Below are 72,089 nucleotides of genomic sequence, written 5' to 3' on the forward strand. Positions count from 1 at the left end.
GTGAGAGATCGAGAGAGATTGAGTGTTCCATTCTCTTCTGTTGAGAGAAAATTCCGTCCATCGGAAGAAAATTTCTGTCATTTGTTCTTGAGAGATTTCTATCATTTGAGAGAGTTTATTTGAGTGTTTCTTGAGTTGAGAGAGAGAGAGACTTCCGTTCATTGAGAGCCTAGACTTCTTTTGAGAAAGAGTGAGCATTGAGATTGAGAGAACTAGTTCTGTGAGGATAGGTTCAGCACTGTCGACCACCTTCTATTCCAAAGCTCGTTTAGTTTGTTTAGAGCCTCCAAAGCTCGAGATCTAGTCCAAAGCTCCTACGCATTAACAGGCGACTTTCAACCGGCGTGCATGCTCACGACTCCTAGCCTCTGCAACGCCTTCATCATCCAGCTATTGAATTCTGGCAGTGTAGCACGATAGCATGAAGCATGTGAGAGCAAAGGCGAATAGCCTCACAGGGACTGGATCTCCGATCACCAGCATCATGTCTGATTGCGCACCGAGGAAGAGCTGCTTCAAAAATGGCTACTCTCCCAGTTCGAGCTCCCAGGTCTCACTTTAGAATTGGAGAGGCCTCGCCCCGTTCTTTCCCATGTGCAATCCGTATGTCGATCCTACTCAGGGAAACCTTCATTGACGCAATCGACAGCCTAGGAGCAGGTGCATCGTAGTATCGAATCATTCAGTGGTCTCCTTCCTGGCCGTTTGTCACTTAGTCTCCAGCTCATGGGAGAAGCTCTCTCTCGGGGGGGTCACTCATCATATGTAACCCTATCACGTGAGTTCAATAGAAGGATATTTTTTATTTCTAAAATTTACAGAAATAAATATACATAAGGGAATATTTAAAATAGTTTTGAGAAAAATTTACAGATTTGTATAGAAAAGGGGTACATTTTATTAATGAAAAATTTACAGATAAGGGATTTTAGAAATAGGCCTTGAACGCACGTGGTATAGAGGGTTTATACATAGTGACCCCCCGAGAGCTCTCTACAGCCTTCGCCATCGCACGGCTGCTCCAACGGTCTGCCATCTCCAAAGCAAATGACTCCAACGACTAGCTCGGTAGCGCCTCTATGCACAGGCCATCCAACGAGTTCTCCTAGGCTCCAAACATCATCCAAGCTCCATCAGCCTGCTGCAGAATGCCCAAGCGCAACGGAATAGCCAGCAAATGGCCAAGCCTCTAAGGCCTCACAGTCTTCGCGGACGGCGGCCTTCCCCAGCCTCCACATTGTAATCTTCGCCGGTGGCCTCTTCATTCCTTCAACACAGCTCCTATGCTCCAACTGCTCCAGCGCTCCATCGAAACGTCGACCACGCAGCAGAAGTGCCTCCACTGAAGGTCGACCCGTCAACGACCTCCGTCGCCATCTGTAGCTTCCATCTCCATCGACTTCTCGAAGAACGCCAACGCGAACGTAGAGCTCAAGGCTCTCACGACCGACTCGACGAAATCTCCCTAGATTTCGTTAGAATCTTCAAAAAGATTCTGTGAAGCGACCTAGCGACACGTGGCAGATAGCCTTAGCCACATCTGCCACGTCATCTTATCTGCCACGTGGTAGATAAATCTGACACGTGGCAACCGATCGCCACGTCAGCAGACACGTCAGCACTGACTGCCACATCACCAGGCCACGTCAGCACTGCCACATCAGCTGCCATGTCAGCTACCACGTCATCAGTGCCACGTCACCCTGTTGACATCATCTGTGCCACCTCAGCAGTCCAGTCAGCACTGACCCTCTGCAGGCACAGTCCCTTGCCAGGCACACTCTACACACACTGCATGTGCACACTCCTGCCACCTCCACTGGCACACCTCTTGCTAAGCACAGTGCCACATCATCACTGCATGTGACTCACAGTGACACATCATCATTGAGCACCATTTGCACTCCTTTTGCCCCTCCACCTAGATCAAGTCATATCTCTTGATCCAGGAAGAATTTGAGGGTGCTCCAAAAAGGAAAGTCGCTCGATTTTTCATGCTCTACGCGCTCGTTACATCATGCGCACATTTCGGCGCAAGTTACACTCACATTTGAGCCTCGCCGACAAAACCACTTCCTTCACGCACATTTGCCTCTACATCGACGCATCTGACCTAGCACTTAAAAAGAACAAAGGAAAAGGAATTATTTGCTGCTCTTTCATCGATCGACGGTTGGTTTAGATCTAGATCAGAGTAGACTAGATCGCCATAGAGGGGACGCTTTGAATTCCCCAAGTTGCCAATCTAAGCCATGCCCGAAATTCCCGACTAGTACCTACTCGGAGTCAGTCCATACGCTCACATCTGATTTCACATCATTACATTACCTGAAACCTTACGTTCATCAGTTCAGTGAGCAGACTTCAGAGTTCAGAGGCATTGCAGATTGATTCAGTGGGCAGATAGCACTTCATTTCACACACACATGCCACCATTGTAAAGCCTATTTGGCTATCTCACGGCATCGTGCACATCATTTTTCAGCCTTGTAAAGCCTCTTGGCTATTCCCGGAATCATTGCCACAAGCCTTGTAACACAGATCAGATCTTATTTACTGCAGTTCTATCTTCACCGATGGTACAGAGATTTCACTTGGCATCTTCAGTGTATTTGCAGTTGATTCATACAGAGTTTTCCAGGACACTTTTTGAGTACATTGTTTGCACCATGTCGACTAGCAACCTCAATCTGGAGGCATCTGCTAAGTTAGACAACTCCAATTACGGTACATGGAAATACCGAATGGAGACCATTCTTGTGCTTCAGGACAAATGGGAGTATGTCGATGGATCCATACCTAGACCATTGGCCGATCCAGCCACCAGTAGCTCTACTCCATCTGTTGTCACATCACCAGCAACGGGATCTACATCGGGATCTACATCTACACAAACAGTTTCCGCACCAGTAGCAGATCCTGCCATTGCCCGAGCTCAAGAAGAATGGGATAAGAAAGACAAGTATGCCTATCACCTGATCAAGCAAAATGTGCAAGATGTCATGCTAGGACAGCTCAACACAGTCAAGACATCAAAAGAAGCATGGGATATGTTCGCAGCTCTCTACGAGTCTAAGAACACATCCAGGATTCTCACCCTGAGAAACCAGATCAACCAGAGTTTCCGCAACAGCAGTGAAACCGGTCATGCTTATGTACTCCGCATCAAAGACTACAACAATCAACTTGCAGCAGCAGGAGAGACTATGAATCCTGCAGAAATGGTTCAAGTAATCCTGAATGGACTAGGAGAAGGATATGAGAATCTGGTCCAGAGTATTGCCATCCAACGGCAAATTCCAACACTTGAAGAACTTCAGTCAGTTCTACTTGGTGAAGAACTCAGGACTCAGGCCATTCAAGCACGTAAAGGTCATTCTAATGATCAGGCATTCACAGCTTCAGACAGAAGCAGAGGCAAAGGCAGAAATAGAGGTAGATCATATCAGAAAAGTGGTCATCATCATCAACAAAATCAAAGTCAGAATCAGCATCAGCATCAGCAGCATCCTCAGCAACATCAAAATCAGCAAAGAGGAAATCATTCCAACCGAGGAAGATTCCAAGGACGAGGGAATGCATCCACCAATGTGTCAAACATTCAATGCAACTATTGTCACAAGTTTGGACACTATGAAAGAGATTGCCGCAAGAAGCAGTATGACCAAGGCGGTCAATCCAGCCGAGGGAATTCCCGAGGAAGAGGAAATCATCGTGGTGGACATTCTAGTCACAGTCATTTTGCAAATGAACATGGAAATATGTTTCTTGCAAGTGAGGAATTGCATCAGACTGATACAATGCACCTAGACACTGATTTCAATCCCAAAGAGGATTTCAGCTATCAAGTCGACCAAGTGGAACAGGATCCTTGGTACATCGACAGCGGTGCATCATCTCATATGACAAATCATCAGGAATGGTTCACAGAAATGAAGCCATTAGAAGGTCAAAAGAATGTCATCTATACAGCAGACAATACACCGAATCCGGTTCAAGGGACAGGTGTTATCCCTATGAACAATTTCACTGGTACAAAAGGATTAGTCAAAGATGTGCTCTATGTTCCGAAGCTCAGCAAGAACCTTTTATCAGTAGGTCAAATGACGGAACACAACTACAAAGTCATCTTCGACGGTGATGAATGCACTATCAGAGACAAATCCAAAAGAGGTCAGCTAGTAGCAAAAGGTGTCAAGGAAGGACGCTTATACAGGATGCTAGCTACAGTACCAGATAAGCATGCCATGTCAGCTCAAATGCAACAAATGCCACTATCCGCAAAATGGCACAAGAGATATGGTCATGTCAACTTCAAGTACTTGTTAGATCTAAGGAATCAAAATATGGCAATTGGGATTCCAAAGCTACAGTTTCTTGGAAAGGTTTGTGAAGCATGCTGCTTCGGCAAACAAAAGCGAACCAACTTTGTCAGAAGTACCTCTCGTGCACGAGGTATTCTTGATTTAATTCATACAGATGTATGGGGTTATGCCCAGACCCGCAGCATCAATGGTTCACTTTATTACTTGACCTTCATCGACGACTACAGCAGATATTGTTGGGTCTACTTTCTGAAAGAGAAATTTGAAGTGTTTGCCAGATTTCAAGAATTCAAAGCCATGGTAGAAAACCAGACAGGCAGAAAGATCAAGGTCATGAGATCAGACAGAGGAGGTGAATACATGTCTTCAGCCTTCATGAACTTTTGCAAAACTCACGGCATTCGAAGACAATTCACATGTGCAGATACTCCTCAGCAAAATACAATAGCTGAAAGGAAGAATGGGACTTTAGCAGACAGTGCTAGAGCAATGCTTAGTGAAAAGCATCTTCCGAATCAGTATTGGGCAGAAGCAATAGCTACAGCTAACTACTTGCTTAATCGGCTTCCTACCGAACCGATACAAGGTATGACTCCTTATGAAGCATTCACTGGACACAAGCCACGCATTGGGCATCTCCGCATATTTGGTTGCATAGCATATGCCCACATACATGATGATCATCGCAGGAAATTGGATGCGAAGTCATGCAAATGCATCATGGTTGGCTACAGTGAAGAAAGTAAAGCATACAAATTGTATGATCCCATCAACCGCAAAGTCATTATCTCCAGAGATGTAATCTTCGATGAGGAATCAGAATGGAAAACCTCACCTACACAGGAGATAGAAGCATCGACTTCACAGTCATCTACAGAACAGGTTGATGAAGAAGAGCAAGAATTGCCAGCAACACCCCAAGCAGTGCCACAGCAGCCCAGACGGTCTACTAGGGAAAGCAGACCACTAGCCAAATTGACATATGCTCAGAAAGGCAAAGCAATTCAGGTGGAAACCACCAACTATGCTCTTATGACTACCATCATGGCTACAGAAGAGCCAGTGTACTTCGAAGACGCAGTAGATAAGCCAGAATGGCAAACTGCTATGAATGAAGAAATGGATGCTTTGTATAAAAATAACACTTGGGAATTATGCGACCTTCCACCAGGAAAGAAGGCCATAGCCAACAAATGGGTATACAAAGTGAAGTACAATCTAGATGGCAGTATTCAGAGATACAAAGCCAGATTAGTTGCAAAAGGATTTGCATAGCAATATGGCCAAGATTATGATGAGACTTATGCTCCAGTAGCAAAGATGGATTCCATACGGTTCTTGATATCACTAGCGACACTCAGTAAATGGAATGTGTATCAGCTCGATGTCAAGAATGCATTTCTCAATGGTTATCTAGACGAGGATGTCTACATGCAACAACCAGCCGGTTATGTTGAACCAGGACAAGAGAACAAGGTTTGCCATCTCAAGAAAAGTCTCTATGGCTTAAAGCAAGCACCCAGAAGTTGGTACAGCAGAATTGACAAGTATTTTGCTGATCTGGGATACATGAAGTCTAATGCAGATCATACTCTCTACTACAACGTTCAAGGGGAAGATATTACTATTGCACTTTTGTACGTAGATGATCTGATTGTGACAGGAAGCAAGGATAGCTTCATCAGAAAACTAAAACAAGACTTATCTGCAGAGTTCGACATGAAAGATCTTAGACTTATGCACTATTGTCTTGGAATTGAGTTCTGGAGAGATTCCGATAGCACATTCATGAGTCAGCTCAAGTATGTTAACAGTCTCCTGAAGAAGTTTCATATGGCCGATTGCAAGATTGCAGCCACTCCCATGGAACAGAGTTTGAAACTTACTAAAGATTCAGAAAAGCCTACAGTCAATGACAGATACTACAGGCAACTCATTGGATCTTTTATATATCTGACAATCACACGGCCAGATATTTGTTATGCAGTAAGCTCACTAGCACAGTTTATGGCAAATCCAAAACAGTCTCACTGGAATGCAGCCAAAAGAGTCTTGAGATACATCAGAGGTACAAGACAATTTGGGATAGAATACAGAGGAAGTCATCCACGGTTGCATGGATACTGTGACAGTGACTATGCTGGAGATCATGAGACCAGGAGATCGACACAGGGATATGCATTTTTCCTTGGTCAAGGTGCTATATCATGGTTGTCAAACAAACAGCCAACTGTTTCTTTGTCTTCGACTGAAGCAGAATATAGAGCACTCACTAGAGGTGCATGTGAGGCTATATGGCTCAGAAGACTATTGTCAGAAACAGATTACTTTGATGAGTCAAAGCCAACAACAATATACTGTGATAATCAATCGGCTCAAGCATTGGCCAAAAATCCAGTATATCACTCCAGAACAAAGCACATTGATGTCAGAGAGCACTTCATCAGAGAAAGAGTGTTACTTGGTGACATCACACTGCAGCATTGTGATAGCAAAGAAAATGTTGTAGACATCTTTACCAAACCACTCGGTAAAGAGCTATTCGAGAAACACCGACTAGCTCTTGGTTTGATGCAGAGGAAGGACATTCCCATTAAAGGGGTGTGATGGAATGTAATACTCAGTCCTTCTTCGATTCCCCAGAATCATCATCTTGAGGGAAGGCCTACTTCATGATGTTGATCTTGAGGGAAGGTGTTGAGAGTTCACGCTCAACACATGTGATCATGTGTGCATAGCACCATCACGTGATCATATGTGCATAGCACTAACCTTATAGAGTGCTATAAAGGAAAGGGTTAGATCCCCTAACCCTAACCCTAAAAGGGTTTGTATATATTCTATTTTTTCAACTAATTCTAGTGTATAGTTAGTCATTTGTGGTGTGCTCTCTAGCTTTCCCCTCTCTCCTCATCTCCACTCTTCTCCTCTCCCCTCTTCATATTTTGTCAAGATCATCTATCAGAAATACTACTAGCCTCTAATCAGCATCAGTGTATCCATGCAACTGTATCTGAACCCTAGCCTCATAAAATAGTCCATACTGCAATGTGGACTTCACATACTTGAGTATGCGTCTAGCTACATCCAAATGCGGTTTCCTTGGAGCCTGCATAAACTGACTTACCAATCCTACAGCATAGCTTAAATCTGGCGTGGTAATAGTCATATAAATCAAACTTCCTACTATGCGTCTGTACATAGTAGGGTCTTCCAGAAGCTCACCTGCATCTGTGCTCAGCTTCACATTCTGCTCCAAAGGAACTGAAATAGGCTTACAGCTTGTCATCCCATATTTGGATAGAATGTCCAATCCATACTGCCTCTGCAAGAGCTGTATCCCACTTGGTGATCTAATCACCTCAATGCCCAAGAAATAACGCAGCTCTCCCAAATCCTTCATCTCAAACTTCTGCTTCAATAGCATTTTCACATGAAGGATATCTTCATCACTATCACCTGTGATGATCAAATCATCAACATAAATGACAAGCAACATAATCCCTTTCTCTGTTTTTCTCACATAGAGTGAGAAATATGCCTTGGAAATCTGAAAGCCAATAGTAACAAGATACTGTCCTATCTTGTCAGACCATGCTCTAGGTGCTTGCTCCAAGCCATACAAGGCTTTCTTCAACCTGAAAACAAACTCAGGATGAATAGCATGAACATAACCTGGTGGTTGCTCCATAAAGACCTCTTCTTGCAAATCACCATGCAAGGAGGCATTCTTTACATCCATCTGGTGTAAAGACCATCCCTTTGATGCAGCCATAGCAATGACTACTCTTACAGTTGCCATCCTTGCAACCAGACTGAATGTTTCTTCATAATCAATGCCGTATGTTTGTGCATACCCCTTGACAACTAATCTTGCCTTGTATCTATTCATAGAACCATCTACATTGTGCTTGATCTTATAAACCCACTTACAACCAATTGCATTCTTGTCTTTAGGCAAAGGCACCAATTCCCATGTAGCATTTGCTTCCAAGGCATCCATTTCTTCTTCTTCATCCATGGCTTTCTCCCATTTTTCATTTCCCATGGCTTGTTCAAAAGAAGTGGGTTCTGGTTCTTGTATCACTTTGACCATATAGGCATAGTGAATGGCTGTGAATCCATCATATTTCAGCCTATCCATAGGATACCTAGCTCTGGTAGACCTGCGCAAAATAGGCTCACTTGCAAGTGCTCTCAAAACATCCCTGGTCTTCCTTACTCCAGGTGTAACAATAGAAGGAATACCCAACTCATCATCAATGCTCTGTTCTGAGCCACTGGATTCACCATCCACATAAGAGTGACCTGCATTCACATCAAGCATGGGCTGATCTACCTTCTCTTTTCCTTTTCGTGATACCTGCGTACCACTATCTGCATTGCTTTGAGGAGATTCTCCTGATCTCAATCTACCTGTCCATGGCGAAGTATGTGAACCACTGCTAGAGGACACTATAGGTCCATTGATATTTTGTGACTGTTGCATTGAATTCTGTGTAGCATTACCATTTTGTGCATCTACATCAATCATCACATTTACTGGTTTATACCAGCTACTCATCTCTGCTCACTGTAAACTTACGAGTAGAAGGGTTATACCATCTATACCCTTTTCGCTGCAGAGAATAACCAATAAAGACGCACTTCTCAGCTTTTGGATCCAACTTGGACCTCAACTCATCTGGCACATGAACATAGGCAATGCAACCAAAAATTTTCAAATGAGAAATGTCTGGTTTCCTACCAATATACATCTCCTCTGGCGTCATGCCATGTATTGCTGCAGTGGGAATCTTGTTCATTATGTAAACTATTGTAGCAACTGCTTCAGCCCAATAATAATCTGGTAGATCTTTCTCATTTAGCATGGCCCAAGATACCTCTGCAATATGCCTGTTTTTCCTTTCTGCAAGTCCATTTTCCTATGGGGCATGACTGCATGAATATTGTTGCTTTATGCCATGCTCTTGCAGGAACCTTGCAAACTCATTTGAGAGGTACTCTCCCCCTCCATCTGACCTTAGGCATTTTATTTGCAGGCCTGTTTCTTTTTCAACCATAGCTTTAAAAGCTTTGAAGTGCCCAAACACTTCACTTTTCTTTTTCATAAAATACACCCAAACTTTTCTGCTGAAGTCATCAATAAAAGTAACAAAATAGTGACAGCCTCCAATAGATGCAGCTTTAGTAGTCCACACATCAGAGTGGATTAATTCCAATGGCTTTTTACTCTCTTGAACATCCCTAGGAAATGGTTTCCTTGCCTGTTTTCCAAATTGATAGGCTTCACAAACCTTATGCATTTCTGCAACCTTGAATTTAGGCTTGCATTGATTTAAGTCGCTGTATATTAACATGACCAATGCGTTTATGCCAGATATCAATATCTGACTGGTCCCATGTGCAAACATTGGTGCACTCAATTCAGGCATGTCTGCATCCAACGTAAACATCCTGCCCTTCTTCTTTCCTTTTGCTATCAAGCGACCGTTATTTTTCATATCCTCAACAAAGCATCCATGAGGATTAAATCTGACCTGCAAGCCATGCTCAACCATTTGACCAATAGAAACCAGGTTCTTGGTGATGTTCGGGACATGAAATACATCAAACAGGTATTTCTTTTTCCCATCCTGTATAGACAAAGGAATTTTACCAATCTGCACAATAGGATGTGCAGTATCATCACCAGTCTCCACAAATCCTAGTTTTTTCATTTTCCTTACATCCTACATCCATTCTGCATGACCTGTCATGTGGTTTGATGCACTTGAGTCAACATACCACACATCATTTCGTTCTTCTACACTTGTCACAAAATTGGTCATATGCTGCACCATAAATAGATGCTCATTTCTGTCATCACCCTGTCTACTGGAAGATGCATAATTGCCTTGCTGCAATTTTCCATTCATAATGTCATTTTGCTTTTTGTAGCAGTCCTTAGCCATATGACCCATTTTACCACAATAGTAGCATTCAACATTGCTGTTTGCATTTTGGCCTCTCTGCCATCCACCACGGCCTCTTTGGCTCCCCTTGCCTCTAGAGTTACCACGTCCTCCTCCATAGGACTGGTTTTCTTGAGTTTGCTGCATATTCTGATTCCTACCACGGCCTCCAGATCGGCCTGCTCTACCTTTGCCTCTACCTCTTCTAGCATTTGAGTAGAAGACAGTTTCTTTTGAAGTTCCTCCTGAAGAAGATGCACCCCCATTTCTCTGCTCTTCAGAAATTAGAAGAGCAAACAACTCTTCAAAATCCGAAAATTTTTCACGGATGGCAATGGATGTCCGGAACTGTGCATAATCCTTTCCTAGACCATTCAAGGTCACAGAAACTAGATCATCATCTTCCACTGGCGACCCAATGGAAGCAAGTGTATCTGCAATTTTCTTCACCTTCATGTGGTAGTCATTTATGCTCAAATTTTCTCTCTGCACATTGTGCAACTCCTGTTTGAGCTACATTTTCCTGGCTTGTGTATTTGTGCTGTACATTTTTGCCAAAGTATCCCATGCCTCCTTTGGCGTACTTGCATCCTGAATATGCACAATCATAGAATCAGAAATACTGATAGACAGCTAGTACATAACTTTCCTAGCTCTCTCATGCCATCCTTTAAATGCCTGCATTTCTTGTTGATTGGGAACATTAGGAAGAACTGGTTCTTCTTCATTTCCTGTAATGAACTCCCAATGGCCTTTTCCCATAAGGAAATTTGTCATTCTAAACTTCCATGCCTGGAAGTTGTTCTTGTCAAGCTTTTCTGTGACAATTTGTGAAAGAGAATCAGACGCCATTATAGAACACTGCAAAATATTCTGTCACTGCGAAAAAACACAGCTTTTGCCTCACATGGGCAGATCTGCAAAACTGACGAAAGTGGTATTTGACCACACAGTCACTTCCTAGTGACGATTTTGCATCAACAGGCAACAAGCATGATTCTGCAACTCCCAATACCTCTGCACATAGGCATACGATGCAATTTCTGTGGTAACTTTTTATCGACCAGTCGAGCAGTTGTCGTACAACAAAAATAGGGCCTTTTTCTTAGTGCCTGCGAAGAACTTCCACCTTCAAAACGGGCCCCGAAATGGCCTCGAATCCAAAAAATAAACTCACCGAGGGCTACCCCCTCTCGCACCATATACTGCCCTCTTGCCACACTGCGAAGGGCGTCTCAATCTGAGACAGTGCACTCTTGCACTTCTGGCTATGCTGCCTGCAGAGATTTGCTCCCAAACTCAAAATAGGAAAGCAACACTGGTCCTCTTACCAGGACACCACGAACTTGGTTTTCTTTCTTGAGCTCCTTACCATGAATAAGGCTCTGATACCATGTGAAGATAGTGGGAGAGAGGGAAGGAGTCTCACTTGCAGCTTTCTCACATGCACAGTGGGGGAATACACACAAAGGTGGAGGCTGAAAACAGTTTTTCCTCTTCTTAGTTGTGAAAGCCAAAAGAACTCTAGTACAAAGAAATAGAAGAACCCTATATGTGGGTCTCAAACCAAACTCAACTAACTAAGGTGGCATACTAACTGAGCCACAAACTATAGTAGATAAGGATAGCTGTCATCTAGCTATTATTCATGGGCAGTGTACCAACCGCGTCTGCAGCTAACAAGTCGGTGACATAAATGCACAACGGTCACCCTGGCATATCGTGAGTGGAGCTCGATATCTCAACATTGATTAGGTACAAAGGGATTCCTTGGTTGAAACATTACCAACCATAGCCGAGGCCTAGAAACCTTTGTAGTGAGATTGAGAATAAACCATTCAAGACGAGCTTATCCACAAGAATTAATAGGCAGATGCGCCAAATCTCCCCCAATCTTGGGGAGCATCCCACCTTTCGAAGGACACCCTTTTAATTACCTCCGAAGCAGCAAGTAGCTCGATCACCGCACAATTATTAAAATCAAAGTTCTCCTAGCGTATCACTAGTTCTTCACCTTGAATCATCCACGGTGTATCATCCCACCCGTCGTCTCCTTGAGCAATGCACTGTACGATCAGTTGTTGCAGATCGACATGAAGATAAAGAAAGAGATCTTGCCCATTGGTAGCCGTAAGGTGCGGAGGACCAGGCACCAAATCCTTAAACTCGTCGAGAAGTGACACAAATATCCACCCTCCTCGTGGTGTGCATCCGTGAAGTGAACTTGGAAAAGTTCCGAATCGGCGATCTAGTAGGAGATGTGAATAGAGCACATGAAATGAAATACTTTTTCTTTTTACAACAAGAGTAAACTCCCCACGGTTAGAGAGTTACAGTTCCTGAGATTTCAATATATAAGCAAAAATCATTACATGTTAATCACTTCCTACTTGTTGGCCCAATGATAAGTCTCCCTTTTGTGAAGGGGGAGGTCTTGGGTTCAAATCCCACTCTTTAATAAAAAAAGAGGAGAGGAGAGGAGAAGGAGAAGAGAAAGAGAAGAAAAGAAGAGAGAGAGGGAGGGGCACAAGATCTGTTACAGTTTTGCAGAGACCCAGAAAAACTGTCCGTGACCAGAAGACGCGATTGTACGCAATTGTACACAGAAAAACCATCACAATCTGTCTGGGATGCACGCGATTGTACACAGTGGACACGCGAATGCGCTCGCAAGAGCTCAGATGTTGCAGTTCTGCAGATGCGACCAGTATGAGCAGAAGATTCACCAGCCAGAATACATGTAGGAACTGCAAGCAGAAAGTAGGCAGACTGGAAGCACAGAAGCAGGGAGGTTTTGCAGTCGTAGAGATAGGGAAGGCACACAATTTGGAGGTACAAAAGTAGAGAACTGTGCACGAAAGAGACCGCAGAGCCGCACCTAGTCGTAGGAGTAATAGATTTTACACCACTAGCCGTGGAGATTTCGATCCCAGCAGCCACACCATTTCTGTTACCTAGAAAAGAAATCAGGACAAGAGGCTAGACACTAAGCATGGCGACGCTCAAGGGCCATAGAGGAAAGGAGAACGTGGGGGCGAAACATTATCATGGGAGGGGAAAAGGGATTAGAAGGGGAGGGGATGAAGAGGGAGACTATGGCACAAGGGAAAAGGGAGAGGGGAAAGGGAAGCATGTACATGATGGGAGGAGGAATGTAAAGATGGAGACATCAAGGGAAGAGGGCGACGCTTTATTTGAAAGGAAGAAAAGGGGGAAATCAAAGTACTAGCTAGGTGGCTTTACAAAGAGAGAGCGTGTCTCATCAAGGAATAGCCCCCTCCTTTTATAGCCAAGAGAGAGGGTCTCTCCCAATAAATGCATCCTCTCATATGCATGGTGTGTGTGGAAGAGTCTCCCATGTGGGCTAGGCAGTTACCCACTCTCAATTGTGTGCGATAACGCTTGGCCACATTTTTCCACATATATCAACTCCCATATCCCAAGTCTATGATACTCCCTTGGTCTCTTCCCAATTTGATAATACATTCAAACATCTAGAAGGACAATTGGCACAAGGAATCTTGCCACCTCATCCTACTTTCCCCATTGTTTAACTTGCCCTCTTGGACCTTCTATACCTCCCCCACATGGGCCTATCCTATATGGAGGGAATAACCCAATATAATATCCATCTCCACCTATTCTATATTACTTCTCCCATGGACTTTGGGCCATATCTCACTAAATGCCGCCTAGGTGGAGGGGTGGCACATGGAGGAGCCATGCCACCTTACATTTTATAATATTACTACCATGGATTATGTACATCACACCTTATGGGTCCTCTTACGTGGAAGGGTGGCACATGGTCATGCCCTGCCACCTCAACCTTGGGCCCTATGCACACCATATTTTATTATACTGTTGCCACACACACATACACACACACACATTTATGCCTTTTTACTTTGGTCAAATTTATCCATAACAGTACCCAAGCAAAGAATGCTACCAACAACAACGGAGGCAATGGAGGGAGAACCAATGGACGTACCAATGGTAATAGTCAGCGCAACAAATCTGCATGGATCGACTACATGGATGATGGATCCCATGATAAATCTTTCAAGCAAGAGGGCGAGGATGAGGACAATGACATTGAAGATGCTAACTACACCCCTTCAGGTAAGTGTTATTCAAGTAAAAGTGCATCTTATTTTTGTACTTCTTTGTTACATATGACTGCACTATTGCACGTAAAAGAACATAGTGTCTTATTTGATGATGGAAGCACCCATGATTTCATTTTGCAACGTTTAGTTGAAAAGTTAGGGCTCGCAACCATCGAAACAAAATATAAAGTCAAATCAACTTTGCAAGGATCGAATTATAATTTTTTGCAAATGGTTAAGATCTTGAGGTGACTTTAGGGCCATTAGTTGAGAGCCGTGATTTCTTAGTCACTCCTTTGCATGAGCAAGATCTCATTCTAGGTATGCCTTGGCACATCGATCATAATGCCAAACCTGATTATCTTGAATGCACCATTACTGTGACTCAAGGCACTGAGACTATGACTCTAGAATGCAACAAGAATCTTCCCTCTTGGCCCATATTGTCACATACCCAAGCTAAACAAGCTTTGCGCAAACGTGAGAAGACATATCTGGTTATGGTCAATAAGATTGAGGCTAGTCCTGAGACTAAGACAACTAAGCAAGAGCCTTTGGATCCTTTTCTAGCTACTTATGATGACTACTTTATGGAAGACTTACCCGTTGGCCTACCTCAATCTAGATGTGAGGATCATAAGATTGACCTTATTCCAGGAAGCACACCATCATGTAAATCACCATATAGACACAATCCTACTGAGAAGCAAGAGATTCAATCCCAAATAGAAGATCTTTTGGCTAGAGGCCTAATTTGACCTAGTAGCTCACCATTTGGGGCACCCATTCTTCTTGTTAAGAAGAAAAATGGAACTTTCTGAATGTGCACATCGATTATCGTGCGTTAAATAAAATCACTGTGAAAAATCAATACCCCATTCCGAGAGTTGATGGTCTACTCGACAAGTTGAAAGGATCCACAATCTTTAGCAAGATCGAGGATATCATCAAGTGAGAGTGATCGAGCCCGATATTTTCAAGATTGCTTTTAGAACCTATGGTCACTATGAATTTCTTGTTATGCCTTTTGGATTGACCAATGCACCTGCCACATTTAGTCAGATGATGAATCGTATCTTCCTACCCTATCAAGACTTTGTGGTAGTTTTCTTTGATGATATCATGATCTATAGCAAGAGTCGAGAGGAACATGAGAAACACTTGGATCTTTTTTTCTCTCTCTTACATGAGAACCAACCGTATGCCAACCCAAAGAAAAGTTCTTTTTTCCAGCCTGAAATTGAATATCTTGGACACATCGTTTCAGTTGAAAAATTTCTCGAGAGTAGATCCCAAGAAGGTAGAAGTGATAGTAAACTGGCCACAGCCTAAAGATATCCATGAGTTACGATTGTGTTTTTGTACAAGGGCCTCTAATGCATAAAGATGTTCCATTTCTATACACATAATGATGTCACATAGGTCCACTACACATGATACATGGGTTATTGCAATCACATATACTTATTAATCTTGATGTGGCAAAATAGGTGTGGCCTAAGACTAGTGCTAAAAACAATGGGAACATATGGGAGGCTTGTGAACCCAATATTGACATTCCTCATGAGGTAGCATTATCTCATTTGTCTTGTTAAAATAATTGTAGGGCTTTGTTAAAGTTAGTCTTGCAGAGAGGGCAAAATTTTTGAGGGTAACATTTAGTCCGGTCACCTTCACCTCTCAACATCCATCCATCCTAAAGACATTCCCTTTCACAGCATGTTACGCATGATTTCCTGACAAAGTTTCCCTCTGCTACACCAGCCATATTGGAGTGTTCTCCTTTTCGTCTTAGTTTGATGAGTTGGATACCTCAGATGAGATTTGCTTTCCTGCGCTAATGTAGAACCTATATGATGTGCGCTCATCTCTCCGCCATTGGCCACCGAGGAGGTCGAGGAGGAGGTGTTATGAACCCCTCATACTTGCATGTAGCTCAAAAGCCACAGGGGAAATTCTTTAGCCTCCCCATAGGATCACGTTTTGCTATTGGAACTCCCGCTACAAATGGGATCTTGGCCTCGGGAGATGTACAAAAAGTCGCTACCTCTGCCTCTCCCCAACACAGATATGACTTTGGAAGCATTGGTGAAAACCGAGCAGTTGCAAGAGCCTCCAGCACAACAGTTGGAATTTTCCAATCAGGTGAGCACCAAATTGAATGGAGTAGAGCTTCCTATGAACCCTCTCATAGCAGTAAAGGAGGAGCTAATACTGAAGGAAAAGATGAAACCTTTAGAGGACCTACTGATTAGATCAGAGTGAGACTGTCCTCAACAACAAGTGGAGATTCTCCAAGAAAAGAAGGGGCAGGAAGAGAAAATAATGAGCATATTTATTCATCTTCGAGTGTGTCAAGGCTCCCTGCCAACCAGGAGAAGGCTAAAGGTGTCTCATCATAGAAAAATATGGAATCTGGACATGCTACACAACAAGATGCTAATAGAGCACAATAGTATGATGGAGCATGTGAAGTTGCTACCCCAGGTAAGACAATAATGTCTTTCTTGGATGATACATTGCTAAATGACTCTATGTTTTGGTTGCGCACGCATGCCTTAGTTCGATTTCTTCATGGTGTTAGATCCCCTTTGGCCTTTATAGAGTCTTGGATAAGAACCAATTGGATCAGAAAGGGAATGAATGCACTCAATGTGAGGTTCCTAAAAAAAGGCTTTTTTTTCTTTTTATTTGAGAAACCGAAAATGGCTGCAAGAGCCATGCAACATGGTCTTTGGACCATTACAAATCAACCACTATATTTAGAGTGTTGGACTAAGGAATTCTCCCCTGATGCCCCTAGGTCTACCAAAATCCTTGTGTGGGTAGAACTCGACTTTTGTATCTATGTAATCAATTGCCCTTTCTATGATGTGGCCTAGGTGAAGTGCTTGGGGTAGAGCAGGAGAACTTTATTAATCCCAGGGGTAATCCTCAAATTTGCATCAAGATGGATATAGCTGAGGAGATGCCCAAGACTATTACCATTCTTAATAGAAATGGGAGCATTTATAGGGAGCAACCATTGACTTATACGAATCGATCAAATTCATGTTTTTTGTGTGGTCTTTCCACTCATGTGGTAAAAAAATGTCCCCTAAAGAGGGGTAAGGCTAAAGAGGCTGAGCCTTCTATGGTCAAGAAAGATGCTCCTACTGAGAGGTGGGTTCCTAAAACTCAGGAACCTCCTCTGAAAACTTAGCATGAAGATCAGTGTGTCAACAAAAATGTTGGAAAGGATAAGGTTGCTAGTGTTCTAGATACAACACATAAGAATCCTTTTAAACCTCTCAAGGACAAAGAAGATGCCATTGAAGGTAGTAATAGTTTTAGTCAAGAGGACAATATGGTGATAGAATCTAGTTGTTCAAAGGAATTTGAAGAGGATGTCAACAAAGAAGATCTATGGAAGAGAGACAAGATTGAAGAGGAATAAGAAGAAGAGCAGTTGAAGGGAACTCCAGCTAAATTTCAAGATGACTCTAGCCAAGGTGAGGCATTCATTATTCAACACAAGAGGATACAATCCAAGGCTACCATTGTACAAGTTAACAACCCCAACCTCAGGGCTAAAAAAGGGCAGAAGAAGAATGTCAAATAAAATATTTTCCTTCTTGGCTCTTAATGTTAGAGGGTTAATGGACCCTGGTAGAAGGGAGGAACTAGCTTTTCTGGTTGAGAGCTAATTCTTTATCACCTCTCTTTCTAGCATTACAAGAAATCAAGGCTTGTGGAAATCTACTAGAGGATAGACTGAAAGTTATAGATAAAAGAAGAGTGTGGTAATTCACTTCACATGTGGAGGGTAAGGGTGGGACAGCCTTTGGTGTTTTATCTCACTACAATGGAGGTGTCACTCAAGTCACCATAGATGAGTGATGCTTAAATGCCTTATCAAAGAGATTGAATTTTCAGTAATTTATCTCTATGCCCCCAATTTAGCAATGGATAGAAAAGAGCTATGGGAATCTTTACAATGTGTAGATGGTAATTGTATCAAATGGGAGATTTTAATATGGTTGAATTAAAGAGAGACAAATGGCTTGAAAAGGCTACTTGCATCAGAGATGCTGAGTTGGTGTTAAGGAAAGAATGCAAGGAACACTAGCAATTGGTAGATGTGGGTAGAGCTGGTGACTTTACATGGTGTAATAGTCAAATAGGAGATAACAAGAGGGAGTCCAGACTCGATAGGTTTTATGTTTCATAGGGCCTTCTCAACATGCATTGATCCTTAAAAATATAGGGTTTCTCCTCCCTAAGTTTTTTAGACCATAAACCTGTCTTACTAAGATGTGATTTTGGGTTTGGTATTTGGGGCTCCTCTTGGTTCAAATCTGATGATCCAAAGCTTTTTTCCTTAGAGAGTGTGAAGTCTTTGATTGTGAAGGCCTAGAAATATGCTTTTGCCAAGAGCATTTTTGCTTCAAAAACTTGGGCTTTGGTTGTTCAGAATACCTAGATCATTCTTAAAATAGCTAGAAAACGTAGAGCTAAGATCAAGGCTCAAAGAATGGAGCTTATTCATAACAATATCAAATTTCTAGAATGAAAAGCCAGAACAGAGGATGCACATAACCAAGAGGATCTTATTACCACTAAAAAGGATCTCAGGAGATAGGAACAGATCAGAGTAAATGGCTCCAAGGTTTGTTTCAGAGATGCCTCAGGATCGTTAATCAATCATTCCACAATAGGTTCTGATACTTTAAAAGGCAAAGATCAATTGGTGTTACAGGATCTGAGGTGTCTTAGAATGAAAAAGGGCATGATTTTTAGTCTATTGCGGATCCAATGGGATTTGAGATAACAATGCAACAAAGGTGGGAGTGGTTCTTAGACAGGTTTCAAAAAAAGTTAGATAATTGGAGAAGCTTTCAAGAAAATTTGGCAGGGAGGAGATTGGTGATTAATAACTTCCTTTACCCTATATCTATTTTCTATCTATCTTGCTAATCTCCCTCTAAAACTCAATTAGATAGATTAATCGGAATGTGTAGGTCCTTTTTGTGTGGTGGTAGCAACAAAATATCCAAGGTAAGATGGAGCTACTGCATTAAACCCCGGGAAGAAGGAGGATTAGGTGTTACATATATTTTAGCTACTGCTACCCAAAAACTCTCTTCCACATGGGTAATTAAAGCTCTGTTAAATATAGAAGATGATTGGGCTTAGCTTTTGTTGAGAAATATGAAGCACATCAGACTCGATAGGGCTCCTAAATGGAGGAATTGTCCTCTTACTTCAGCTACCTTTAATCCTAAACCCTATAAAACCAAAGGAAGCTCACTTTGGAAATCTATTTGGGGTGCTTTTGAGGAGATTAAAGCCTTTCTGCAGGAGTGGTAGGAGGTCCAAAACCATGCAGTGGATTTTAAGTATTTGTGCTACATACTTCTTTTGAAACTTTTATTTTGGTTTGAATACATTGTTTTGCTTGTAGCACTTCATTTAATGTTTTTTATTTCAGTTCTCAAGAAATCGGTGATTGGGCAGGCTTCGACAGACGAAGAAACTTTGCATGGGTCCATGACATGAATTTCTTTTTCCATAAGTTGGAGGAGGAACTGTGATCAACTAGATGGAAAATGCACGCCCATGTGTAGGTCTCTAATCCTCCTTGTTCTCAATCATCTTCCTTTCCATTTTTAAAACCAAGATTTAGTTATATTTTCTAAATTGCAAATTGTTGACAGACAATATATTTACCATTCATAAGCTCAATCCCCTAGAGGTTGCCTTCTTGAATTTGACTTCTAAGGATCCAACCAAGAGCTAGCAAAAAGTAGAGTGGCTAAGGGGAATCCTTGACTGATTGATCTTTTCAAAAAGGAAGGTTCACTGATCACCCCATTAACATTCACTTTAGCTGAAGCATTAGTGAGAAGGAGTTTGACACTAGGAACAAAGGGTGGACCAAGTCCCACGTCTTGCAAGGATTGAATTAAAAAATCCCATTCTAGCCTATCATGTGCCTTATCAAAATCAACTTCAAGAAAGCATATAGCTTGTCTAGATTCTGTGGCATACTCACACCATGTTGATGATAGATTCAAGGAGATGACGGCCTTTAATGAAACCCTTTTGTAAAGGAAGAATCCACTCTTTCATCTTACTTTGTATTCTAATGACTAGAGCCTTTGCAAATATCTTGTAACTGTAGTTTAGCATTGTTAAGGGTCTCCAATTTTTTAGCTCATCTTTGGGGCCCTCTTTTGGAATCAATTTGGTTATTCCCCCATTGATATGAAGGGGGAGAGCACCCTTCCTCAGGCTTTATAGTAACAAAAGGTAAGGGCCAACCAAATCCCAAAAAGTCTTATAAAACTCAATAGGCAGCCTATCCTCTCCTGGTGTCTTACCATCTGCCATAGCTGTAACTGCCTCCTTTAATTCCTATATTGTAAAGGGCATCTCTAGATAGGGTAGATCAAACTATTTGATAATGATTCTCCCTAATGATTTAGCAGAGTGGCCTAGATCTCTGGGTGTCCTCATTTGGGGTGACTATAGTTTCATCTTCTTTCAACCATAGGTTTCCAATGTGGTTATTGTTGAAAACCAATGTTGGTGAAGGGTTGGTGACCCACACATGTTCTAGTGTGTGCGACAAGGTTCTTTAAATAAAAAATCCATGTATAGACCTATTTATGGGACAAGGTTTGATACGGTGCTTTGGTATAATATTAATGAAAATCATACCAAGTATTATTCCATTATGCGATATAGAGCCATGGATTTGCCCTTACCCTAACAAAGATATTTCTTGTCGCAGTGTGGCAAAGAAAGAGTTATCTAGCCTAAAACAACATGCTATGCTACTCCAAATCCAATAGAGCCTAGCCATAATATTTATGACATCATATAATAAATTCCTACAAAGTTTTGTCTTCTTTTGACCATTGATGCCGAACATGGTTATGAAAAGCCAACATTGGTGACCCTCACGTGTTGTACTATGCACGATAGGGATTTGTGGAATAAAAAGGTAAGTATAGATCTATTTATGGGACAAGATTTGGCACGGTGCTTGGGTATAATGTTATTGAGATTGATACCAATTCTTGGTCCATTAATATGTTATGCTACTCTCGAAATGAAATAAAACCTAGAAAAAATATATATTCCATAATTTATTAGAATCCTACAAAGTTTTATCTTGTTTGGACTATCGGTGTCCAACATGGTTATCAAAAACCAATGTTGGTGCACATGTGTTCTAATGTGTGCGACGAGGTTCTTTACAACAAAAATCCATGTATATACCTATTTATGGGAAAATATTTGATATGATTCTTTGGTATAATATGAATGAGATCATACCAAGTCTCGGTCCATTACAAGATATAGAGACATGGATTCAACCTTACCTTAAGGAAAATATTTCTCGTCACAGTATGCAAAGAAAAGGTTATCTACCCTAAAACAATATGCTACGCTACTCCAAATACAATAAGGACTAGCCAAAATCTTTAATCCATCATTTATTATATTCCTTCAAAATTTTGTCTTCTACATGGTTATGAAAAACAAACGTTGGTGACCCTCACGTGTTGTAGTGTGCGCGACGGTCATTTTTTGAACAAAAAGGCATGTATAGACCTATCCATGGAACAAGATTTTGTATGGTAATTGGGTACAATGTGATTGAGAGGAATACCAAGTCTCTATTCATTCCAAGATATAGGGACATGGATTTGACCTTACCCTATCTAACATATTTCAGCTCACGGTGCGGTAGAAAAGGAGTTATCTACCCTACAACAATATGCTATGCTACTACAAGTGCAATAAAACCTATTCAAAGCTTTATGCCATCATGTACTAGATTCCTACCAAGTTTCATATTCTTGAGACCATCGATGCACAATATGGTTATGAAACACTATTTGCATGGTTGGGCACGCATATGTTTTCGTTTGTCACCATGTCTCATACATGAGTATGGAAAAATATGCATTAGCATGCTCCTATTGCATGTGCATATTTCCAATGGGTAAAATTATTTGCACATGCCTTGAAACTATTCAATTTAAGGTCCATGCAAAGTATCATGTCCATTAGACATAGTTTGCATGGTTGAGCAAGCATCTGTCCTTATTTTTTCACCAGGGCTCATACACGAGTATGAAAAAATACGCATTGGTGTGCTACTACCACATGTGCATATGTTCAATGGGTTCAATACTTTTCACACACCTTAAAACAATTTAATTAAAGGCCCATGCAAAGTATCATGTCCATTAGAAACTGTTTGCATAGTTGGGCACACATTTCTTTTGCGTTTGAGTATAAAAAAATACGCTTCAACGTGTTTCTATGACGTGTATTTGTCTGATTAGTATGATACTTTGCACACACCTTAAACCTATTTACTTTAAGTCTTGTGCAAAGTATCATGCTCAGCAAACATGGTTTTGCATGGTTGGGCATGCATATGTTCTCACTTTTCATGTCTCATACATGAGTATAAAGACTATGCATTAGCGTGCTCCTGCCGCACGTGCATTTGTACAATGGATACAATACTTTTCAAAGACCTTAAAACTATTTACTTTAAGAACCGTGCAAATTATCATGTCCACCAGACATTGTTTGCATGGTTAAACATGCATATGTTTTCGTTTTTCACCATGTCTCATACATGAGTATGAAAAAATACGCATCGGCAAGCTCCGATCGCATGTACATATGTATGATGGTAAAATTCTTTGCACATGCCTTAAAACTATTCACTTTAATACCCATGCAAAGTATCATGACCATCAAACACTATTTTCATGGTTGGGCAAGCATATGTTCTTATTTTTTCACCACATCTCATACATGAGTATGACAAAATACGCATCGGTGTGCTACTACCACATGTGCATATGTTCGATGGGTACAATAGTTTTCACACACCATAACATATACTTAATTCCCATGCAAAGTATCATGTCCATAAGACAACATTTGCATGGTTGGGCACACATATTTTCACATTTTTTACCACGTCCCATACACAAGTATTAAAAAATATGCATCAATGTGATCCTATCGCATGTGCATTTGTCTAATGGGTATGATACTTTGCACATTCCTCAAAACTATCTACTTTAAGGTCTGTAAAAAGTATCATGTCCATAAGACACCGTTTGCATGGTTGCACACGCATATGTTCTCCTTTTTCACGACCTCTCATACATGAGTATTAGAAATATGTATCAGCGTGGTCCTATTTCACATGCATGGGTATTATGGATATGATACTTTTCACACACCTTGAAATTATTCATTTTAAGTCCCATGCAAAGTATCCATTAGACACCGTTTTCATGGTTGGGCACACATATGTTCTCATTTTTCACCATGTCTCATACATGAGCACCAAAAACACGTATCGGTGTGCTCCTATCATATGTGCATTTGTACTATGGTATGATAATTTGAACACTACTTAAACATATTCACTTTAAGTCCCATGCAAAGTATTATTTCCAATAGACACGGTTTTCATTGTTCTCGTTTTTTACGACCTCATACATGAGCATCAAAAAAAAAATCTTCCAATCATATACCACTCCCCCCCCCTCCCCCCTCCTTATTTAATTGAAGCCCTCCTTCCCCCCTTTATCCCTAAATATTTTATTTACTTGAAGCTCTCCCCCACTCCTCGTTATCCCTAAATATTTTTCCATCATATACCACTCCCCCCTACCCCCAACAACTAATTATTACAAATAGAAACATTTTGAACTACATTGAGAATTCTTCCTAATTGGTTGGGGCCATGAGTACCTACTTTGAGACTACTTTTTGATTGGTTGGAGCAATTAGTGTGACTGCTATAATACTATTTCAAGAGATTGCTGTCACACTACGTTATGACTGGTTGGAGCCATGATGGACTGCTTTGAGTTTTTTTATACTACTTCCTAACTGGTTCGGACCAAGGTTATAAGAACCAAGGAGCCATGATGAACCACTTTCAGAGTCTCCAAGGATATAAGAACCAAGTTTGCTTCTATGCCCACCATTCATTGTTGCCAAGTCCAACTTTCTTGCCAACCAATAAATATTGGAGCGATGACTCACAATGCATGAAGTGATATTATAGTTTTTTCCACAAAGAAACCTATTGGATGGTATGAATGTTGGACTTGGCAGCAATGAATCATGGCTAGATGCAGTCGGGGTTCTTGTAAATAGGGTGAGCCTATTATGAGAGTAGTTTTGTTATTATGTAATGAGAGCACAATGCAGGTGACTTTCTTTGAAAGCAGAGAATTATTAGTTTGTGTTACTACTTCTGAGAGATCCCTTGCTTTGTATGCTGCCATATGGCATATGTGCAAGGACTAATGCCATATTTAGAAGTATGGTGAATGCTTCTTCCATATTTCATGCACACTTGTATAAGTATGTTATAGTCATGATCGTAAAAACTATCATCAATTATAAGTATGCTATAGTCACAATCGTAGAAAGGGTATTGCTCCCAAAAATACCATAAGTGCTTGTAAAACATGAGCTTCCCACCCACGAAAGTGAAATGCATCAAGTCACAGTACTTTTGATCCATCCACCCTAAGATCATAGAACTCAAGTCAAGAAAGCACAACTCAAACCACCATTTTAGGTTGTGCATATGCTATGAGCTCCATATATACACATTAAACCATCGAGTAACCCAATGCAAACTATATATGCATCCTATGGAAAAAGAAATGTGATATCAACATTAGGTCCTATGCTAAAGTACTGTACTTTCCATGTATATACATGCCATCGAGGCTAGAACAACTCATTTTCATGGTTGTGTTGGTAAACCAGTATGCTATTCATGTCTATAACAAGAGCACTATGTTTTTGGCTCTTTCTTTTGGGGATTTAGTCATGTGCAGGGGGAGCCACGGTAGGCCTACTCTCCCAATTTGGGAGCGATATGGAAAAATCATTGCTACGATGAATGACCCCTACCTTGGATTCTTTAACCTTGTGTGCTCTCCTTTGTTGTTTTGGATAAGACCCACATGCTTTAGAAGCACTCATCTTGGGCCAGATTTGGAAAGGCCTTTTCACATCTGTGAAAACCACCAATTATTCAACATCTATACAAACCACAAAATGATTATGTTCTCGTTCGTTAATCTCCATCTCTTGCTCTCTCATAAAATTTTCAAAGGCGTGCCAATATATACACTCCCAAATTTTGGAATGAATTGATGTTTGTCATAAAGATACAAGCATTGAAAGAAAAGCTATTAGCTAAGTTTTTTAACTTCATCAATAGATTCATCAGCTAAGGACTAAAAAGAACCAACATCTATCAAAATATCCAACTCTTAACTCTTCACATTTATGTGTGATGATACTTATAAATTTTTTTATGTTGATTAAATATTTTTAATGTGTGCTAGTACAAGGCACTCTCTCATAGAGATAGTTGAGAAGAAAGCTTCTGACTACAATTAGAGATTCTGAAATATGTTGCTTTGGGTGTCTAAAGCATGACACTTCATTACATGAGGGTATAAATCAAACTTCAGTAACATGATACTTGAATACATGTGGGTATAACCCAAACTTGTAATCTAAAAGCTACATCCTCTTGCAAGCCCATGGCTCATGGTTGGAGGCTACCATACTTTCTTTCCACTTTGCCACATGACTCGCAACCTTATCAACATTACGCGGGGTTCTAGCCCTTTTCCCCTTGGGGTTAGGTAGATTCTTTGATGGACTCCACTTCTCTTCATAATTCCTCTTGAAGTTTTTATTTGACCATCCCTTTAACCACAATCTCTAATAGTCTATCCCTCTGGATTGCTAGACTTTGTGCCTACAGTTTCTACTATAGTAGTGATTGCATTATGAGAGCTTCAAACAGGTCATGGACCCCTACCTTTGCATCAACCATCTCTTCTTCATCTTCCAATTGAATTAAATTCTTTTTTGAAATTGTTGACACAGGTTTTGGTCTTAGTTGGATAGTCTTTTCATGTACTATGCTACCCACCAAAGGTGCAAGTTCATAAGTAAAAGTATGTGCTAGTTCAAGTCTTCCAAGCTTGTGTGACGGCCCGCTAACCTACAAATTATCTTGGATGACTACATGTGGGAAATCAATCCCATGCCATGAGCTTATCTTTGCATCCTTCTTGTGTTCTCTGCTACCCAAATGAGTTCTAGGTTCAACACCAAATATATGGGCAAGTTTATGTCTTCCAGGCTTGTCTGATTAACCTATGAATTATCAACAAAGACTACATCCCAAGAAAGGACATGTAAATTTTCAAGTGGAGATTTAAGCATTTGCAGAAACACACAAAGCAATGCAAAAAAAAAATAGACCGAAGTGCCAAAAACACATAAAGCATTGCCCAAAACAACTATAAGCATTGCCAAAAACACATATAAAGAAGTGCCAAAACACAAGGTATGAGAGACTAGACACAAAGCACATGCAAAGTAGTCATAAAGTACATACAAAGGAGACATAAACACTCATGAGTCAGTACCATACACATGTAAAGCACCGCCAAAACACATGCAAAACACTGCCAAAGCAGTCACAATGCACAAAGGTGTGAGAGACCAATCACAAAGCACTACCAAGCACATGCAAAGCACTACCAAACTTTTCCTTCCTCATAAAAGGGACCATCCAATGATGCTACGCTATCATCCATACCATCATTAGTAACTTTCACAATCCTCATTTGCACATATGTTCATTGATCCACTTGTTCAAACCCAAAAACTTGACCTTCCGCTATGTTCTTATTTGCAAATGATATCATTTGCAAAATATCTCCCACACTAAAATCCTAAGAAATGCACTTTGTATTCCCAATGATATGTGTTGGACAAGTCTCATCTCTATTCCATGCAATAAATGATTTGTTCAAAACATTATAAGGCATAACATCTCCAAGTATTTCCATATCACCACACTTATGCTTTAGTTCAACATGTGCACTAAGAATATTTGATACAATAACTGCCACCTTATCTTCGCCAAGTCTTTTAAAGTGATAGAGAATTTGGATCACTATCATGGATTGTAGCATATGCAACTACTTGTCTTTTGCTACATAAAATCACCTCCATGGAACTAAATATATAGCCATCTCCTTTATGAGAGTCTATGCACAACCAAGCTACAACAGCAACAATTACATAAATATTAGCCGCTTTTAAATAATCTACTTATTAATTAAAATCCGATATCATAGGCTTTCTATGTATATTAGGCATCTATGGTCAAAACAAGATGAAACTTGGTAGGAATCTAAGACATCATGGCGTAAAGATTTTATCTCAGTGTTATTGCATCTCAATAGTCTCAAAGTAGTTAAACATTGCTCCAACCAGTCAAAAAGTAGTTTCAAAGCACTTCATGATGGCTCCAACCCATCAAGAAGAAGCCCAAAACAATTATCAAAGCAGTTCATTATGGCTCCAACCAATCAAAACGCATGTCAAAGCATGCTCAAAGTACTCCATCATGGCTCCAAAAAATCGGCAACAAATCTAAAAGCATTATCAAACAACAAAGTAGTCTATAATCATTTTGAAAGCAGACAACATCAACCTCCAAGAAGTCTCAAACAAAGCATTCTCAAAGCACTGTCAAATAGTTTGAAAGAAGTTTATCATGGCTCTAGCCACAAAGAATTCTCAAAGCACTCTCAAATAGTCATCCAAAAAGTAGGTCTAGTTGGATTTGCTTGGGGGGGTAAAAAAGTAGTTACAAAGTAGCCAAAAAGCATCTAGTAACTTTAATGTATGTGCTCTTCATTATGGCCCCTAGTAGCCACAAAACATTTTTGAAGTAGTCAAAAGGCACCTCAATCCAAAGCAATCCAAAAAGCCATAGAATTCTTGGGGGAACAATGAATGCCTAAAGTAATGTTGTGCCTATTGGAAGTACCCAATACCATCCCCATGAAAGTCAAAGCAGTGGCTGCACCAGACCTGAGGTTCCTCAAGAAGGTGGATAGGTCGCTTCACATAGCACTTTTTGCCTATTCTCTTTCAATAGAGATCTTTCTTATTGGGGGACACTCTTGTTTCTTGAGTCCAAAAATCAAAGAAGATATCTTGAACCTCCTGTATTATACTGCTACATCATCATTGTTGTCTTTGGCATGAGGACAACAACATCATTCCTTGATGTTCGATGAACAAATAGTCTGCAAATAGCTCCTCTCCTGCATGTATATCATCTATGGATTCAATACAAATATGACCATATTCTGCAATATCTATGTTCATCATGGGGTCATACCAAGGTGGAACATTAGGCGAAAATACATAACAAACATTTGGCTTTACATTGGTATTTCTATTGCTATTAATAAATCCTGCCACATTGCCATATTGAACATCACCAACAATTTGCACCATATCTTTCATAGGGACAGTAGGGTCCTCTTGGATAGAGTACTTCTTTAGCCTTGGATGAACTCTACATAATTCCTTCCAGTCTCTCTAGGAGTACTTGTCACCTCCATAATGGAGAATAGTAGTCCCTCTCTTGATGGAGTCATGCACAAACAAGCCCAAGCCAGCACTTGTAATGGTTGATTCATGCACCTCAAAAGCCACATTTTTTATCCAGAACACTTTGTTAATAGGGACAGGTAACTTTGGTGGTCCAAATGGATCTCGTTCTAGTATGTACCTACTCAAGCTTGATTTGAATGTATATCTATCTACATCACAAAAGACAAATTCAATTAGCTGCAACAACAGTTATATAGACTTGAGATAAAATCCAAAAACACTTTGACATATGTACCTTCATGAAAAATACACATTCTGTAGTCAGTTTATGTAGCCCTTAGCAATGTATTTCTTGATATAGCGACTTTTGTACCCTAGGTCTATAGCCAATTGAGAAACTTGCATAGCATTCATGCTAGAGAGTTGCGGAGCATTCCTTAAAAGTCTTATTTGGGATGCATTGAGTTTAGGCACCTGGCCATCACCACCATGGGTTACCCTAGGGTGTACACCCTTTGGTTCTGTATTACCACCTATATCTCTCTCTCTTAGTTGATCTGCAAGAGGAAGATTTCTTGTTTTATATTCCATTCTTGACCATGCATGATTTTCCTCCCTCCATTCATCAATTACTTTCTGGACAAGGTTGAAATCCTTATGCCCCTCCATCACAGGTAATTGTCCATACCAATTTGTCTCAATCATGCTGCGCACATCTTTAGTTTCATTGAGTTGTAGTAAGTACGGCATCAACTCTCTCAGTAGAATATTATCATCCTTGTCTTGTACATCAAACGTTGAAGGAAATATGCAATTTGATGGAGGGCTAATGCAAGCCTTGTATGGGGAGTCATCAACAAGGATTGTCCTTCTAGCATCACATCCAAATGCCTTTGAGATTTTTGCTAAGAGTTTGAACATTGCCTCAACACCAACCTTGTTAGGCCTATTTATCCTCGTCTTACTGTAAGTGTAGCATCCTTGCTGAGACCATATAACAAAGAAAGGGAGGCTCTCATTTGCATAATTTTGCAGCTTTCCTACCATATCAAGTACGTTATACTCCATCGCAGTTGACCAGATACCTACATTAAATCTTTGTAGCAAGATTTTAAGAAATTCTATGCACCCAGGACAAACAAACTTATAACTATTTTTGCCATGCATAATAGACGGATGTATTGGAGACTTGAATAGGCAGCGACTTAATAATAGGCCATTCAAGTCTAATATGATTGTTAATCGTGGCATATCCAAAGAAATTGTATGTGGATATAGATCCAAATTCTCCTTGAAGTTGCTGGCTTCTGACTCATCCAAATTGTCAGGTGCTATGTTTTCATACATGTTTGCAACAACAATAAGATTATCTAGTCTTGTCCCCAATGTTGAGATAGTATGTTCATCCATGTTCTCTTCTAAAAGTATATTAGGATTCATGATATTCGTTGCAATTTTCTCCATTTTTGGGGTTATGTTTTCTTCTATACCTCATGTATCCATCGCGTAATTGATAGTCCCCATTTTGGGTGGTATGTTGTCCTCTACATTTGATGTCTCCATATCCTTCCATGCATCATTGGTCCCTGTGGAAGTTGAGGAATATAGAAATATTTTGATTCTTTAGAGTGTATTCAACAATGTCGAAGCACAAAAGCATATGAAACTAATAAATAAAAATAAAGTACAAACATTATCCATCGCCGTTCACTGATTCCATTGTCTTTTTGGGGAATGGCACTGGTGCCAATCTCTCTAAAGGTCAATTGAGAATGCAAATAGTGCAACATTTGTCCTGAACTCATAGAGAGAATGGCACTAGTGCCATTCTTCTCTTGGGGTGGTGCTAGTGCCATTTTACATATAAGGTTATGGAGAATGCCACTAGTCCCAAAAGAAATGTACAATGCATGATCTGAAAGCATAGATATTGTATTACTTTGGTCCAATAGATTTGTAGAAAGCACCCAAATCCAAACTTTGGTAGCATTGTTAATACTATACAATTTTTCAAGAAAGGAACATAACAGTATTACCATTTCTACATAACCATAAAGAGAGAATGGCACTAGTGCCATTCTCCATATGAGGTCACATAAAATGTTAATAGTACCTCTTACGCATAACCCGACATAGGGAGAATGACACTAGTACCAATCCCCATGTCATTATGTCACACAATTTTATCATATCTAATGTTTAATCTCTTTAATATAATGAGAGTATGTGCAATCGAAAAAATCCATAAAAGTCATATTATTTTGAAACTGAATACACGAGGCATAAATGAGTAGCTAAAGACCTTGCTCCAAATCTTCCAATGTAATCTTTGGGATATCTTCAAGATCTGCTTCACTTAAAGGTCGCAAGTCTTCAATGTAATGCTCACCCTCTTTAATTCCTTCATTGATAGGTGAATCAGCTCTATGTGTCTCAAGAGGCCTCTCAATGCTAGACCAAATCTTAATATGGGGATTATTTGATTCATGTGCCACACACATAGCCTCGACCTCTGTCGCCTGTTGGGATGTCTTCACCAATGAGATCACTTTTCTTTTGCTTGACAATTGTTGTAATGCCACACATCCATTAGTAAAGATGTTTACAATAACTTCATGTTCCCTACTACAATAGCACCTGATGCACTCCTTGATGATGCCATGCTTCACAACCACCTCTTTTTCATACTCAACGTCCTCATCAGAATAAAGAATATTGTCCTCAATTATTGTGTATGGCCTTGTGTTTTCTAACATGTGCTCAAATCCATCAAACCCATCATGTGAGCTGACAAATGACAAAAAACAGAAGGTCTCAGACAAACCCTTTTGTGCACTATCCGATTCATGGATAACACCCACAAACCTTCTATGCCAAAATCGAGCCTCTATCATTGCTTCCTTGAGATTTACCATCTCTATCATTGTCATAAATGATAGCAATACATACTGTGATGGAGTGGCAATGGTCTCCATTAAGCCACACAGCAACTTCTTGAAGGCATCCTTATCCCAACACATGCCTTTGGCAGATCCCTCTAAGGTGTCAAGCACACACAAGCTGATTGGAAGTTGTCCCTTGGAGTGACGTGTTAGAAAGCTCTCCCCCTCCATCTCCATGTTCACTTGAATAATTGTCCAAGGAAAACAAGACTGCGATGTAGACTTGTTACCATCTATTGAACTAATCACCCAATCAACATAGATTGACGCGGCTTCTGGGAAATCAGGTGTGGAATTGCCAACTTGCAGCTTCTCTTTGACCCATGACTCACATGAACCCTTGAAGCTCTGATAAACAATTGAATAAATTTTGAGGTAAGTTGCAAGGGCATCCCATGTTTGATGTTGGGGCGAAGGGTGACGTGAGTTGAACTCCTTGATGAGCGCTTCTTTTAAGGCTCTATCATGCTTAATCTTCGTTGCCCGTTGAGACATTTCAATGGAGTCCTTGTCTTTGCTTGACTTGACCAAGACTATTTCTTTAGACTCAATCTCTGCTTGAAGTGCACGTACATCTTCGTCTTCTAATCCTAGCAGACACCTCATATATGTTATTGTGGGATTTCGACCCTCAAGATCACCTTGCTTCACCAATGTCAAAATCCTAATCCATTGTTCGTAGATGTCATCATCATATGTGACCATGTGTGTGTCCTTGGTAGCAAAGTTTGCGCCCATCGATACGCTTGCAACTCCTACAAAATTCTTTATAAAAAAATCAAAATCATCTTAGACATTCTTCTAATCCAAATCATGTAATAGAGATGATAATGACACTAGTGCGATTCTCCCATTACCATGTCAAAAGCATGACTTGGTAACTAGAAGAATGGCACTAGTGCCATTCTCACATCAGGGAATTGACACTACTATCATTTCTTTTACAAAGCCATAAACATTCTTGAAATAAAAATGCATACAAAACAAAGTTTATTACTCACATCCCAACTTTGTCGATCTTTATGACCTTTGACAAAGTTGGGCTGGTTTCTTTGGTCATCCGAATGCAATCCACTGCGCCCTTAGGTGTTGTAAGATATCGATATATGGTTGATTTTTCAAAACGGTCTGTGCCTCCATGTTGGCCATTGATGATATCTTACAACTAAACATCCTTGCAGCATAAATCGAATGCTGCCCTGCGAGAGTCCAATAATTATACTCCTTTAACTTTTCCACCTTTATCTCTTCCTTGCACATCGGAGTATTTGTGCCTGTGTGGTAAGGCATAAGATATGCACATGTTGCAGGAGGTCGTGCATTCATTGCAAAACTCTTGACCAAGTCACTGACATAGCTGAGGGTCAATGTCCTGTACACATATTGGCTTGGTGCTCTAAAGCAATTCATCACTGGGATCAACACCTCAAACTCCAAACCAAATGGGAAGTACTCTACGTACTCCATCAAGCCTATCATACTTGTATCCTTCCTTTCCAATTTATTTTGTAGTGCCTTAAAGTCAACATCTGGCTGGATTTTCTTATACAGGATGATAGTTGCTTCAGATGATTTCTCACCATGTCCTGTTATATGTGTCTCACCACTCCCCGTTGCATCACCTCCACTTCCACTTCCATCAGTGACTATTCCCGTACGTCCCTGTTTTCCTCCTAAAGTTGTCTCTTTGTCTTTAGCCTCTAGTTTATCCCCAATGCTTGTTTTTCCATCTGACCTTATTTCCTTCTCACCTGTTGTTTCCTCCTCACCGGTCTCTCTAGCCTTCTCTTTCAATGTTTTGAGACACTTGAGAGCTTGATCCCTCAACATCACTTTTCTTGGTTCTTTTCGAAACTTTTTTACTCTTTTTTAGATCTTGCTTTATCCCTTTTTTTACCAAATCAAAGCTTTCTAATATCTATTGGTTGGTATAATTTTCAAGTAATTTTTTGGCTCATTAATCCAACCCTTAGATATCATCGTGTCCTCCCCAGTAGCATTCATCCTTGCATGATCAAAACAAGCAGGATCCAATTGATACACATTGCCTCCCAACGTATGAATTTTGAGACAAGGAACATTGTCTTTCTCGGTATCCTCCCTCTCTTTAACTTGTCCAACATCTTCAAAAGTTGTTCCTTGGATGTTCACAAAACAATGCACTTTATGGAGTTTTTGGAGTTCGTTATTGTATATATCCAAAAACCATCCTCTTCCAGAACTAACTCCATCATAAACTGACACCTCTCGAACCTTTCTCTTTCCCTTGCTAGCCATTCTTGCAATGTTCTGTTAACAAAAGAACCAAGGACACAATGAAATGTATAATAGAAAATCATAACTATAGTAGGAAATATTACAACCACAATGCAACTTCTATTAACAAAATAACCAAGGCGAAGCAGCTTATATATGCATTATAAAAAACTACACCAACACAGTAAGCAAATATACACAATATCAAAGTTAAGATGGTTATAATAAAGAATGGTATTCATGCCATTCTCCAACATAATATGATGTTAGAAGAGTGTCACAAATGCCATTGAACACATGGATTGTGAGTTTGTTCAAAATGGCACAAGTGCCATCCTCCGTGAGAGTTTGAGGATAATGCCACTGGTGCCATCCTCCATGATGTTAAGGAGAATGGCAGAAGTTCGATTCATCACATCGATTGCAGAGGAGAATGGCACCAGTGCCATTCTCCTTATGTGAAGGTTATCACATGAGAGTTTTCTCACCTGACCTTCTAGAGAAGGGCACTGATGCTAATAAGAATGCACATGTGAGTTTAGGCTTCTCAATGCCATTTTCTAGGGCCTAGTAAGAGACTGCACCACTGCCATTCTCCAGTTGTACAAATGTTTACCCTACTATTCTAGGAGGGGTATTCTAGGAGAGTGGTGTCCAATTCCAATCCACATGTGAGTTTGATGATATCAGTGTGATTCTGTAGGTTCTAGCATGAGATTGGCATCACTGCCATTCTCCACTAGTGGTAGTCTAGCAGTCCACTAATTTTATTAGCTGCGGTAGGATAATAGCAAAAGTGCCAATGCACATGTGAGTTTAGAATTCCTTGTGCATGTTTTTAGGTCATGGTATGAGATTGGCACCACTGCCATTCTCCATAGAGATTGACACAATTCCATATGATATCTACACAGCGGAGACAGTGATCACTACATAGAAGAATGCACATGTGAGTTTAGGCTTCTCAATGCCATTTATTAGGGCCAAATAAGAGATTGGCACCACTACCATTCTCCACTTGTACAAATGTTTACCCTACTATTCTAGGAGGGGTATTCTATAGTGATCATAGGAGAGTGGTGTCCGATTCCAGTCCAAATGTGAGATTGATGATCTCAATGTCATTATATAGTTGCCAGCATGAGATTGGCATCACTACCATTCCCCACTAGTGGTAGTCTAGACAAACTAAACCTATAGATTGACATTCCAGGGCCTAATAAGAGATTGACACAATTCCATATGATATCTACACACAGCGGAGACAGTGATCACTACATAGAAGAATGCACATGTGAGTTTAGGATTCTCAATGCCATTTCTTAGGGCAAGCATGAGTTTGGCATCACTGCCATTCTCCACTAGTGGTAATCTAGACAAACTAAACCTATAAATTGACATTCCACTAATTTTATTGGCTGCAGTAGGATAATGGCAAAAGTGCCAGTGCACATGTGAGTTAAGGATTCCTTGTGCATGTTTTCAGGTCATGGTATGAGATTGGCACCACTGCCATTCTCCACTGGTGGCATTCTCCATAGAGATCGACACAAATCCATATGATCTCTACACAACGGAGACAGTGATCACTACATAGAAGAATGCACATGTCAGTTTAGGCTTGTCAAAGCCATTTCTTAGGCCTAACAAGAGATTGGCACCATTGCCATTCTCCACTTGTACAAATGTTTACCTTTACTATTCTAGGAGGGGTATTCCAGTGATCATAGGAGACTGGTGTTTGATTCCATTCCACATGTGAGTTTGATGATCTCAGTGTCATTATGTAGTTGCCAGCATGAGATTGGCATCACTGCCATTCTCTGCTAGTGGTAATCTAGACAAACTAAACCTATACATTGACATTCCACTAATTTTATTGGCTACAGTAGGATAATGGCAAAAGTGCAAATGCACATGTGAGTTTAGGATTCCTTGTGCATGTTTTCAGGTCATGGTATGAGATTGGCACCACTGCCATTCTCCACTGGTGGCATTCTCCATAGAGATTGACACAATTCCATATGATCTCTATATAGCGGAGACAGTGATCACTACATAGAAGAATGCACATTTGAGTTTAGGATTTCTTGTACATGTTCTTAGGTCATGGTATGAGATTGGCACCACTGCCATTCTCCTCCACAGAGATTGACACAAATCCATATGATCTCTGCACATGTGAGTTTAGGCTTCTCAATGCCATTTCTTAGGGCCTAATAAGAGATTGGCACCACTGCCATTCTCCACTTGTACAAATGTTTACCCTACTATTCTAGGAGGGGTTCCAGTGATCATAGGAGAGTGGTGTCCTATTCCATTCCACATGTGAGTTTGATGATCTCAGAGATTGACACAATTCCATATGATCTCTACACAGCGGAGACAGTGATCACTACATAGAAGAATGCACATGTGAGTTTAGGATTCCTTGTGCATGTTTTCAGGTCATGGTATGAGATTGGCACCACTACCATTCTCCATTGGTGGCATTCTACATAGAGATTGACACAATTCCATATGATCTCTACACAGCGGAGACAGTGATCACTACATAGAAGAATGCACATGTGAGTTTAGGATTCCTTGTGCATGTTTTCAGGTCATGCTATGAGATTGGCACCACTGCCATTCTCCACTGGTGGCATTCTCCATAGAGATTGACACAATTCCATATGATCTCTACACACCGGAGATAGTGATCACTACATCGAAGAATGCACATGTGAGTTTAGGATTCCTTGTGCATGTTTTCAGGTCATGGTATGAGATTGGCACCACTGCCATTCTCCACTAGTGGCATTCTCCACAAAGATTGACACAAATCCATATGATCTCTGCACATGTGAGTTTAGGCTTCTCAATGCCATTTCTTAGGGCCTAATAAGAGATTGGCACCACTGCCATTCTCCACTTGTACAAATGTTTACCCTACTATTCTAGGAGGGGTATTCCAGTGATCGTGGGGGAGTGGTGTCCGATTCAAATCCACATGTGAGTTTGATGATCTCAGTGTCATTATGTAAGTGCCAGCATGAGTTTGGCATCACTGCCATTCTCCACTATTGGTAGTCTAGACAAACTAAACCTATAGATTGACATTCCACTAGTTTTATTGGATGCACATGTGAGTTTAGGCTTCACAGTGCAATTTTCTAGGGCCTAATAAGAGATTGGAACCATTGCCATTCTCCACTTGTACAAATGTTTACCCTAATATTCTAGGAGGGGTATTCCAAGGATCATAGGGGTATTCCACATGTGAGATTAGCACCACTGCCATTCTCCACAGAGATTGACACAATTCCATATGATCTCTACATAGCGGAGACTGTGATCACTACATGGAAGAATGCACATGTGAGTTTAGGCTTCTCAATGACATTTTCTAAGGCCTAATAAGAGATTGGCACCACTGCCATTTTGCACTTGTACAAATGTTTACCGTACTATTCTAGGAAGGGTATTCCAGTGATCATAGGAGATTGGTGTCCGATTCCATTCCACATGTGAGTTTGATGATCTCAGTGTCATTATGTGGTTGCCAACATGAGATTGGCATCACTGCCATTCTCTACTAGTGGTAATCTAGATAAACTAAACCTGTAGATTGACATTCCACTAATTTTATTGGCTGCAGTAGGATAATGGCAAAAGTTTCAATGCACATGTGAGTTTGATGATCTCAGTGTCATTATGTAGTTGCCAGCATGAGATTGGCATCACTGCCATTCTCCACTAGTGGTAGTGCCCATGCACATGTGAGTTTAGGATTCCTTGTGCATGTTTTCAGGTCATGGTATGAGATTGGCACCACTGCCATTCTCCATAGAGATTGACACAATTCCGTCAGTGGAGACGATGATCACTACATAGAAGAATGCATATGTGAGTTTAGGCTTCTCCACTAGTGGTAATCTAGACAAACTAAACCTATAGATTGACATTCCACTAATTTTATTGGCTGCACATGTGAGTTTAGGCTTCACAGTGCCATTTTCTAGGGCCTAATAAGAGATTGGCACCACTGCCATTCTCCGCTTGTACAAATTTATACCTTAATATTCTAGGAGGGGTATTCCAAGGATCATAGGAGAATGGTGCCCGATTCCAATCCACATGTGAGTTTGAGGATCTCAGTGTCATTATGTAGTTGCCTGCATGAGATTGGCATCACTTCAATTCTCCACTAATGGCAGTCTAGATAAACTAAACTCGTAGATTGACATTCCACAAATTTTATTGGCTGCAGTAGTATAATGGCAAAAGTGCCAATGCACATGTGAGTTTAGGATTCCTTGTGCCATTTTTAAGCTCTTGGTATGAGATTGGCACCACTGCCATTCTCCACTGGTGGCATTCTCCACAAATATTGACACAAATCCATTCTCCAGTGGTGCCAATCTCTTATTAGGCCCTAGAAAATGGCATTGAGAAGCATGCACATGTGAGTTTAGGCTTCTCAATGCCATTTTCTAGGGCCTAATAATAGATTGGCACCCTGCCATTCTCCACTTGTACAAATGTTTACCCTACTATTCTAGGTGGGGTATTCCAGTGATCATAGGAGAATGGTGTCCGATTCCAATCCACATGTGAGTTTGTTGATCTTAGTGTCATTATGTAGGTGCCTACATAAGATTGGCATCACTGCCATTCTCCACTAGTGGTAATCTAGACAAACTAAACCTATGGATTGACATTCCACTAATTTTATTGGCTACAGTAGGATAATGGCAAAAGTGCCAATGCACATGTGAGTTTAGGATTCCTTGTGCATGTTTTAGAGAATGGCACCACTACCATTCTCCACCGGTGGAACATAGAAGAATGGCATGTGAGTTTAGGCTTCTCAGTGCCATTTTCTAGGGCCCAATAAGAGATTGGCACCACTACCATTCTCTCTTGGTATAGTTGTTTACCCTAATGTTATAAGAGGGGTATTCCAATGATCATAGGAGAATGGTGCCAGGTTCCAATACACATGTGAGTTTGGGGATCTAAGTTCCATTATGTAGATCCCAGTGGAAATCTGCACAAACTCAACATGTAGATTGGCATTCCATTGATTTTTTTGGTAGTGTATCATTGATATTTTTTATTTTGGTACCCAATCTTACACATAAATCTTGACTAGTGTTGCAAGTCTTTCAATTTATCTCAAGGGATATTGGCACTAGTGCCACTCTCAAGGACTTCTTATGAGGTCTTGGAGAATGGCACCAGTGCCATTCTCCATTTAAAATTAGAATTTCAATCTCTAAATTTGCCATTCAATCATGAAAATCAAAATTGAGATTGAAGTTTAACTTGAAATCAAAATTTGAAAACTAGAATTTCGGATTTGAGATACAATTTCAAATAGAGTAATTTCAATTTGAAATTAAAAATATCAATATGAATTTGAATTTAAATTTAATATTAGAGAGAATGGCATAAGTGCCACTCTATATATCCAAAATTCAAAAGGGAACAATGGCGGGAAGAGCTATATTTCAAAATTTTATTTATCTTAAGGGATATTGGCACTAGTGCCACTCTCAAGGACTTCTGATGAGGTCTTGGAGAATGGAACTAGTGCCATTCTCCATTTAAAATTAGAATTTCAAGCTCTAAATTTGCCATTCAATCATGAAAATCAAAATTGAGATTGAAGTTTAACTTGAAATCAAAATTTGAAAACTATAATTTAGGTTTTGAAATACAATTTCAAAAGAGTAATTTCAATTTGAAATAAAAATTGAAATTTAAAATATCAATATTAATTTGAATTTAAATTTAATATTGGAGAGAATGGCATAAGTGCCACTCTATATATCCAAAATTCAAAAGGGAACAATGGCGGGAAGAGCTATATTTCAAATTTTGAATTATTTAGTAGTTTCAAACTATCACTTTTAACTTTCAAATTACATTTATGACAAATCAAGACCTTTTCTCTCATTTCAATTGATGCCTTTCCCTCATTCACTTTCTATTCACTCCAACTCAGACTCGTTGTCGACTACGAATGAAGTGCCGCAGTGAGGGAAGGCAACCAGAATATCCAATCTTGCAAGAATGAGGCGACTACGAACGAAGCACCAACCACTCCCTAAGTCTCTGCTCAACAAACTCTGTGAGAGCCTTGAGGAAAAGCTATGCATGAGGAGTTTGTGAGGAAAAGCTACGCTTGAGGAATCTACGTGCATGAGGAGATCCACAGCATGGCATACGAGGCGATCAACATAGGGCAATGAGCGAAATGAAAGAGAAGGTACTAGGGTTTTTCAATTTTTTACCTTCATTAGTTTAACCTTTTGCATTTCTTTAAAAAACAAATTTAACAAGTTTAATATATTTAACCTATCCTACCTATGCACTTTTTTTTAATGTAACCTATTAAAATCACTGTCATTAAACTAGGATCTAAGAATCCTCCCTACACCCTTCTCAAGGGATATTAAAATTGGCTTATGATCAGAGAACAAGAGGGACGTTAAAGTAGTGGTGTCAGCCAAATTCCTTCTAGAGAACTAAGCTCTATCCAACTGAGCTTTTTTGTGGAAATGGCCTATCTGAATTTTGTCTAGGTGAAGACGTGTCCTCTTAGGTATCAATCAAGACATCTTGATCCTTGAGGCTATTCAAGTGGTGAACTCACTCCGCCTTATGACATTACCTATTGTGTTCCATCTATCCCTTCTGCCTTCGACCATATTAAAATCTCCCGAAAGAATAGTATTGTCTCAAGAAGAATCTTACCGCTGTTAGTCGGAAAAGAAATCGAGACCAGAGGCTAGAGGCTAAGCATGGCGACGCTCGAGGGCCATAGAGAAAAGGAGATCGTAAGGGCGAACCATTGTCATAGGAGGGGAAAAGGAATTAGAAGTGGAGGGAAGGAAGAGGGAGACTATGACACAAGGGGAAAAGGAGAGGGGGAAGAGAAGCATGTACATGATAGGAGGAGGAATGTAGAGATAGGGACATCAAGGGAAGAGAACCATACTTTATTTGAAAGAAGGGATGAGAGGGAAATATCAAAATACTAGCTAGGTGGCTTTACAAGAATGAGTGTGTCTCATCAAGGAATAGCCCCCTCCTTTTATAGCCAAAAGAGGGGGTCTCTCCCCATTAATGTATCCTCCCACATGCATGGTGTGTGTGGAAAAGTCTCCCATGTGGGCTAGGCAGTTACGCACTCTCAATTGTGTGCGACAACCCTTTGCCTCAATTTTCCACATAAATCAAGCCCCATATCTCAAGTCTATGATACTCCCTTGGTCTCTTTCCAATTTTATAATATGTTCAAACCTCTAGGAGGACAAATGGAGGGTTGGCACAAGGAATCGCTGGAACAAGTATTGGGCAGAGAATAGGTTGGATCCACAGGTATGGGAGTGTATTGATGTAATTGTCTGGTCATGGACATCAAAATCCATAAATAGACCCAAGAAGATCAAGATTTCCCAGGGCGTATGTATCAAAGCACTAGAGAGCTTGCTTGGTATCAAAGCATAGAAAATGGTGTCGATTTTCTCCCTCTTAATCTCCCAAACTTCCATTGTAAGGTGTGTTCTCATGTGATGTTTCTCAATTGTTGTTATCTTGTCAATGGGTATTTGCATATTATTAATAGGACAATTTTCAGAAGTTGACCTTCACCAACAACTACTTTGTTTCTAGTGGAACTCACTATGCATGGTGTTTGTTAACACCACCAACTGGTGTTTATTAACACCTCAAGTAAAATATACATGTTGTCCCTAGATGGTGTTTATTAACACCACCAAATACATGATTTTCAAACTCTGCCACAAATGCTTTGTTTCGGTTTTTATACGCAATGAACTGTTTCACAACCAATGAAGTTTTTCATAATCATTGGAATTCCAAATATTAGCTTATTCAATATTGGTAAAATTCCCACAATCAATGGAAATTTTCCCAAATTTAATGAAGCCTTTCCCAATTTTAATGAAATCTACCCAATTTCCAAATTCCCAAAATGCAACTTTTGTCCCACTTTATCTAATACTGTGTTTCAATGAATGCCTTCTTCCTCTTTGTTTAAAAATAGTTGCAGATTGTTTGGAAATCTACCTGCTTAGGTAAAATATTTGGAATCTTTAGAAGATTCCCCTAAGTTCCAACAATACACACTTTGTTGAATGAAATTTGGAAAATGATTTACGCATAAGTAAAGAATTTTCTAAAATAAACAAAAAACCCAAGGTCTTTGAATTGCAAAGACATTTCAATACTCTAAAAAATGACATAATTTTATGAACACAATATCTTCAACATAAACACGAAAGCTAAATATTAAGGTTAATCTTCTCTTCTTGAAAGTGAAGATGAGTTGAAGGTGTTAGACATTAGCTTGAACCTTGTGCTCGATGTCTAACATTGAGCTCAAGGTTCAAAGCTCATATTTTTCCCTTGCATATTTTAAAATTTTAAAAGAAATCCATGCATATTATATCTAGACCTTGTCCCCCCATACCTTGGATTTTGGACGAGGGTAGTAACATACTACATATTGAGTTGGCGCCCCAGGTCTTGAACCTTGAGCTCAAGGTTAGACATTGAGTTGATGGTTCAAGTTGATGTCTAACAACCCCCTTGAGCATTGGATTTAATTTCCAACATTGTGTTCAAGTCTCATTTGGATACTTGGTCTTGTTGTTGAAAATTTCTTGAAAACATGTATACTTTTCTTGCATCCCAATCTTGTTCTTAAAATTCTTTTGAAGACCAAGTGACCTTCAAGTTGTTCTTGGCATGAGGAAATTTTTAAAAACACTTAACTTATTCTTGAAAAGTTTTCAAAGACCTTGCTCTTGGTGTGAACAATCAAGTTATGTTCTACTATTACCATTAGCTAGGTGAAATGGTTGTTGTAGAGACTCCTATGTCTAGGGACAAGGATGATAAGGATGATGATGTGTTCTATAGAACTTATGAAAAGTTAGAGTTATCCATTAAAAGCCAATTCTAATAGCTAAAGGAGAGAGTAGTTTGAATACGAACATGCTAAAGTAACAAGTGGTAAATTTGGGAATGGATCAATAATGGTATAGAAGTTTAAAGGAGCTTTGAATAGATAGAGCATGTTCACATCAGAGTTGCAATCCCAGTTCGAGTCCGAGTCGATAACTCAAGAAATGAGGAGGCGATTACCAATGTAATGAAGTTGGGCATGTATAAAGATATTGTCCAAGGTTAAATAATCATAGTTGTGTTATAGTGGTAGTTTGTAATGCATCTCATAGCTATAACCATGTTGCCACAAGTTTTCCAACACTATGTTGCCTGAAATGAGTCGACTAGTTTAGAGCCATCGTGAATATAATAATTAGCCATCACAACTGCTTGCTCCTATCTATAGTAGAAATTTAAAGAAACCCAACTACCTCACAATTGCCAAATAGTCCAAAGGCCTGCTGCACTCCTACAAGATAGCTTATATTTACTACTATAGTTAATTATCAATGGAGTCATGACTACCTTTCTCCTATCTATAAACACATGGAAGATATGATATGCTAATAGATTTCATGTCGTTGTGTGTGACTTTAACTCTGTATCAAAACTTCATTGCCATTTTGGAGAAACCTCTCATGGATTGACTAAAAGCAACATCTTCAAGTCTCCAATGAATTATATCATCCTATGAGGCTATTTTAATATACTTGAAGGAGGAGCTCCTACTTGGACTATGCAGTTATTGAACAACGGATAATGGCACCCATCCATTTGAGAAGCTACTTTGACACAATATGGAATAAAGAAGGTCCTTTTGGATTACCACTTACTTATTTCGGCCCATTTGATACTTTGGAGATGATAATATTTACAAAGGGATCATCTTTACTTGAAACTTTTGGGTAAACTAATCCTTCAACTCAATGCAATACATCGAGTTGAAGGATAATTTTACTCGAAAGTTTCTAGTAAAAGTTTATTCACACCAAGAATAAGGTTTTGAAAAGTTCAACCATCATGAAAGCACGGGGTTGAGACTTCGACTCCATGCAACACACCAAGTTGAAGCTTCAATGTCATGCCTTCATGATGGGATTGAACTATTACAAACCTTGTTCTCGATGTAAATAAACTTTATTTTTCAACTAAGTGGAGATGAAGCTCAACCTCATGCTTTGATGATGGCTATGGACCTTGATTCCCATCTCCATCGACTTCTCTTCATCTTCTTCATGGCCTTATCCTTGCCTTCTACCTGTCCTTCTCCCATGTGATGCAATCACTAGGCACGTAGGGTCCATGCACTCTTCCATGAAAGCATGGGGTTGAGACTTCAACTCGATTCAGCACATCAAATTGAAGGTTCAACGTCGTGCCTTCATGATGGGATTGAACTATTATAGACATTGTTCTCTATGTGAATAAAACTTTATTTGAAACTTTTGAGTAAACTCATTAGTCAACTAAGTGTCCATGGAGATGAAGTCTCAACCTCGTCTCAACCTTGTGCTTTGATGATGGTTATGTACCTTGCTTCCCATCTCCATGGGCTTTTCTTCATCTTCTTCATGGCTTTCTGAGTTTTTGTTGCCTTCTACATGGCCTTCTCCCACGAGATGCAATCGCTAGGCACAGAGGGTCCGTGCACTCTTCCAAAATACTACTTTTAAAAATTATACTCTTTACATTTAATAACTTTGAGGATTGCACATCACTTCATTAAATAGGGATGGAACCTATTCCAATTTCATAGCCTTGTTGTTGAACATCCTATTGATGTCCATGACTGGAAGTGAAAAATCCTGTTGCTCCATTGCTTCAATGGACCTTATTTTCTCTCCTCGTCAAGAAGGATGATATGACTCCCTTGAGCAAAGGATTGGGAACATTCTTCTAGGCTAAGACTTTAATGTAGAAATATAGTTTGACCAAAAGTTTAAGAAGCACTGCAATAGTGTCATTGTCCTCAATTTATGACTTCCTTGAGCATAGGACTGGGAACATTCTTCTAGACTAAGACTTTAATGTAGAATATAGTTTGACCACAAATTTAAGAAGCACTGCAATAGTGTCATTCTCCTCAATTTTATCTTTGCTAATGCTAATTGGGAGATAAAACCCTTCATGTGAGAAATAGATAAACCAAGGTCTCCTTGAGCAAACCAAAAAAAACTCATATTTCAATGCAATTTTTGAGTTTTTAACTTTCACCCCTTACAATTTCTCAATTTGGTTCCAATTGTGCTCTTTCATTGAGAGACAATCAACACGATGGACAAGCATTTATTGAGATGAAACATAATGATGGGTTGAGGTCATTCATCATTCTCAACTTCATCTAGCTTTGCCAAGTTGGGTGTCTTATTCCCATTCACGTATAGCCATAATCCCTTTAACATGAAGAGATACTTCACTTGAGTTTTCCATGCATGAAACCAATCACTATTGAAATTCTCAATGGTAGATATCTCCTTGGCCAATGCATCCCAAGATATGCAATACATAGTCTCAAGAAAGTAACAACTTGACTATGGGTAGCAAAAGAAAAAAAGGACTTTCTACCTCTTCGAGGTCTCATGTGATTGAGCTAATGTACTACATAGCAACTCATGACTCGTACTTGTCAAAGACTTTTAAGGGATAGAATATGATGGAAAATAGTGTGTACAAGTCCAAGTTCAAAAGAAAATAGAGGAGGGAATTTGAAAAATATAGCAAACTGTTGGGCAATGATACTAATAGTAGAAACATGCTAAATAAACACTCCTATGAGCTTCCTTAAGGTAGGTGATGAGAGAAGAGCTGCCCACATCCACAAGAACATTGCAAGAAGTTGTTCACCATGCTCCCTACATGAGAGAGAAATTATTTTAAGGCTTCATTGTTGGTAATGTATTGGTCTTCTACAAGCTATGCTATAGTCACTTCCTAGCAACCAATCATGGGAAAAACAATTGCTCCCTTCAATGCTAAGGATGCCACCCATACAGTGGTGGATATGTAGCTCTAGCCAATAAAGAATGAAAGCCTCAATCCTCTCAATGAGAGCCTTTGGAAGCAATTAACAAAGTACTAAAAATTTTGGACATTTTTTCTTCTTTCAGAATTTTTCCCCAACATGGTCACCTTACTCCATGTTCACCTAGTTTATGCCAAAATGGGGTGAATTTGAGATACTACCTCGATACTGCATAGGCTACTCCACACTACTATGCATAGGAAGACACAAGGCACATTGTGCAACGTATGAAAGGAGCATTGCAATTGGCTAATTATAACCGTGAGATATAGTACATGATGGAAATTTTCTAGAAAAGGTGGTGTATATATACACATTTTTAGTATTGAAATATGGCAATTAAGTTTGGAGGAGAAGGTTTGCCTATGGGTGGGGTCACGATGTGGGGCACACCACATCTTGGCAAGGGGAGGAATTGAGAAGGAGGCATGGGAGGCAAGAGGCTGGGGAGGTGCGCAAGCTATGGCACATGCCACATCTTTGGGGTAGAAGGATGGGACGTTATAGTGGAGATGTGTGGGGTCCCATACATCCCCAATATAAAGTCTCCACCCTATCCTCATTCTCTATTTCCCTCCTATCATCCTATTCCCCAAGATGTGGCATGTGCCACATCTTACCCCCCCTGCCAACCCCAACATGTGGAATGTGACACATTTTCTTCCCCCTAAGATGTTGCATGTACCACATCTTTCCCACCTCCCTAAAGATGTGGCATGATCCACATCTCACCCCCTTCCCACCTCGCTAAAGATGTGGCATGAGCCACATCTCGCCCCCTTCCCCCAAGAACCCCTACATCTGTCCCCCCAAACCCACAAGCAAAACCCCTCCTCATGCCTCCCATATAAGATGTCGTGTGTGCCACATCTCACCCCCACCCTTGTGCCCCCTCCCACTTCCAACATGTGACGTGTGCCATATCTTTCTCCTACCTCAAACTCCATTTCTTACCAAGTCAAATAGCTCTCCTAGTGGATGTCGACCATAGCCTCACCGTCCCTATATCTCAATCAGTAAGTGTTGTTCCTTCATATCTTGGTTCTTTCTCCATAATTCACATTGATCTGAGGTGCTGCGGTCCAACATGCCTCATATTGAGCTCTATTTTTCTCCTTCTTGGCTTGCTTGTTTATTCATAATTCACATTCAAACTTCCAGTGTCAAAGACTCAGAGTGCATGGTAGTAATAACAAATGATTTGCACTAGCAGTACATTGGATATGTCAACAGGTCACTACTTAGGTCACAAAGGTCAGCATGCCTTATCAAACTGAGTTGCTAGAGACAATGGTGGTGCAATTGCTATGGTGGCAGCCATGGCCCCACCCAATAGATTGTTGTGGCACATGTCTTTAAGACATACTAGTGCTGATAATGTGCCATTATTAGCCCTGCAGTTGGTGTAAGGTCGATTTGCAATTGAAATATGTGATGTCAAAGAGTGTCTGGGTTGATGAAGACATGTATTTTGGATTTTGGAATGTTTATAGAGTTTTTAAATTGACCCAAGACCAATTTACAATGGACATGCTTACATTGCATGGAAATGTGTTTGAGCCATGATGATGATGATCATGTGTTTTTTGAGATTTGAAATCAGCCTAAGGTTCAGCCTAAGGTTGGATTGCAATTAAAGGATCTGATATCTAGGAGTATCTATGAACAATAGGTATTGAAAACATCTATTTTGGGTTTTGAAATTGAGCTTGGGTCGATTTCAACTTCAAATATGTAGTAAGATATGACATGGGAGAGTAAGCAAAGCTACTAATGATGTAAATGTGTTTTGAGTTTTGAAATCAACCGAACGTCGATTTATAATAGACATGCTTGTACTGTATGGATGTGTTTTAGCCATAATGGTGACTATAATATATATTTCAAGTTTTAAAATAGACCTAAAGTCGATTTACAATTGAAAGACTTGATGTCTAAGAGTCTATTCAAATTTGACATAAGGTCGATTAGCATTTAAAAGATGTGATGTTTAGGAGTGTCTAACATACATTTTAAGTTTTTTACTCGGACTTGGGTCTATTTAAGTTTTTAAATCAAACTTCGGTCTATTTAAAGTGTCAACATGTAGTTAGATATAATGTGGGAGCCAATCATTTGTGTTTTCAAGATCTTGCAAATCATTGGCGGTTTCTTTCAATTACATTACAAAATCTTTATTGGCAGTGTGTAAAGGAGGTGCTTATGGTGGACACTCAATGTTTTAAAACCCATGATGGACACTTGTTGTGTTATGGAGTACACCCATTCGAGATTGAGCAATTGGTATTGAAAACATCTATTTTGGGTTTTGAAATGACCTTGTGTCGATTTCAACTTCGAATACATAATAAGATATGATGTGGGAGAGTAAGTGAAGCTACTAGTGATGTGAATTTGTTTAGAGTTTTGAAATTGACCCAAGCTCGATTTTCAATGGACATGCTTGTATTGTATGGGATGTGGTTGAGACATAATGGTGATGATAATATGTTTTTCAAAATTTAAAATTGACCTAGGGTCGATTTAAAACTAAAAGACTTGATGTCTAAGCATCTATATGAAGAAATGGTGTTAATGAAAACATCTATTTTGGTGTTTGAAAATGAACTTGGGTCGATTTAAACTTCAAATATGTAATAGGATATGTGGGAGAGTAAGTGAAGCCAATGGGAGAAGGAATTGTTAGAGTCTTAAACTTGACCCAAGGTTAATTTGCAATGGACATGGTTGTGCTGTAATAGTGATAATAACATGTTCTTAGAGATTTGCAATCTACCTAGGGTAAATTTGGATTTAAAAGATGCGATGTCTAGGAGTTTCTAACATACATTTTAAGTTTTGAAATCAAATCTGGGTCGGTTTAAACTTTAGACATGTAGTTAGAATCTATAATGTGGGAGCCAACCACGTGTGTTTTCAAGATCTAGCAAATCATTGGTGATTTCTTTCAATTACAAAATCCTTATTGGCTGTGTTTAAAGAAGGTGCCTATGGTAGATGCTCAATTTTTTAAAACCCATGATGGACACTTGTTGTGTAATAGAGTATGCCCATTCCAGGTTGCCCAAGACTCTTTTTGAACACCCACACTTTGGACTCTTCTTGGAACCTTTTCACATAATATAACCATAAATCAACTAAGGTTGATTTACAATGGAAGATGTTCATTATGAAAACATGTTTTCTTAATTCATCTAGTTTATTTGAAGTTCAATTAATATGGATTATTCTTTCAAATTTCAAATAAAAATGAGATAAGAAAATGCACAAGGAATGTTAGACCCTGGGGTGTATATGGTTCCACAATTATAATCCAACCGTGACGAGAGAAGATTGGTATCCGATGCACTTGCTGGGCTATCTTGTGTGAAGTTAGCAATGACTCCACAATCATACGTGACTCTCTGTGAATCGATGCGTTCCACACGAAAGTGTCATCCATATGACCATAATGCACTGTACTTTTTATACTGCAAAAGAGCATCATTAAAACAATGAAGATACATCTATTTTATAGCGTATATTGCCACAAATAATCACTTAATTACATCAAGAGGTAAGAAACTTACATGCATCATACATCCAGATGATAACTCTCACTCGCGCTCGTTTATTGTCTCTCCATTGCATTCGGCTTTACGTAGAGCCAGCTGTAGCCAATCAAGTGACATGTGTGGGGAGAAGGGCGAGATCCTATGGATATGGTTGCGATTGCCTGTACATTACTCTGAATCTCGTCCTTGCATTTATTCTTTCTACTTTGGCTGCTTCATATCTCTCAATCCACTTCTGCATCTCCTTGCTATTGAGGATACAAAACTTATTGAATTTCTCCATTTGCTCTTCGCTCATTATTCTTTCAATCCCTTTTTCTTGGGGAACCTCACCAACAATGCGATCATCATCCTTGTAGCATATTGGGATCCGTGGATGCAAGAAACTCCTATACTAATGACTCTTGCACAAGCCATCCCTCTGCCATGCTTGCTTCTGGTCTTGCTCTTTGTCTTACAAATCCCTTCAAAGTTTTCATAAATCGTTCGAGAAAAAACATCCACCGACTATGAACGGTACCTGCAATGGCACCTCATCAACTATGTGCACAAGGAAGTGCACTTGAGTCGTCATAATGCTCGAGGAAAAGTGCTTCTCAAGCAAGCATACAGCTTTGATGGATTTCACCCTAGCCTTCTCGATGCTCGATATGGAGATCTCTTTTTGAGATATCCGCCTATTTCACATGCCCATGTATGATATATTCATAATCAATCTACACATTATTTAGATTAAATTGAAGAAAATGCAATCAATGCGATTTGATAGTAAGCATACCTCACAATACCATTGATCTTGAATATAGCATTTCTAACATCTTCTTGTAAGCACCCTTTTATTATAATTGGGAGGATGAACTATAAAAGCAACAAAGAAGTCATGTCAATAATATAACATAGTCATAATTACACTAACGCATCACGATTATCAGTACACTAATCCTACAGCTTAGAATACTTGTAAGACCTTGTGCCAATCATGGGACTTGAGCCCACTAAGCTAATTGTCCTTTGACAATGCTCCTTTCAAGAAATGCATGTGCCCTGTGGGTGTTTGAAAAGAGGCAATGTTTGCCTTGACCCTGCTACCTCCTCACTCGTGGAGAGGATCCATGTTGCTTTTAGGAGGATAAATTTTCTCGAAGCACGCACTTGGGGCCACAAACGAGACATCTTATTTATAGCATGCAAGTCTTCTCGCACTCCTCTCAAGTCTTTGGAACCAACCAAGTGTGCCCAAATAGTAGCTCCCACATTCTTAATCATATGCATGGGATCCAAGAGATGATTGATTCGTAACTGATCCCAATAAGGAAGCTCGTGAAAGATCGATAGCCTCTTCATACCATGAGGAGGGTCATCTCCATTTGTGTTCCAAGGCTGAATCCAATCACTTGCCTTTAAATATGGTGGTGGTGGATCAAGTTGACCTCCACATGCGAGATGTTCAGTGGAAGGTATCGACGAGCATGACCTTCATAAACATTTTTCCTCATATGTTTGGAGTATCATGCAAGCGATTTCAAAACTACTCCACAAATAGGACAAGCATGGTATCCACTTGTAACAAGTCTTGCACGTGTGCATGTATGTGTTAGTATAAGATGCATGTGAAGGAGAATCATAAAAGAATAATCCTATATTATACATGTAAAGACACAACCACGTACCTACGCACTCTCCATATCTTGGGTAGTCATGCATGGTCCACATCAAGATACCCCTGACCAAAATATCATTGGTATGTCTAGGGGCTCTGGAAATATCAAAGACCCGCACTCCTCTCCATAAGATCTGTAACTCCTCTATCAAAGGTGCCATGTACACGTCCATATTTTTAGCCTTGTACTTCCTTGGCATATTAAGTAGTGCAAGCATGAGGTGTCCCTTGTTTATTGTTAGCCATGGTGGGATATTGTAACTCACCAAGACTATGGGCCATGTCGACCAAGATGTTGAGCGTAACCCGAAAGGATTCATGCCATCCATGGCAAGCCCAAGATGTAAGTTGTGTGGCTCCCTCATCACAAAGTTCGGCCATTGATTGTCTATGTGCTTCCAAGCTACACAATCTGTGGGAATCCTCAATGTGTCATCAGTGGACCGATGAGATGCATGCCAAGTCATCAACTCCGCTATGGATTTGCATCGAAACATGTGATGTATTCTTGCAATGATGGGAAAGTGTCTCAAGACCTTTACCGATATCTGCTCGCCCTGCAAGTCATCTCTGCAAGTCATCTCTATATCGTTGTTCCCCAAGTCATCAACTTCGCTATGGATTTGCATCGAAACATGTGATGTATTCTTGCAATGATGGAAAAGTGTCTCAAGACCTTTACTGGTATCTGCTCACCCTGCAAGTCATCTCTATATCGTTGTTCCCCACACTTTGGACAACTAGCCAAATCTCCATGCTCATGCGATGAAAGAGAATACAGTCATTACAGCAAGCATGGATGGTATCATAATTCATACCCACTATTGTTAGCATCTTCTTCGCTTCATCTCTTGATGCAGGCATGGTATTTAGTGCAGGAAACATCTTTTGGAGCAACCTATCACAATTCAAACATACATAGGCTTTGAATAATGATGATTCTCAAACATACATGATGATTCTCACCTCTCTTTTCCCCTCTTTCAAAGCAACAAAGAAGTCATATCACTAATCCTATAGCTTAGAATACCTGTAAGACATTGAGCAAGCTTAGAATCCTACAGCCTGACATTGAGCAAACATTTAGAGACTCCTGCATTCTTTGAATTAGAGTGACAGAAGTTTGTATCTGTTTGCTCAATGGTAGGCTATTGAAGCTTCACGTGGAGAAAAAGAGAGAAGGAAAGAGAGAAGAAAAGAGAGGAAAAGAGAGGAGAAAAAAGAGAGAAAAAGAGAGAAGAAAAAGGAGAAAAGAGAGGAGAAAAAAGACAGAAAAAAAGAGGAGATAAGAGAGAAAAAGAGAGAAAGTGAAAAGAGAAAAAGTGGGGATAAAAGAGAAAAAAAGAGAAGGAAAGAGAGGAGAAAAGAGAGGAAAATAGAGGAAAAGAGAGGAGAAAAAAGAGAGAAATAGAGAGGAGATAAGAGAGAAAAAGAGAGGAGAAAAGAGACAAAAAGAGAGGATAAAAGAGAGAATGATAAAAGAGAGTCACAATTCAAATATACATAGGCTTCGAATAATGATGATTCTCAAACATACATGATGATTCTCAAAACAAGCAATATCCAAATAATGAGTCAAATTAATGCAGGGGCTAACCTCATTAAGGCCGAGACACTTGTATCCAACCACCCATACTTTTCTTGTAGATTTAAGATTGAGAGACAAGCTTGTAGTTTAGACATCCTCACACCCTCGTACAACTGTGTTGATTGCAACTCTCGCATATTGACCTTAGACTCTGACATTGTGTGTGCATGTGATGTAGTGCCCCTGAAAATAGAATCCATCATGTCCACCATACCCTCGTCATCATCTAGCACATCCGGGAGACTATAGTCTTACTCAAAGTGTGAAGGTATATGCGCACCCTCCACCCTCCTCATCCTGTCTCAAGATTTTGTGTAAATATAAGACCTTGTCTCAAGGTTTCATGTCATAATGGTATCCCAATATTAATCACAAACTCAAATAGCATCGACTTACCGATGATCCATCACCACGTGCAACACCAATGCTGGGTATTGGTTTGGGCTCCTCCCCATACATCTGCAAGTGGCACATGACAATATGACGTTGATGTCGTACTTCTCGCTTGCAATGAGTACAATGACAATACAACCTCTCCATAAGCCACTCTGCACTCCCGGGTGTTGGCGCATCATCTAACGAGCTTCCACTCATTCCTTCCATCTGCACACTTCCAAAATCACAACATGAGCTGCAAGGAAATCTATTAAGATCCAAAAAATAGCCACCCATGAGCTCCTTTTCTCTCTTCCAACAATAAGTGCCCTTAACCGTCGCTATATAGCGATGCTTTGCCCTGAACCGTCACTATATAGCGATGCTTTTTGGATATAAAGGTTGCTATATAGTGACTGACCAACTGTGTCGTTATATAGCGACGCTGGGGGCTTAAACCCTAAACCTCGCATGATGCTGTCTTTCACATCTCTTGCAGGAAAACCAAAAATCTCTCCTCCCACCTTATATTCCATGACCTCGCTTTCCTCCTCTCTATTCCCCACTCCTCACCCCCCCTACCTAGTCCCTCTTCCAACACTTGTGCTCCCTCTCCACCCTTCTCCCTGTCTGCTTGTGTGAAAGTCTTTAAGCAATGTAAGTGTTGGGATATCTCAAGGTGTATGCCTCAGGCACACCTTGGTTTCTATGTGTGAGTGCTAGAGGCACAGTTAGGTGCCCACAAGCATAGTTAGGTGGTGGAAAGCCACATAGGATGATTGAGAGAATCTAGGAGCAGATTGAGGAGATGATTGTGGAGCTCTGAGGTCATCAGTGATGTCAGTGAGCATGTATGAGGTGCCTACTTAAGGACCTCACTCTTCTTCATTCTACAAGCAAGTAAAGCAAGTATTATGAGTTTGTGTCCACTCTACTCTTTCCTTTCAGCTCTCCAACATGGTATCAGAGCCATTTGATCCCCCTTGAGCCCATTTCTGCCACATCATCATCTTCTTCTTCATCTTCTTCTTCTCCATTTTCCTCTTTCTTCCCAAAATCTTTGAGAGCTTGGTTCTCCACCTACAAACGACCATTGCCCAAACCCTCTGAGCTGGAAACTCCTCTAGACTTATGGGCGAACTTCCACCTGCAAGCAATTGAAGAAAAAACATCTGTGGTGGCTGCTCGGGGGGTCCACCTTACATAAGCCAGCTATAGAACGTGCGTTCGAAAGGTATTTAAAAAACCCCTCTGTAACCACATTTTATCTATTTATATACCCCTACTATGAATTTTTGGATCAATAATTATATCCCTTCAATAAATTCAAAATTTAAGAAGCCTATATTTTTTGCCCTCCTTTTGTACATTTCAGTGTAAGTTGAAACAAATGCTACTTCTTAGAAATTGTATTGTATAATTGAATAAAACCATTTAAATTGTATGTCGCTGAGATGCATGCTTTACATCCATACTAGTACCTAATAGAACGTATTTTCAACTTTTGATCTTTTCAATTCTCAAATTCTCATGTATTTACTTGACCTTATCCAATTTTGTTTCCCTTACATGCTCCCAAACTGTCACCACCTACTAGAGATTTGCATGAAGTAACTTGAATTGAACAATTAATAAAATGGCACAAACTTATAAGAAGATGGCTTAAACTTTAACCTTGTGTTAATCTATTGTATAATTGAATAAAACCATTTTAATTGTATGTCGCCTAGATGCATGCTTTACATCCATACTAGTACCTAATAGAACGTATTTTCAACTTTTGATCTTTTCAATTCTCAAATTCTCATGTATTTACTCCACCTTATCCAATTTTGTTTCTCTTGCATGCTCCGAAATTGTCACTACCTACTAGAGATTTGCATGAAGTTACTTGAATTGAACTATGAATAAAATGGCACAAACTTATAAGAAGATGGCTTAAACTTTAACCTTGTGTTAATCTAATGGGAGTTTTGCATGTAGTAGCATTTTGTTGATGTAGTGCAAGCTATAGCTAAATTTCATCAAAAGTACCAAATGAAAAGGTAGAGTTGAATCCAAAGTACAAGCATATTGATATCTAAAAATAGATACAAGTTACAACCAAGACTTGTCATCAAGAGTTTAATCAAAACCTTAGACTTAGACGTGGCAAAAAATCAGCTAGAGATAGCTAGACTAAAGGTTGTTACACAGACTTCTCCTCCTCATTGATGGATCCTTGAATGACCTCAGCTGGATAACACGGAGGATGTGGAATTGTCTTGTTTATAGTGTAAAGATTATAGCCAAGGGAGGGCCCTAAAACAGGCCACTTGGCTTCCAAATTCGACCCTCCATCTAGTATTGCCCTGTTTATTCACCAATAAGAATCAAGAATTTTGCATGATTAATGTTAGATATAGCTAGAAAACGTTTGCACTCAAGTTTATCTAAATTACTTGACTTACAAAAAATATAGAATTATATCTGAAGAAAAGTTTGTATTCAAGTTTATCTTAAGGTATTTGACTTACAAAAAAATGTAGAATTTTGCCTCAAGAACTAGCCCAACTCCTTATGCGATACATGTGACATATCATTATCTGAAACCAAAATTAGCCAAGGATGATCCTTAGATGATGTAGCTCATTATAAAACATTATGGAAAGTTTTACCTTGCATGAAAAATGCAAAGTAAACTTACCTAGCACTTTTCAAAAAGTCATTAAAAACTTTGTAGTCATTCTCATCTAGCTGGTACTTGTCTGTTCTTACAATATATGTCAAATTTGCTAATGCAATAATTGTTTCAATGTCCACCATGTTTAAGTCTGTCAAATCATAAGTAAACATTTGTGCTCCTTTTGCCCTTTGATACCATCCAAGCTGAACTTCCAAACCTTGGGGCCTATCTGCTAAAGCAAAGCCATGCTTATAATCCACGTACCTCCCTCCGACTTTCTTCCTCATCTTTTGAACTCTTCCTAAGTACCATGTACCATGAGTTGCATCCATCTTCCTCGTGTTTGTAGCTTTGCCATTTCTTTTCATGTGTTGATTTCCTTGTCCTTTTGTGTCATCATGAAAGTATACAGCACAGTCACAACCTATGCCAAATAAATTTCCATTTGATGATTGTGCTTTTGCTTCATGGTTGAAGTAAACACCTTGCTTTACCCTTGTGAGTCTACCTTTTGACAAGGTTGGACATCCATTGAGTTGGCTCACCAATGTTGACTTGAAAATAAACTTTCCGTCCACCTCTACAATGGGGCTAATGTTTTTCTTAGGGGGCATGTTTCTTGTTTCCTTCAAAATGTCATCAATTTCATGTCTAATCTCACTAAGTGCAATAACCTCTTCACTTTCATTGCTATTCTCGTCCATAGATTCTTCTTCACCACATGGCTCCACAAAGTCATCATTCTCATCAGCTTCTCCCATTTCAGCATCTAGCTTACACCATGTAGACCCTGCATCCAGCCAAGGTTGAAACCACCATTTCAAGTCTTCAGCCTTGCTAGGTTTCAAATCCAAAGACTCGCATAGTATGTGAGCTTGTTGTAAGCCCTCCTTCAATGCATCAATCATCTTTTCATCAGAAGAAACACTCTCATAGTCACCTAGATTTTCTTCAATCATCCCTTCTTGTTTATTCAAATGTTTCCATATATGCTCTTGCTTTTTATGAGCCCTAGAGAAAGTAAGACCAGTTTGAGCACACTCATGCATGGCAATTTTATTCAAGCTACCAATGCTATGTAGAAGATCTCCAAGATCAAATGCTCTTTCTTGCCCAATCATGCCTCCAACTTTACTAAAATAGATTTCAGCAGCATCAGAACCGGTAAGATGTAGTGGACACTTCAGATTAGGATAAAAATCTCGAAACATCTTTATGAGCAATACAACAAAATGACAAGAAAGTATGCATTCCGTATAAGCCTCCTTACTGATGAAATTTTTCTTCAAGGTGTAGGTTGGATGGTGATGAATCCATAGTCGCCAAATTTTGAAAAAGAAGACTACCTTGGCTGCAAGCACCACACGCTCCTTCAAGATCAAATATGGTGACAAGAAAATATCAATATAATTAGCAACAATCATCAAATAGGCCTCAGTCCCCTTCATACTTCTTTCTTTTTTTTGAAGTTTTCTCAAACATTTCTGTACGTGTCTACTTGCAATCCTTTGAGTTGCTCCCCAATTTTGTCGATCATTCCTTTGAATATCTCCATCTCGTAGCTTGTGCTCCTCAATTGAAAAAGAATTGTAAACAATAGATACATGATTTAGTGTGATCCAAACACATCCAATTGCTAGTTGTCGAGTAGGACTATCAAGTGGGCTTGTAAGTTTCTTTCCATAGTGTACAAAGTCTTGATCATGAAGGCCATACACATTTCCTCCTACAATTTTTGCTCTCATATTCCATTCACACCAATTGATAGCAAAAGGTTGTTTGCTTTTCTCCAAATAGTCTTCAAGCATCAACTTTCGTCTTCTACTATCTCCATCTGAAGCATGTCCAATTATGGGTCCAACTTTATCTTTCAGGTTTGCATTCCACATGGTCTCCAAAAGATTCCATTGGTTCCTTACAAAATCACTATCAAAACGATTGCATGTGCAATGCACAATCAAAGCCAAACGTGGAAGAAGATCATGAAGAGGATTAACAATCAAAAGTCTAGCATAATGACCTATGATATGATTTTGAAAAGCATCTATAATATTCGAGTATCCTTGTGAGCCTTCACCAACAACAATGGAGTCATTTGATGAGCATTGATGATATTCTCCTTTCTTTCCACAAAACCCAATAAGACTGTCATCTTTTGCATTCCATCTACACAACACGATTATAGAGTTTAATAACTTCCTCATCTTTTTGAGAGATTTCCAAACATAGCAATTATAAATATCTTGATGATATAGATAAAAGTAGAATGCATAGAGAGCCAAAATTACCTTATTCGACGCTTAATGGTTGTCTCATCTTCCACTATGATAACTGGAACTATAGAAATGACTCCATATCTTTTTTTTGCATCCATATAGATCTTCCCAACAGCATCGAATATGTATTCGTGCTCACCACAAATAAATTCAATTTCTTCTCTTCCTTGCCTTCTGGTGCTAGACAAAGATGGACCTCCAAGGTTTATACTCAAGAACTCATGTAGTCTTGGACCTCCCCATAGCTTAATAACTTCATATCTGATTTTTGTAGAATCACTAAACCTGTGTCCTTGCTTAACATGTTCTGTGCCACTTCTTGAAAAAACTCCTACAAGGCTGATTTTCCACCAAACTTTCCTTGTCTATGAGCTTCAATTATGTTGTTACAAAAGCGTCGAACATCTTTCCTATTTATACATTCAAAACTTGATTCTTTCAAAGTTTTGACTCTGACTGACAGCATTACAATTTTTGATGTTGCCCACCACAGCCTTCTTTTTTCTTCATTCAAACTTTTCCTACACTCAAAAGTGGCATTTTTTAGCTCTTCAATTGTCAGGTAGTCTACCCGCCTTCCTTTGCCTCTTTTCCTGGTTCCTCTCTTCTGAACGGCAAGATTCTCCCTATATAATCTCATACGAAAATCAGAACAACCTGAAATTTTCTTACAGTGTTCACATGAGAAACCTTGAAATGGAACTCCAATGATTGATATACGAAGACAATTTATGTGCCTAAAGCATCCATCTATCTTGTATTCCATATTCCCATCATGTAAAGTGGCCTTTGTATATGGTTCACAAAACCATTCATGCCCCATCTTTTGATCCATCAAAAATGACTTAATATTAATTTCACAACCATTGACATGAACATTAGCTTGCCATAATCCCCAACATAACAAATTTATATTTGATGATGAAGATAAGAATGACTCAGTCAAGGAATCAGAAAGAGATTCTGTCTCACCACATTTTGGTTGCAACACTTTAAACTCCTTTGTTTGTACAAGGAACCTTCCCAACGATGTTTGTCGTGGATCTTTGTCAAAATGCTTCCTAGGTCGCCCAACAACCCTTGATAATACTGGACATGGCTCCATTGATTTCTTGCTGGAAGAAGTGATGTGAGCTTTTCCTTTGATATGTTCTGATAAAATTGTTTGTAGATCTGAACCTCGAGGGCACAAAAACAACCATTTTCCATCATATCCACATGCCACTCTTACAGCATTTTTATCCTTGTAGTCATTCAAAGTTGCTTCAACTATCTCAAACTTTGCTCCTGCAACATACTCGATAATGAAAAATTTCATAAGAATATTTTTTTGACCCTATTTATGAAAATTTTAACAGAAGAAAGATTTTTGTCATCTCTACATGCTTCTAGTGGAGATTACCTTCATGAGAATGATTGAAAGTGTGCATTTCCTCAATAGCATCAAGAATTATTGTTGCATCATCAACATCGTCCTGAGCGTCCTTCATGCTATATTTTCGAAGACATGCTTCTTCAGTGATAAATCCTCGATTGGCAGCATATCTTTTTTGATGTTTCTGGCTTTCTAGAATATGGGTTCTTAGAAAATTAGACAAGCAAGTGTAAGCTAATTGCTTGCCTTCAATGGACCCTGATCCATATGGCATTCCACATTCAACACACCAAATTCGAACTTTAGGCTTTCCATTAAGATCCTCTGTGAGGAGCTCAAATTTATCATCTCTAGGTGTCTTACGCTGCCTCAATTTTTTGCAAACTTTTTCACAATGACTATCCCAATCTTCAAGAATAGACGTTGCTAAAAGTTTACTTTTGTGCATGTTTAAACCATGACTACAAGAAACATGCTCACGTCTTTCATCAACATTTACAATATCAACTTCTTTATGAATATTATCTGATGTTCTGCAAACACGTTTTGATGGTGTGATCTCATCGACAATTGTACTTAGACACCTCTTTATACCAACACACCTATCCTCTTCAACATTCCAACGTTCTTGTTGTATTGTATTTAGTATGCAACCTTCATCATCATTGTCATCTTTGATAACAAAGTGAAAAGGAACATTAATGATTCCATCTTGCATAATCTCCTTACGTATCATGCTATAGGTAGAGTCACCAAGCACTCTAACATATCCCAAAAGCTTCTTCTCAAATGATCCATAGTCAAACACCTTTATGTGAGTCTTTGAAGCCATGATATGATCAATAGTATACCTAATCAAAATAAGAGAAAAATATAAATAAACTCATAACTTTTAAATTCTAAATGGTATGCCATAGTCTAAATCACTAATGATATTTATTGAAGATCAATATTCTAGCTTAAGAGGAGAGAAAAATAAAGTATTTCACAAACGCTATATCAAAACAAAAAAGTTGAAATGTTTTTTATATACATAAATAGATCATGTACTAGAAAGAAAACCATCAATCTTTGGAATATTATTTAGAAACTGTAGTGCTACAAAAGGTTACAATGCATCATGTCGTAATGCACTTTCACATGTGACTTTGAATATAACTTCAAATGTATGAGTAACATCTGTTGCAGTAGGTCTAGCTTTAGGAATAGGATTTCTCATTTCCTCTATTCTCTTCCACCAATGCTTTAAGTGATCTAACTTAGTTGTATCTTAGACGTGAACAAAGTACTTGTAAGCTAGCCGATACAACTTTTCCAATGAAAAGGCTGCAGCATAAATATCAGTTTCCTTGGAAAACTTTGCATATGGAAAAGTATACAACTCAGAAGCCAACCACTTTCTTCGCATGCATCGCTCTTTGAATTGAGGGTCACATCGATCCTTGCCATCATTGACATATTTATCACTCTTGCTTAATCCCCAATCGATAATTCCTATGAAGACCTTATCAGACTCACTATCAAAGTGAAATGTTCGAAGGATGCAAGTCATTATGCAAAAGGTCTTTTCCATGCATGTATTTTAACGTCCCCATCAAAGTACCAGCTAGATTTAAGGCATGAGTACGGACACGAGATAAATGGTCTAGCTCCTCTCCCACATAGACTGAGTTCATAGCATTTAACCTTGACCATTTGTCCAATGTCTCCCCATTCCAATACTGGTATACCAATCTTGGAGGATTTATCACATGAGCAATCGTGCGAACAAGTCCTTTATGAGGTAATTGGGCTTGCATTATTTCCATATTTGCCATTAACTCTCGCATGGACCTTCTCTCTTCCCTTTCACTTGGCTTTTGAGATACCTTAAGTTTCGTAATGGCAAAGGTCTCTTTTGGATAAAGCAGTCTACACCAATGATGTTACCTTTCACCACTCTTCCATATGAGCCTTCACCCAGCACATAATCTTTCTCTTGTACATGAATCTATTGCTTCTCAAGAAAAAACAAAGATGGCATTTTCAATCCTGTGGGATTGACACATTCTTTTGAAGAACTGGCATTGAATGCTTCCCTCTTTGAACTCATAACTGCCTTCCACTTTAAGGAAAACCAATCAATCAACTCTTTTTTATTATTTGTATCTCTGAGATTGAATGTGCTTGTCCGCTTTTCATAAACACTTTTAACTCTCCCTAGTTCTATGCGAATACTCACACAAAAATTATCTTGAAATTCATATTGCATATTCCATTGTGGATCTTCATTCTTCATCATGGTAATGACATCAGAGGAAAGATCCACACAAAGCTTATCCATCCCTCTTTCCCCTAAGTCAAAATACTTTTCCAAATCTTCCTGCGTTTTTGATAACAAGCTCATGCAAAGACACTTTGAGAATATTTTTCGCATTCCTTCCTTGAATCTATATTCATACAACACGCGTTTTTTATGACTCTTCATCTTGTCCATGTTACCTTCTGCGCATAAAACAAAATTAGTTGCTTTTGTAAGATTATCCTCTCTCTCTCTCTCTCTCTCTCTCTCTCTCTCTCTCTCTTCTATCCCTTCTTCTCTCTCTCACACACAACTAAACGGTTTGATTCTTGTGAGCATGTAGATGCATTTCCAATTATTGACTTGATTTTATAAGCATTCTTCCAAGGGAACTGCAGACCGTGTCAAGAGACCGGAGTACTCCCAAGGTTACATTGCTTACATACTTTACATTACACGACTTGATTCTCTAAGCATTCTGCCAGGGGAATTGCAGACCGTGTCAAGAGACCGGAGTGCTCCCGAGACTAGATTGCTTACATACTATATATTGCATGACTTGATTCTATAAGCATTCTACTAGGGGAATTGCAGACCGTGTCAAGAGACCGGGGAGTGCTCCCGAGGCTAGATTGCTACATACTATACATTGCACGACTTGATTCTGTAAGCATTTTGCCAGGGGAATTGCAGACCGTGTCAAGAGACCGGAGTGCTCCCGAGGCTAGATTGCTTACATACTATACATTGCACGACTTGATTCTGTAAGCATTCTGCCAGGGGAATTGCAGACCGTGTCAAGAGACCGGAGTGCTCCCGAGGCTAGATTGCTTACATACTATACATTGCACGACTTGATTCTGTAAACATTCATCCTAGGGAATTGCAGACCGTGTCAAGAGACTAGAGTGCTCCCGAGGCTAGATTGCTTACATACTATATATTGCATGACTTGATTCTATAAGCATTCTACTAGGGGAATTGTAGACTGTGTCAAGAGTGCTCCCGAGGCTAGATTGCTACATACTATACATTGCACGACTTGATTCTGTAAGCATTTTGCCAGGGGAATTGTAGACCGTGTCAAGAGACCGGAGTGCTCTCGAGGCTAGACTGCTTACATATACTATACATTGCACGACTTGATTCTGTAAGCATTCTGCCAGGGGAATTGTAGACCGTGTCAAGAGACCGGAGTGCTCCCGAGGCTAGATTGCTTACATACTATACATTGCAGAACTTGATTCTCTAAGCATTCTGCCAGGGGAATTGCAGACCGTGTCAAGAGACCGGAGTGCTCCCGAGGCTAGATTGCTTACATACTATACATTGCATGACTTGATTCTGTAAACATTCATCCAGGGGAATTGCAGACCGTGTCAAGAGACCAGAGTGCTCCCGAGGCTAGATTGCTTACACACTATACATTGCACGACTTGATTCTATAAGCATTCTGCTAGGGAAATTGCAGACCATGTCAAGAGACCGGAGTGCTCCCGAGGCTAGATTGCTTACATACTATACATTGCATGACTTGATTGCTTAATACATACTAAGACTATAGAAATATTAAAGCATAAAGCATAAATGGCATAGAAGCATAGGCATATATAAACATGAAATTATTTGTTGCATGCTATATGCTCCAACAATCATCCTCATCTTCCAAAAGATGAGGTGGTAGCTTAAGTCATCATTGCATTTGAAAAGAGGGACGCGGGCTTGGAGGAGGCCCTCCAAGCTTCTGGAGGACCTTCCTACACAACAAGACAAAGCACCCATAGACGCGCGCACAGACGCGTTTCATGAACTAAATAAAAAACTTACGGGCGCGTCTATTTGCGCGTCAGGAGACCCGCGTCTAATTGCGCATCTATATATCAGACTTACGCGCGTATAGACGTGCTCATACACGCGTAAATAGACGCGCATATAAACGCTTTGATAGACGCACGTATAGACGCAAGTCGAATAGATAGACGCGAATATAAAAGCGTTTTTAAACGCACTGATAGATGCGCCTTTTTTTTAATTTAAATTTTACAGAATACTGTGTATGTTGTGTATGCTATATAGTTACAAGAATCCCATATCCACATTCTGCAATTCAATTCTTACAGCCAATCGCATTTTAATTACAATTCCAAATAAAATATTACAACTCCAAAACGCAATAAAATTGAAAGCTCAAAAAGTGCTTGTATATACATATAGCACGAAGCTAAGCCACGCCATGTGGCTCCAAGTACAAAAAATAAGGAAGCTAAGCCATGTCATGTGGCTTCAAGTACAAAAAATAAGAGGAGTCTATATACAAGAGGCACGAAGCCAAGCCAATAGCTTTAAGTACAAAAAAGAATAGTAGCACTACTTCTACGACTAATCCTCGCTGCCTTCCATGCTCCCTTCTGCGCTGCCTTCTGCGCTCCCTTCTGCACCTCCTTCCTCATCTTCCTCGTCGTCTTGTGCAGGGGCGGCCTGTAAACAAGGGACAACATATATCAATGTATGAAAAATCAAATCTTTACTTATAATTTTGGCATTATTTAATTACTTTCAAATACCTAGGGAGCCTGTCCAGTAGCTCGGGTATACTGCTCCTCAGTAATCAACCCGTCATCATAGAAGTGCCTCCATGTATCTCCTCTGCGATGGTGGCGGTGGTAGGCTGTCTCCACTGGAGTAGGGTATCTGCCCACGATCTCAAGCTGCATGACCGCGATACACTTTGTGGAGCGATTAGTACAAAGAAACAACCAACCTCCTAATAAACTACATAAGCAATATAATTTGAGATCGATACTTACAAATTGGGCCTCCCATGATTCAACACCCCCTGCTCCAAAATGCGCGCTCCCATACTCCTCCATCTGGATCCTCCGTGCCTCCACGTGCTGAGACTGGGCTCCTCCCTCGCTGACTTCATTGCCTTCTTCCACTCACGCTTCTGAGCGGTGTGGGGTGGGCCCCTCGGCGCGCCGCTCGCTTTGCTTTTCTTTTGACTGCTTAAACTTCGCGAGCGGCTTTCTTCCTTCTTTATTAGCAGTTCTATAGATTTGAAGCTTAAGAGAGAGCCTCCCATACACAGTTCCAAGCTTTCACTCAAGACAAAGGGACCGTACCTACACAGCTTGCTTCCAAGCCTAAAGAAGAGGAGGAGTACGAACAAGGAGAAGAAACAAGTTTGGAAAAGAAAGATCCTTCCATACCTTTTTCCAAGTAAGTCCTTTTGAAGTTGTTCTTGCTTGCTCTTTTCAGTTTTGTACTTTTTTGCATCCACGAAATGCAGCATCTAGGTATGAGCGACACGTTCTTTTGTCGGGCGAAACGTCCTTTTCGACTTTTGAGTATTCTCGACTGTCGGAGCGCGTGTATAGGGGCGTCTGAGGGCGCATCTAAACGCACATCTACACGCGCGTCTATATGTGCCTCTGACTTGTTACAGACACACACAAATGCCTATATAGACGCTCACACAGACGCTCTGTTAAACGGAGTTTTAAACGAATTGTTAGATGCGCTTTTAGACGCGTTGTTAGACGGATGTTTGGACGGACTGTTAGACGTGGTGGTAGACGCGCTTTTTAACGCACTGTTAGACGGATTGATGAACGGACTATTAGACGCGCTTTTACTTATTGCTAAGTATCGTAACAATCTTTGACTTCCCCCATTTATCTGTGAACTGGCGATTGGGGGGGTTAGGATACCTAGAGCGAACAGTAGCGAGGGTCTCATCAGCCAACCTCTTTGGGTGGTCTTTATAGTGGATAAAGCAATCTCTGTAATTGTTAGCAATTATAGAGCGCATGAAGGCCATTACGTCCTTTCCCCGCGCATCCATCAAGATGCCTCCTGTGTGGGTGATGTCATAATAAATCGTACCATCACCCAGAGGCACGTCTAAATCATCGGAATCATCATCCTCCTCACCGCCACATGGCCCAAAGCACTGTGCCATGCATCCGCCACTGCTCTCCCTGCTACTACGCCTGCCACCCTGTCGTGTCGAGCTCGTACGCTGGCCACTCGTAGCTGGGGACTGCACGGGACTACGCTGACCACTCGTAGCTAGAGAACCGACGAGTCTCGATGGCTGGGGAGTACGTCGACGGCTCGCTGAGGCAGAAGGACCTCTTGAAGGCATGGGGGAAGGGGCATAAGACGGGATGGTAGAAGGGACATAAGACGGCATGGGGGAAGGGGCATAAGACGGTACGGGGGAAGGGGCATAAGACGGCTGTGCGGACTCCACTGGGGTGATCTCAGGCGGTGTGGGGTGGCTCGGAGTTTGTAGTGCCGACTCCTAGGGAGTGTTAAGGGTACCCGTCATGTACCCGTATAACTCCCAGGACTAGGAGGGTGCCCTAAAATATTATATAAATCCTTCCATATCGATTCACGCGGATCAGGTGAGCTAGAAGCACTTCCTCCCCACATGTTAAACTGGAAAAAAATAAACAAATCTATTACTTTGGGAGCTGAGAAGAAAGGGGAAAAAAAAAAAAGAGGCTCTGTCAGAGCGCGTCTATAGACCCGTCTAATCTTCACGTCTATAAACGCGTCTAACAAAGCGTTTAACAATTCAAGTAGGTTTAAAAGTCGCGGGTATAGTCGCGTCTATTAGCGCGTCTATAGTCACGTCTGAATACACAGAGTAGATGCGTCTATAGTCGTGTTTATTAGCACGTCTACAGGCACATTTAAATACACAGAGTAGATGGGCATTTAGACGCGCAGTTAGACACGACATTAGACGTGACGATAGACGCGGCGATAGACGCAACACAGAGTTTTTAAGTTAAGCATTTGAAGAAGAGCAAATTTGGTGGGTTGTTTGTTTGTAGGATGTCTCCATCTTCAACAAGCAGCTCCAGTGAGGATGAATCCCTCCGTATCCACCATCGCGAAATGTGGTTGGAGCAAAAAATCAAATGCCTGTGTGATCGATGTCGAGGAAACATGTATCGTGCATGCAGGATTACGCTCAATCATATCTCAAAGTATGGAGAATGGGATGTGACCGTAAACAGGGTAAGGATTTGTAAGTTAAGGTTGATTGAGATACCTATGGGTGTTCATATGTTTGAGTTATAATGATCCCGTTTTAATTTGATACAGGATGCAGTGCCACACCCGCACATGTTACCCTATGCCCGTCTTGAGGAGGCGAAGCGTCGGCGATATGAGGTGGGATCTTCAGGAGGGACCGTTACGGATGCATGGAGTGATGGTGATAGTAGCCCTCCACCATTACCTCATGAAGCCGTGGAGGAGGAGGTGTTTGATGATATGGTGCGGGATTTATATGTCCATCAAGGGAGGGATAATAGCATGGAGCAGGATGATCTTTTTACCGCAGCATCGACTCCACTATTTGAGGGGTGCACATTCTCTGTTCTACGTGCCTCCCTTGAGTTACTAAACTTGCAAACCATCTATGGATGGAGCAATGCAAGTTTGAATGCATTACTCAAGTAAGCTTTAAAGTCGATTTTGCAAACATGGTGAATTATGCTAGTGGGTCAATTACTCGAATGCTTTTCCTCATTTATGGTCTTCACGTGTAGGCTATTGTGTAAAATGCTTCCAAGGGAGAATAAATTACCGACCTCAAGAGATATGGCAAGGCAACATGTGACCTCTCTTGGAGGATTAGATTACAAGCGCATCCATGCATGTGTCAACGATTGCGTTTTGTTTCGTGGACTACATAAGGATGCAAGAGAGTGTCCTACTTGTGGAGAGGCAAGATATAGAGCAGATCTCAAAACCTTGGATGTGCCTCGTAAGGTATTGCGACATTTTCCCATAATCCCTCGCATCCAACATATGTTCAAGTGCAAATCTATTGCAGAGCTCATGTCATGGCATTCCTCCCATCGATCAACCGATGGCAAGTGGAGAACTCCCGCGGACTCTCCTGCGTGGAAGCATATTGAAGACACATGGCCAAGCTTCAAGGAAGAACCTAGGAGCTTGAGACTTGGATTGGGTATGGACGGTGTGAACCCATTTGGTCTCAAAAGCATGTCTTACAGTGTATGGCCAGTGGTATTGGTGAATTACAATCTTCCACCCTCTATGGCTATTAAGAAAGGACATGTCATGCTGTCCCTTCTAATTCCAGGGAAACATAAAGTCAAAAACCCTGATTTTTATTTGGAGCCTTTGATTGATGAGCTAGAGATACTTTGGAGAGGTATTGAGGTGCATGATGTGAGCAGGCCTCCCTCGTCACGAGACTTCAACTACAAAGCAGTCTTGATGTGGATGATGCATGACTTCCCAGGCTATGGCGAGTGTTCAGGTAAGCATTGCATTTTTTAATTATGAATAGGCAAGGAAGTGGCACCCTAAACCCACCTTCCACTCTTAATTGCATCTATTGTTTCAGGTCTCACTACATCGGGTTACCATGCATGTCCTGTTTGTGGTCCTTCGCTAGTTGCCTCACAGGCAAACGCATTGAATAAGGTCATCTATGAGAATCACCATCGATTTTTCCCACCTGATCATCCTAGATATGTTGCCCCTTGGAATGAAGTCCTCCCACAATCACTCACCGCGGGAGATTGGATGAGAATTTGGGACGGTTCCATGACTCCTCCACCACTTGGCATGAGCCGGTAAGGATTTGTAACTATTGGCTGGAAGTAAAGATTGGCTATATTGGTTGAAAGTGAGGATTGCACGCTAACACTTTATTTTGTTTAGATACTCCATCTTTTATTGTTTACCATATTGGTCCCACCTCAAGATCAATCACCTGCTCGATCCCATGCATATCTTCAAGAATGTGGCATCTACCATTTGGGAGCATTTGAATGGGACACGAGATTCGGCAGGCATAAGGGAGGATCTACGTACCACAGGGAGGATGCATGAAGCTTGGCCTCAAGAGAGACCAAATGGGCGTGTTTTTTTACCTCGTGCACCGTGGATGTTATCAAAGCTAGAGATGGCGATGGTGAAGCGCGCTATTACTACAATTCGTACTCCCACTAGATGCATGAGGTGTTTGAAGGGAGCCTTTACAAAGAGCAAGAAAAGAGGTGTAGAGCAATTATATGGCTTGAAATCTCATGATTGGCACAAGATGCTCCAAGTAAGTATTTTATATGCATAATATCTTTTTCCTTTCAAATTTGTGAGTGAATAGCTATAAGCAACTAATCAACCACCTCCTTGCAGGTTCAGTTCATACTACCTACTAGCATTTCACGTAGTGCATCAAAGGACGTGAAAGATTGTATTTACAAGATGAGCGAGCTTGTGAGGTATGTGAGCTCAAAGGAAATAGATCCCACCACGCTTGAGAATGCTCGAGTTATGTCAGTGGAGGCGGTTTGTTTAGTGGAGGAGACATTTCCACGTTCTATTCTCACAAGCCAACTACATCTCATAGTGCATTTGTGGATGAGATTGCTATATGTGGTACTATACATGCACGATGGTTGTTCTTCCTCGAGTGCTTCATGAAGACCTGGAAGGGCTTCATGAGACAAAATGCAAGACCCGAAGGTAGCATGGCCGAGGGTTGGTTGGTACAAGAGTCACTTGTATATATTTCTGAGTTTCTTGTTGATGTGGATAGCTCTCTCCCACGACTATGGAAAGATGATGAAGACCTAAGGATGACCTCTATTGTGCCTCAAGGAAAAGGACGCAACAAAGTAATAGACACGGAGTTGCGTAATAGTATCAACCTCTTTTGCGTGCTTAATAGTGATGTGATGAAAAGATGGGTGACAAGATACGAGGATGCAAAGGCAAGAAGACAAGAAGAAAGGGCCCTCTTTCGTACACACCACGAATCTCGTGTGCCATACCCTCAGCGTCTAAGAGCACTTCCAAAGGATATTCATGTGGATTGGCTACTTGATGAAATGGAGAAAGCAGAGAAAGACGAGGGGATGCATATCACAATGGAAGAATGGGAGTATGCTAGGGGATGCATGAGCAAGGTCGGTATATAGAATGTTATGCATAAGTTAGGAGGTTTTTATAATTTAGATTGCTTATTTAATTGATTTTTTCTTGGTGTAGTGCACTATGTTCAATGCTATATGGTGTGAGGGCAAGCATTTTCGAACACAACGGATTGATGATAAGAGAAACACACAAGATTGCGGTGTCACTGCTAGCTTTGCGGGAGCCAATGGAGTCATGGATGATTATTGTGGCATAATCCAAGATATCATTATGCTTGACTTTCGATGCTTCTTTGTGTATGTTTGGATGTAAAGTGGTTTAAGGACGTGGTGGAAAGAGGCCCTAATGCAACAATCAAAACGCCATGCAAGTGGCTTTGTAACTATTGACTCCACAAAGTTTTGGCAAAGTAGGAAGGACACACTAATACTACCGCAACAATGTGAACAGGTACTGTGCACACACATAAAAATACTCGCTTTTAAATATTTGATGCAAGAAAAGTAACATGATTGTATTTGTGTTTGAATTAGGTTGTCTATCAACCAATGGTGGATTATAATAGGTGGTGGCATGTCATACCTATTATGCCACGTTCCAAAGTGATGTATAGTACATTTACTAATATGGAGCATATGGAGGATGATCATGGCCATGGACGTGATGATGACCGTGATACAAGAGAGGAGGATGATCATGAGATAGGAGATATAGATATTGAGGCCGGCATTACCCATGAGGACGAGCCTACCATTGGAGATCTTGATTTCGATGAGCACATGAGTGGCACAAGTAGTAGTGGGTTGAATGTATTTGTAGATCTAAACACTTGTTTGGATTTTGAAGTAGATAGTTTGGCAAGGGTTGATCTCATTGAGGATGAGATTGAACCGTAGCCCCACAATTGATATTGGCAAAACTATTTTACATATTGTCTCATTCTCCTCATTTCCCTTAATTCTTGTATATGTGGGCTTGCAAAAAATTATGTGCTTTGGTAATCATGGGCAATGTTTGGAAAGCAATGATGTACACCAAAATCTCACTTTCTGTATTCTCTGGAGCACGTCTAACAACGCGTCTAAATGCGCGTCTGATTCTCAGTGTAAACGCGCAAATAAACGTGCAAATACACGTGCAAATAGACGCGCTAATAAACGGGATGTTAGACGGGCCGTTATTTTCTCAGGTCTAACGTGCAAATAAACGCGGTGATTGACGTGCAAATAGACGAGCATTTAGCCGCGCTAATAGACGCGCCTATAATTTCTCTACTAGAGCAACGCCTATAGACGTGCCCGCTATTTTGCGCGTCTATAGTTGCTTTGTGTTGTTGTGCTACTCTCTTGCATATCAAATTCATAGAAGCTCCAAAGTTAAAATTTTGTCTCATCATGTCACTTTCAAGAAAATATTCCAAGCATGTGTGGACGTTAAGTAGACCTGTTTGTTTTCCCCTTTTAGCTACCTTATCGGTTTCCTTTCCATACATCTAAGTTTAGCGATGGAGCAAGGGAGATGCAGGTGGTGGCGATGGTGGTAGTATTACTCTTGGGAAGCAAGATACAATGGGAACTAGCAGCAGCAGCAACAACAACAACAAAAGCAACAGCAACAGCAACATCAAGAGCAGTAGTAGTAGCATCCACGAAGAGCTTGATAGAAGCAGACAAGCTTGCGCTACAAAAGTTCCTGGAAGCAACACTAGCTGGGGTTTCGTCATCGTCTTCGTCTTCGTCTTCATCATCATCTTCTTCGCTCTACAATTTCAGTGCTCCAGTTTGCAAATGGCATGGAGTTCGGTGCATGGTCGATCAGCAACAACAGCAAAGAATTATGGGTGTTTTCCTAGAAGATATGGGCTTACGAGGGAGCATCCCAGAGGCCACTCTGGGAGCTCTCTCGGCACTCACTCAGCTTAGTCTGTTCAACAATTCAATCCATGGACCTTGCGTTCCGATCTCTTCTCGCTCTCCAAACTCCAATACCTTTCTCTCTCGTCCAACTCCTTCTCCATCGCTCCTCCTCCTCTCCTTTCCAACCTCACCCAACTTTCTCGTGTTGATCTCTCTCATCACGCAGCTTGAAGGGTGACACCTGATTTGTAACCACAGCAACCGCGCCTGAGGATAATCATCACCTTGGTGCATTTGTCGTTTCTGGCAGCCTCTCAGCTGAGTTGGACCTGCGCAAACGAACTCGACTCATGCTACACTTGCTCAACAGTTAGGAGATGAGTTTAGAAAGCACTACAGTATTTAAATCGTTCAATCTTGTCGCCAATATTATCCTCAAACCTTCCGCTCGAGATG

At 40.3% G+C, this 72,089-nt stretch overlaps 1 protein-coding gene across 1 annotated transcript; it reads right to left on the reverse strand.

The window, feature by feature from the left end:
• Window positions 1-1,133: 1,133 nt before the first annotated feature.
• On the reverse strand, window positions 1,134-60,009 carry LOC147904685 (uncharacterized). Its single transcript, XM_087392062.1, has 3 exons — window positions 59,656-60,009; window positions 59,159-59,468; window positions 1,134-1,465 (listed from the first exon to the last, which is right to left on the reverse strand). Exons 1-3 carry the CDS (start codon window positions 60,007-60,009, stop codon window positions 1,134-1,136), a joined length of 996 nt encoding a protein of 331 aa, XP_087248188.1.
• Window positions 60,010-72,089: the final 12,080 nt, after the last annotated feature.

The sequence above is a fragment of the Dipteris shenzhenensis genome, chromosome 2 (genome assembly GCF_047967505.1).
Source record: "Dipteris shenzhenensis isolate YYH24624 ecotype China chromosome 2, Dip_SZ_1.0, whole genome shotgun sequence".
Taxonomy (NCBI): Eukaryota; Viridiplantae; Streptophyta; class Polypodiopsida; order Gleicheniales; family Dipteridaceae; genus Dipteris; species Dipteris shenzhenensis.

Bases quoted from the DNA above. Each gene is read 5' to 3' on its own strand.
- LOC147904685 (XM_087392062.1), bottom strand. From the start codon at position 60,009: ATGCACAAAAGTAAACTTTTAGCAACGTCTATTCTTGAAGATTGGGAT. The intron at 59,469-59,655 runs GTTGATGATGCA...GTTGCAGGAGCA, and splicing joins TGAAGGACGCTCAGGACGAT to AAGTTTGAGATAGTTGAAGC. The intron at 1,466-59,158 runs GTGAGACAGAAT...AACGAAATCTAG, and splicing joins AGTGTTGCAACCAAAATGTG to GGAGATTTCGTCGAGTCGGT.